At 41.0% G+C, this 67,941-nt stretch overlaps 12 protein-coding genes across 13 annotated transcripts; 6 read left to right on the top strand and 6 right to left on the bottom strand.

Moving 5' to 3' along the window:
• Nucleotides 1–8,412: 8,412 nt before the first annotated feature.
• Nucleotides 8,413–10,786, bottom strand: LOC116728007 (olfactory receptor 146-like). The gene has a single exon (XM_032575717.1). The coding sequence runs from the start codon at nt 10,662–10,664 to the stop codon at nt 9,711–9,713; it is 954 nt and encodes a 317-aa protein (XP_032431608.1). The 5' UTR covers nt 10,665–10,786; the 3' UTR covers nt 8,413–9,710.
• A 3,812-nt stretch (nt 10,787–14,598) lies between these two features.
• On the top strand, nt 14,599–19,714 carry LOC116729025 (olfactory receptor 52K1-like). 2 transcript variants are annotated; one of them, XM_032577409.1, is made up of 2 exons: nt 14,599–15,685; nt 17,050–19,714. In XM_032577409.1, exon 2 carries the CDS (start codon nt 17,054–17,056, stop codon nt 18,032–18,034), a length of 981 nt encoding a protein of 326 aa, XP_032433300.1. In that variant the 5' UTR covers nt 14,599–15,685; nt 17,050–17,053; the 3' UTR covers nt 18,035–19,714. The 2 variants fall into 2 exon arrangements, with proteins under 2 accessions (XP_032433300.1, XP_032433299.1); XM_032577408.1 differs by lacking the exon at nt 14,599–15,685 and adding an exon at nt 16,837–16,889.
• A 1,509-nt stretch (nt 19,715–21,223) lies between these two features.
• On the top strand, nt 21,224–23,487 carry LOC116729030 (olfactory receptor 2K2-like). Its single transcript, XM_032577415.1, has 3 exons — nt 21,224–21,646; nt 22,042–22,268; nt 22,360–23,487. The coding sequence occupies exons 1-3, from the start codon at nt 21,270–21,272 to the stop codon at nt 22,713–22,715; spliced, it is 960 nt and encodes a 319-aa protein (XP_032433306.1). The 5' UTR covers nt 21,224–21,269; the 3' UTR covers nt 22,716–23,487.
• Nucleotides 23,488–27,353: 3,866 nt separating this feature from the next.
• On the bottom strand, nt 27,354–29,540 carry LOC116729031 (olfactory receptor 2K2-like). Its single transcript, XM_032577416.1, has 3 exons — nt 28,999–29,540; nt 28,042–28,268; nt 27,354–27,709 (listed from the first exon to the last, which is right to left on the bottom strand). The coding sequence occupies exons 1-3, from the start codon at nt 29,373–29,375 to the stop codon at nt 27,354–27,356; spliced, it is 960 nt and encodes a 319-aa protein (XP_032433307.1). The 5' UTR covers nt 29,376–29,540.
• Nucleotides 29,541–31,395: 1,855 nt separating this feature from the next.
• Nucleotides 31,396–34,009, bottom strand: LOC116729027 (olfactory receptor 2K2-like). The gene is made up of 4 exons (XM_032577411.1): nt 33,876–34,009; nt 33,348–33,740; nt 32,526–32,752; nt 31,396–32,177 (listed from the first exon to the last, which is right to left on the bottom strand). Exons 1-4 carry the CDS (start codon nt 33,884–33,886, stop codon nt 31,822–31,824), a joined length of 987 nt encoding a protein of 328 aa, XP_032433302.1. The 5' UTR covers nt 33,887–34,009; the 3' UTR covers nt 31,396–31,821.
• A 1,135-nt stretch (nt 34,010–35,144) lies between these two features.
• LOC116729026 (olfactory receptor 2K2-like) lies at nt 35,145–37,544 on the top strand. The gene is made up of 4 exons (XM_032577410.1): nt 35,145–35,278; nt 35,414–35,806; nt 36,203–36,429; nt 36,778–37,544. Exons 1-4 carry the CDS (start codon nt 35,268–35,270, stop codon nt 37,131–37,133), a joined length of 987 nt encoding a protein of 328 aa, XP_032433301.1. The 5' UTR covers nt 35,145–35,267; the 3' UTR covers nt 37,134–37,544.
• Nucleotides 37,545–39,860: 2,316 nt separating this feature from the next.
• On the top strand, nt 39,861–43,548 carry LOC116729029 (olfactory receptor 2K2-like). Its single transcript, XM_032577414.1, has 4 exons — nt 39,861–39,975; nt 40,111–40,503; nt 41,370–41,596; nt 42,681–43,548. Exons 1-4 carry the CDS (start codon nt 39,965–39,967, stop codon nt 43,034–43,036), a joined length of 987 nt encoding a protein of 328 aa, XP_032433305.1. The 5' UTR covers nt 39,861–39,964; the 3' UTR covers nt 43,037–43,548.
• Nucleotides 43,549–43,602: 54 nt separating this feature from the next.
• LOC116728809 (uncharacterized) lies at nt 43,603–50,351 on the bottom strand. The gene is made up of 7 exons (XM_032577125.1): nt 50,234–50,351; nt 49,731–50,120; nt 49,346–49,572; nt 48,853–49,205; nt 45,641–46,065; nt 45,076–45,302; nt 43,603–44,988 (listed from the first exon to the last, which is right to left on the bottom strand). The coding sequence occupies exons 1-7, from the start codon at nt 50,293–50,295 to the stop codon at nt 44,624–44,626; spliced, it is 2,049 nt and encodes a 682-aa protein (XP_032433016.1). The 5' UTR covers nt 50,296–50,351; the 3' UTR covers nt 43,603–44,623.
• Nucleotides 50,352–52,029: 1,678 nt separating this feature from the next.
• Nucleotides 52,030–53,981, top strand: LOC116729028 (olfactory receptor 52E4-like). The gene is made up of 4 exons (XM_032577412.1): nt 52,030–52,110; nt 52,278–52,667; nt 53,108–53,334; nt 53,489–53,981. Exons 2-4 carry the CDS (start codon nt 52,294–52,296, stop codon nt 53,860–53,862), a joined length of 975 nt encoding a protein of 324 aa, XP_032433303.1. The 5' UTR covers nt 52,030–52,110; nt 52,278–52,293; the 3' UTR covers nt 53,863–53,981.
• A 1,842-nt stretch (nt 53,982–55,823) lies between these two features.
• Nucleotides 55,824–57,273, top strand: LOC116728029 (olfactory receptor 1019-like). Its single transcript, XM_032575764.1, has 2 exons — nt 55,824–55,894; nt 56,014–57,273. Exons 1-2 carry the CDS (start codon nt 55,824–55,826, stop codon nt 56,960–56,962), a joined length of 1,020 nt encoding a protein of 339 aa, XP_032431655.1. The 3' UTR covers nt 56,963–57,273.
• Nucleotides 57,274–60,074: 2,801 nt separating this feature from the next.
• LOC116728030 (olfactory receptor 5B17-like) lies at nt 60,075–62,214 on the bottom strand. The gene has a single exon (XM_032575765.1). The coding sequence runs from the start codon at nt 62,040–62,042 to the stop codon at nt 61,095–61,097; it is 948 nt and encodes a 315-aa protein (XP_032431656.1). The 5' UTR covers nt 62,043–62,214; the 3' UTR covers nt 60,075–61,094.
• A 2,866-nt stretch (nt 62,215–65,080) lies between these two features.
• On the bottom strand, nt 65,081–67,260 carry LOC116728072 (olfactory receptor 52D1-like). The gene is made up of 2 exons (XM_032575841.1): nt 67,199–67,260; nt 65,081–67,104 (listed from the first exon to the last, which is right to left on the bottom strand). The coding sequence occupies exons 1-2, from the start codon at nt 67,204–67,206 to the stop codon at nt 66,156–66,158; spliced, it is 957 nt and encodes a 318-aa protein (XP_032431732.1). The 5' UTR covers nt 67,207–67,260; the 3' UTR covers nt 65,081–66,155.
• Between the last annotated feature and the right edge of the window lie 681 nt (nt 67,261–67,941).

The raw sequence follows: 67,941 nt of genomic DNA, 5'->3' as shown, positions 1-67,941 counted from the left end.
TTGAACAATTAACCACAACTTTGGAAAACTGAAAACAATTTATTCCCATCCAGGCCCGGTCAGAACCCGAACTTTACAGTGTGAAACAGCAGGACATCCTGCTCCGATCTGAAGAGCCTGAACAACAGAAACAAATTTTTTCCAGTTTTCCAGAAACACCTACAGAACTGAGGCTTTGGTCTCCAGAGAACCTGAGTCAGAATCATGATCCACACCTGGACCGGTGGAGAGGCCGACTGACCAGAACCACTCCATCAATGACCCAGAACAATGAATCTCCATGACAACCACCAGACTCCAAACGTTTTGGCATTTGTCATTAAAATGGTTTTCCTCCTGCAGGGCTCGTCTCTGTATTTGGGCCCAGAGACGAGTTTCACTCGTTTCACTAATAATATTAATATTCATGCAGCAGAAATGGATCCATCTCTTGAAGATTTAATGTGGTCCAGCTTAGCCTGCTAAAGTTTGATAAGCAGGACACTACAACGTTCATCCTCTTGATCTGATCAAAAGAAAAACATTTTCCCATATAAACTCTAGAGTGCAGTGACGAATGGCGGCCAGCAGAGGGCGCCAGAGTCCTGCAGATTAAATAAACCGGGATTGCTATTGTGAAGGTTTGAGTTCATTAGATCAGGACAAACAGGGAATCGTTCATTCCCTCAACATCTGATCCGACATTGAGTCTGACACATGAACCGGGTCAGTACCATCTAGGTCCGGGAACCATCCAGGTCCGGTACCATCTAGGTCCGGTAGTGCCCAGGTCCAGAACTGTTCTGTTCAGTTGACGCTAAAGGATAAAACCTCGTCTGATTATCCACAGGAAACCAGCAAGCTGTTACCAGAGCAACCAGTGGAGAGAACCAGAACCAGGACCAGAACCAGAACCAGAACCAGGTCCACCCGATTTCCTTAATTTCGGTGGATGGTGATCGGCTGATACTTACATGCAGAGGCCGCGTTAACGAATATTTTCCGCATTTGACCATTTTTTCTTTTTTCAAAACGATGTAAAAATTTGAAGCCGTTCTTCATTTTGACAGGTTATAATTAAGGTTCTCTCCAGTGTGGACACATAAATGTAACTACTAATACCCAGCTGGAAAAAAAACTATTCTTAACTAGCTTAACGAGACTTATTGTCGTTAACCAGCTAACATTGCGTCCAACAGCATTACTCTACTTACTCGGTGTGTTTAGGGGGAAAAAGTGCAAAGATGTTTGCGTTTTAATGGTTTTGTGCCATGATTGTTGCATAGCAACATGTTTGTCCTCAACCCACTGGCGCTTAACGCTAATGTTGCATTTAAAGGCGGCTCGGAAAAACGCATTACTACATTTTATCAACGGATTAAACCGTTTTAACGACTGTAAAAGTGCGGTGGACAGGGGGCACATATAATGGAAGTGCAGGAGTCTTTTCCGTGTCATATGAACATAAGACTAGTGGAAAGTTCACCACTCGGGAGACAAAAACAAAAAAATAAAATAAACAGCTTCGAAGCCAGGACGGGCACGGCTAACACTGTGGTTGGGCATGCCACAGAGTTAGACCTTATTGTTGGGTAACAATAAGGTCTAACGCTCAACAAAACATCCCATTCTCCGCCGAACTACACATGCAGAGCATTATAAGCAAGCAAAGTCATAAAAACAAAACAAAACAAAGAAAGGCTCTCACTAACTGAGACTTGAGTCCTCCTGTTCAGGGCACAGAGCCGCTAAAAAAAGAATCGGATTGTTCCTGAACGTCACATTAAACTCCGCATGGCCGACTAAAATTAATATTACATGATTAATGCAGGCTCGGTTTGTCCTTACAAACATGCTAAGGGTGAGAACTCCAGGCTTTTATTGTGAAGGAGGCAGTTAAGACCATGTGAAAACAGAACCGGATCAGATCTGCATTTTATTTTGTTTCATCAGAGAGTTTTTATTAATAGGACATAAATCCATAATGAGTCAGTTTATCTGCTTAAAGCTGTGAAATGAGGGCGCTGTTGAGCGGTCAATGGCGCAGAAGTGGGTGCTGGCAGCTCCTGCCAATTTCGTTTAAAATTCTTATTCAACTCTGCTTTTCATTGTAAACCAAGTCTTTTGTTATCTACTTTTTTGCACTCTGGTCTTGTGTATATACTTTTGCACCACGTGGCAATGTCAGGAAGGGGAAGACCTCGTGCTATTCAGACGCAGCTGACGTCATGCTCACAGGCTTGTTTGCCGCTTGACCCACGTGTCGTAACCGCGCCGACTCAGATGGACCGATGATGCTGATGAATTAAAATGGCTGCATTGGTTACACTCGAGGTTTTATTCTCATGAATCCAAAAGATGGGTTTCCTGTAAAAACCATGTCTGCTTTCACATTTTCCAGGTGAGTAATTATCATTTTTATTGTTTTTGCCCTGATTTTAAAGCCACACATTTCCAAGAACCAGTTTAAGTTTCTGCACATTTATTTCTAAACTTCTTCATCTGAGGATAAAATCCAGATTTGATTTCTGAGGATAAATCCTCAAGTGATTTGTACATCAACATGTCACTTCATTTCTTGTGTTTGGATGGATGAAGTGACATGTGACTCACCAACATGCATTTAAAGGAGTTTTCTCGGAGCGTTATTTTTATTCCAACTGGTGATAATATTGTGAAAATGAGTTTTCCCATTTCTGTTTTGAGACAAAAGCTACATCACAGGATCTTACCCCACAAGACATGTGGATGACTGGTATAGTTGACCGCTATAAGAATAGGCCGAATGATAATATGTTTAATAATATGTGCCTGGTTAAGTTGGCTTCAGATTATAGCGTTTTGACAAAACTTGAGAAATGTATAAATGCAATAAAGTTGAATAATGACTTTGGGTTTATTGCAAAAAGAATTTTGACAAAACCAGCAGCTGTTCGATATGTGCGTTTCTCTGAAACAAAAGAGCCAGAAAAGTTTTACCAAAGCATAATGCAGTTATTTCTACCTTATCGCTTTGATAGTGAACTCAAGCCTTCAAGTTGTGCAACCTTTGGTGAGTTTTACAGAACTGGTTTGTTTGGTTTTGTTGATGGAACAAAACATTCAGTAAAGTCTGTTGTAGATTTAAGTAGGAGTGAGTTTGAGTTGGAATCTGTGGACAATGTTACTGGTGATGTAATGCTGGAAGACGATGGGCTGAATGGTGTTCTGAGGTTGAACTGGAACGCTTGGAGTGTGTGGTATTACAAAAAGGAAGACAAATAGAAAACAGTGATCAGGAACAAATCCCTGATTTAAGTCTGCAGATTCTTATGGATTCCTGTCTGGGGCTGGATAAGGATCCATCCCAGTAAGTTTGGTGCAGCTCAGTCGAAACATGTGGAATCTAGAGCCAAACATATGGCAATGGTGTTACAGGTCACTTCGCCACGCCGCCACGCCCACCTACTCCATCGAAACCAGTCAGGGTTGGAATACACAACCACTTATACCACAGCAGGTACGGAAAACCACAAACGCAAAAATTCTAATTTGTAGAAATCTACTGTTAATCTCTTCATGTTAAATAAAAAATATTACTTAATATTTAAGTATTTAGTCATTATTTCAGCTTGACTCATTCAGAACTGTTCTGATCGTTTCCATAGCAACAATCAGAAGCAAGACCTTGCCCCAGAAGTCCAGTGAGCTCACTGATGAGGTCATAGATGACATCATGTACATCACAATAGATCAAAGAAGTTCTAAAGATGTAATGTGTTGCGCTCCAACATTGAGCCCACACACTTTTCAGAGAGACCAGGAACAACGACAGCCAAGATGAAGATCCGCGATCGCCTTAGAGCGTTTAGGGAGAAACTCCGTTTCCAACCAAAGGCGATTGTGGAGAGGGAGGACCCACTAAGCCCCATAAAGATGACAAAGAACATGAGACGCCTTGAACGAGACTTCAGACCTGTGGCACAATTTTTTAACAACCTGTCTGCTTTATCCAGCTGGCACTCTGTGTACATGACAGCCTGTTTTTTCTGTCTGTACATGTGCACAGTGTGGTTTAGCTGGACCATTTCCTCCATCGTGCTCCTCGTGATTCTCCAACTTTCCATAAATTATTTAATTTCCAAAGGCTGGAGGATCCCGAGGAGCATCATACCCGACATGTGTGAGCCAGGGGAACATCTGAAAGGCACAGGTGTCTTACATATGGTCCACTTGGCTTTCGATTCTGCTCACAAAACCCAGGAGCTTTTTGGAAACATGGCCGACACGCTTGAGAAGATCAAAAATGTGTGCATTTGGGTCCGGCCAGAGCCCACAGTAAAGATCTACGTGGGACTCTGGCTGGTTTTGCTCTTCTCATGCGTGTTGCCATACCAGCTGCTGGGTTTAATCCTAGGTGTTTCTGTAGGGATCAAGTTTTTCATCATTGACTTGATCTTCAAAAGGTTCCCGAAGCTGCGGCAGCGGTTTAACACCCCCTACAACTTCTGGGCTAGTTTACCCACCGACCTGCAGCTGAGGGAGCCCAGAAACACCTGGTGGAGCAGATGGATTGCCACGGCAAGGGCCCGATGGAGCACGGCCCGAAGGAGCATTTCTAATGCTCTTCTCGGTGCCAGAGAGAGGCGTTTTCTCCCTCAACGCTCTCGATTCATTGGGACCTTGCAAAAGTGGCGATGTCGGGTTAGGAGGAGGTAGCAGACCAAAGTGTGTCCCAGGTCTGTCTGGACGACGGCAGCAACTAGTTTTGGAAAGGCGTTTCAACGGCAAGGAACAACCGGCGGATGTCTGTGGGAAAAGGTAAGAAATGAAGTCACACCTGACGTTACAGTTTCTCCAGCCCCTCCTCTTCAACATGATCAAGGATCTTTTGGAGAGGAGCTAAAAATAACAAATTCGGAAGATAAAAAAATCCCAGAACAAATCATTATTGACCATTTGAGGCTGGAGAAATCTGACTGGGACTGAACACTTATCCTGATGTGTTCAGTTAAATTAAATTATTAGATTGAAAGGTAAAAAGATTTGACAGGTTTCCTGTTTGCAGGTTTCTCTCCGGGTGCTCCGGCTTCCTGCCACAGTCTGAAATTGAGACTGTTTAGTTAATTGGTTTCTAAATTTTGCTTAGGTGTGATTAAAACATTTCTTTTCTTTTCTTTGAATAAGACATTTGCCTGGGTCTGAGTTCCTGCCTGGGTTCTTCTGTCTTTATGGGGTTTGCATTTTCTCCAAGTGCATTAGTGGGTTCTCGCCGGCTTCATCCCAGAGTCCAAAAAAATGACTGTTGGTTTATTTGGCTTGTCTAGTTGACCTTTGCCCCCTCTCTTCAAAAAGTAGTTTCCTGTTTGCAGGTTTCTCTCCGGGTACTCCGGCTTCCTGCCACAGTCTAAAATCACGACTTTAGTTAATTGGTCTCTAAATTCTGCTAAGGTGTGATTAAAACATTTCTTTTGTTTTCTAAAATGTGGATTGCCATAGCAAGATGGCTGCCCCTTGCTGTGGTAATCCATCTGCTCAGGAAGGTGTTTCTGGGCTTCCTAAGCTGCAGGTCGGTGGGAAAATTAGCCCAGAAGGTATAGGGGGTGTCAAACCGCTGCCGCAGCTTCGGGAACCCAGCCTTGGCTCTTCTGTCTTCATGGGGATTGAATGTTCTCCAAGTGGGGCCAAAACTATCCATCCATCCAGCAAGGGGGCAACGTCCGTGGCGCAGAAGGCGAATCCCTGGAGGCGGATCCCGCGGACAATGTCGGCACAGGGGCCGGACCACCTGGAGGCGACGAGGGAGCTCTGGGACCACCTGGAGGCGACGAGGGAGCCCTGGGACCACCTGGAGTCGACGAGGGAGCCCTGGGACCACCTGGAGGCGTCGAGGGAGCCCTGGGACCACCTGGAGGCGTCGAGGGAGCCCTGAGACCACCTGGAGGCGACGAGGGAGCCCTGGGACCACCTGGAGTCGACGAGGGAGCCCTGGGACAACCTGGAAGCAACGAGGGAGCCCTGGGACCACCTGGAGTCGTCGAGGGAGCCCTGAGACCACCTGGAGGCGACGAGGGAGCCCTGAGACCACCTGGAGTCGACGAGGGAGCCCTGAGACCACCTGGAGTCGACGAGGGAGACCTGGGACCACCTGGAGTCGACGAGGGAGACCTGGGACCACCTGGAGTCGACGAGGGAGCCCTGGGACCACCTGGAGGCGACGAGGGAGCCCTGGGACCACCTGGAGTCGACGAGGGAGCCCTGGGACCACCTGGAGGCGACGAGGGAGCCCTGGGACCACCTGGAGGCGACGAGGGAGCCCTGGGACTGTGTCTGGCCTTTATCTTCTCATGCTTGTTTCCATTCCAGCTGCTGGGCTTTATCATAGGTGTTTTTGTAGGTGTCTCATAGGTGAGATATGGTGAGAGGCGTCGGGCAGGAGTGGGCATACTTGTTGCTCCCCATCTCGGCGCCTGTATGTTGGGGTTTACCCCGGTGTACGAGAGAGTAGCCTCCCTCCGCCTACGGGTGGGGCGGCGGGTCCTGACTGTTGTTAGTGCTTACGGGCCGAACGACAGTTCAGATTACCCACTCTTCTTGGAGTCCTTAGAAGGGGTACTGGAGAGTGTCCCTCCTGGGGACTTCCTTGTTCTGCTGGGGGACTTCAACGCTCACGTGGGCATTGACAGTGAGACCTGGAGGGGCGTGGTTGGAAGGAACGGTCCCCTTGATCTGAACTCGAGTGGTGTTCTGTTGTTGGACTTCTGTGCTCGTCACGGATTGTCCATAACAAACACCATGTTCAGGCATAAGGTTGTGCACTTGGCACCAGGACACCCTCGGCCGCAGTTCAATGATCGACTTTGTCGTCATTTAATCTGCGGCCGTACGTCTTGGACACTTGGGTGAAGAGAGGTGCAGAGCTGTCCACTGACCACTACCTGGTGGTGAGTTGGCTCCGGTAGTGGGGGAGGATGCCGGTCAGACCTGGCAGGCCCAAACATGTTGTGAGGGTCTGCTGGGAACGTCTGGCGGAATCCCCTGAGACGGATCCCATCTCTGGCAGAACTTTGAACACGTTCTGGGGAAGGTGGGGGACATTGAGTCTTAGTGGACCATGTTCCGTGTTTCCATTATTGGAGCTGTGGCCGCAAGGTTGTTGGTGCCTGTGTAGAGGGGTGGAAAAACAAGTTATTAGTGAAAAAAACCAAGAAGTAGAAAAATAGGCACCCCAACATTATTTTTCATTTTGTATTTTTAATTTTTGTAATAAGTTAGATAGTTTTGTTTAATTTCGTCCGTGCACTTCCGCGCGCGGCCGCTAGGGACGCTGTCGCGTTGGTGGTATAGAAAGGACTGAGCACACAAGAAGAATAAATCTTCCTGTTATGTTGGCGAAAGCTTAACGTGTGTGCCTCATCTTTTCTATACCACAGGTTGGTAAAATGTATTTTTATACATATATATTGATGACCGTCGGGAGTTAAAGAGCTCATTGAATCGGTTGTTGACTAGTGAGTCATATTGTCCGGTTTGCGTTGAGTATTATGTGGAAAACGGGACACAGTTCTGGAGGTTGGGGTATGCTAATGCTAGCGGACTTTGGTTTCTATGTATTAAGCTAGCTGAGAAACGGCTAAAGTACTACCAATTTCATATTGAACTGGTTTGATGCATTTTTTTCTTTCCAGTTTTGTATCTATTTATCTGGCAGATAAGGTACTGTTGTAAGATAAGATGCTTGGACATTAAAGTGTGTTTTACCTATGCAGAATAGGTCATGAAGGTTATTGAAATATCGAAAAGCAAATTCATGCACTGTTATTTGAATTGTTAAAAAAAACAAATATTTGAAAATATGTTCATTACACAAGAAGAATAAATCTTCCTGTTATGCTGGCGAAAGCTTAACGTGTGTGCCTCATCTTTTCTATACCACAGCACCACACGTTGAGGGAAGACCATCACATACATTACCCTCAGCCCTCCAAGGTTGCGGGGTAACACCTGTCGCAGTGGCAACCCTCAAACCTGTTGGTGGAAACCTTCGGTGAGGGATGCTGTCAGGCTGAGGAAGGAGTCCCATTTTGGCCTGTGGGACTCCGGAAGCAGCTGATGGGTACCAGCGGGCGAAGCGGCATGCGGCTCAGGTGGTTAATGAGGCAAAAACTCGGGCGTGGGAGGAGTTTGGAGAGGCCATGGAGACATTGGGACATTGAGGGCCGGTGGGCACAATACTTCGAAGACCACCTCAATCCCACCAACATGCCTTCCATTGAAGAAGCTGAGCCTGGGGACTAGACAGTTAAGGATGATATAAAATGTTCTATATAACGGGCTTCTGCTTTGTAATGCTTTAAGCTATTATGGTGTTAAAAGAAAAATCGGGGAATTTCAGACCATCTGTGGAGAACATTTTCATCAGACACTGACTGAAAAACATTCGACTCATATGTCTCAATAAAGCTGTAAAAACCGTATTTATTTCAATTAATCTGCGAAATAAAACCCACCGTTTTAGGGCTTACATGGTTAAGAGACGTGATAATGTTACGAATATCTTTAAAAGTTTCCTCTTTGGTCATATTTTAGTCCGTTTTCTCATCAATATGCGAGAGTTTAGAGCGATGCGCGCTCCCGAGACAGGGCATGCAATTCTCGGCATAACACCTGTTACCCAAAATGTTGAAAGAGCCATATTGGACCAAAAAAAACAAAAACAACCCAAAAACAAATCTGTCTGGAGCCGCAAAAAATTAAAAGTCTTATATAAGGCTTATAATAAAGGCAACACAGGCTTCAAGTGTTTATATTAGCTATTCTAGCCTATTATCAAAGCGAATAAGTGCGTACATTCATGATTAAATGTTTATTTTCCTGCTGTGCGTCCTGGAAGGAATGACGCACCAGGTGACTCTGTTGTACGATGGTGCTTTAAGTTTACCTTCCGTTACAATATGAATGTATTGTGTTTCGTTGCATTGATGAAATTAAATAAATGCAATCAGGAAATCAGTTTTTTTAAAATGTCATTTTTATTATGAAGATTCGATAGGGAAATATATTGTTCCTTTTAAAACTCGTAAAATCTGCTCCCAAATGCAGTTTGCATAACGACGATCGCTCCTTGTAAACAATCACGTTAAGTGTGCGACCGAAAAAAACAACAAAACGGAACGTGCTTAACGTGCCGCTTCTCTGGGCAGCAAGCGCAACCTGCAGTTATACAATAAAACAGCAGCCGCCTGAAAAGATAAAGTATATACAAATAAATTAAATACAGTTTAAGTTTGATTTCTGTGCAAATGCCAGAAATTGCACAGTGCAAGGGTGAAACCCTTTTTCCAGCTACTGAGTTTGTATTGCTTGATATTGTTGCAACTATAATAAAGTTACATTTCAAAGAGAAAAGTTTCTTTTTCCAGTGTTTCAAAGAATATTATAAAAATAAAAAAGCACTGTGTTAAAGTACATGAAGAATATTTTTAAAAAATCGGATTCATTTGTGGTTAATCACGAGTCAGCTACAAACACTCGTCAGATTAAAAGAGATTAAACAACTTAAGATATATTCATCCTTAATAAGCACATTTCTACTAACATGAAGTCTCATTATTATTATTCTAGACGCAAAGCATAAATTCACTGCAACAAAAGGAATTTTAGTGAGACATTTACACAGTAAAAAACAACCACATCCTAAAAGTTGGAACTCACATTTTATTGGGTATACAAGAAAAATAAAGTCTGTGTCACTATTTGTTATTTTTTAGTTGTAAACATTGATGTGACTTAATTTTTTCAGATAAAAAGTTGCGTATTTCTTTTGACTGGACACCATAAACAATAGTGTTGAGGCTTCCAGGTATGATAAAAAACAGAATGGTGAGGATTTTTCTGTAATACGAGTACTGCGGAAATCGATGCAGAGCAATAACACTAAATCCACTGAACGACAAAACCAGGTAGACAACCAGGTGAGTGCTGCAGGTTTTCAGGGCTTTTTTCTTCATTGATTTGTTCTTACTGGTCAGACATATCACAGCAATCTTCCCGTAGGTTAGAACAATGGAGCCGACCGATGCTGCCAGCAGCAGCACGGTGTAAAAGAGGCCATAGATGTTATTGATCTCCACACTTTCACAGGAGAGCTTAAACAATGAGGCGTTGTCACACAACGGGCTTGAGACAAAAGTCCTGCATCTGTTGAGCCTGACGGAGAGTCCGATCAGAACCGAAACAAACAAGAAGGGAACGCCCCAGGCGGTAACCGTGAGCTTCACCAGCATCCTGCTGGTCATAATCGCAGAGTAACGCAGAGGGTTGCAGATGGCAACGTATCTGTCAAAGGCCATGATCATCAGCAGCGTGTGGGAAGTGCTGCTCACCCACTGATTCAGAAACGCCTGAACCACACACTCATAGTAGCTGATGAGGCGCTCAGACGGAGGCCTCAAAATATCCACCAGCAGGCGAGGAAAGACTTCTGTAACTGCAATGATGTCGCTGACTGTCAGGCTGCAAAACAGAATGTACATGGGCTGGTGAAGGCTCTTCTCAATAATGATTAGAATCAAAAAACCCAAGTTAAGAGTCATAGTAAAAATATAGAAAGCTAGGAACAAGAAAAAGGCGATGTACACAACATCCTTTGTGAAATCTATGCCCTCCAGCTGGAGCATAAAACTGTTGTAGGTGACGTTTTCCATCAGTCTGAAAAACAAAAGCTGAAACCAGTAAGTCACAACACAGCAACAAAAGTCTTATCATAGAATCAATAAAAATAAATAACAGTAACAGGCAGCGCATGGAGAGGAGCGTGGTATCTGTGGGAAAATTTTACCATCTGTCAGCAGCAATGCTCCTGTTGGTAGATATAGTTTATCTTTGGATGGGTGTGCTTATGGTTGCATGCTAACTGACGTAATGTTAAGAAATCCATGTTGTGACTACAACTGTCTCAAAGGGGTTTATCTTTGGAAAGGTTTCTTCTTCACACTTTAATTTGTACATCAGGTAATACTTCATTACCTAATGTAATGTACATAATGTCAGTCTTATGCATGTCAGTCGTGCATAAGACTGACATGACACTGTCATAAACATGACATAACACCTGTCATGAACTTGAATAATTCTTCATAAATATTGATGACTGTTGTCATAAAGTGTCATTTGGTAAATAATGACATTTTGAAAGCAAATTTGGCATTTGGTAGGGTGTAGATATTCTTCCATATTGAGTCATGTAATCCTAAAAAAAATCATGTGCAGCTCAACAACAACACTTGGCCATTACATGTGCATCTAACCCTACATTTTTAACACAAATGATATCAAAAAGTTTGTTTCTCATTTTAGACGTTCCATGATTTTATAAGAAATTGTGAATCTGTTGAAACTGCTAAAAGTTTGGACATGAACTAATTTTAGTATCTTTGAAACATTCTCTACTACTAAAAGTAAACAGTAAATAGAAAATTATGATTAATGTAATGTTTAGCTATGTAATGTTTAGTTTGGGTCTATCTGTAAAAGAAACCACAGTTTACATTTAAGAGAATTTTCTACTGCTGGTTTCTCAAAGGGAATAAAATGTTTCACAAAATGGAGCCAGACTGAAGTCTAGCAAACTGAAGAAGCCTCCAAAAGTAAACTACAACAACAATAATAAAAAATTTACAACATTTTTACAACATTTACAAAATTTACAAAAGTTTCAACAGATTCACTGTTGATCTGGGGTGTGCCCTGTCAATCGTCTATTGGCCCCCATGGATAGGTATCAAGCTTTTCATGACCCTCCAAGTGACACTTACTCTGAAATCTTAGATCAGTTCCCAAATTTCTCACTGGAATTGGTGTTGAGTATTGATAACATCCATCATTCTAATTATCATATACACATTTAAAGCTACACCCTAAATGTAGCTCTGGCTGACCTAAACACTCCTACATACTTTTATATTGACTGGAGAAATAACTGTACCTCGCAAGATTGTCCTATCCATTTTTTATAACTTTTGAGTTGGGAAGCCTTCTCAACTGGGGAGTCTGGCACCCAGACCTTCATAATTAACATTTGTGACATCACACCACATGTACTACTACACAACAGTCAGGTTTGGGCTGTGGGATAATGGATCTTGCGGACATGGAGGGTTGTGCCAGTCTGTGGTTGGCTCTTTCCTGCACCTCAATTTTCACACATTGAAGACACCCAGTGCCGCTAGTCCCCTCATCCCACATCTTTCTTTCTTCTCTTCTTTATCAGACCCAACATCTCCTGGCCTGTTGTTTCTTAACTTCACCGAAAATATCAATCAACACATAACGCTTGGAATTCACAATTGACTAACTACACTGTATTATCAACACCTCCAATCTGCATAGAAGTCTGACATGGAGAAGGCCCCCGTCTTCTCCCAGAATTCATCTGCACCCCCAACAGCACAATACAGGATCTCTGTGCTAATACCTAACAGAAATACTACTACTGAAAAAAAATGCAGTCGTCTAAAATAAACCTAATTCTGATGTTATGAGATCCCTGTCTAAAGCAACCTCAAATTTAAAAATTATCTACCATTGTGTCTGGCTTTGCTAAATATCAGATGTATATCAGGAAAAGTAATCTTAGTTAACAACTTCCTCACTGAGCATAACATTGATGTTATTTCTAACAGAAATAGTCGGATAAAACCAATGAAGCACTTGTACTAAATGAAGGACTGGAGTTGAAAAGCACTGGTCAACATGTAAAACAGGGAACCCACAATTGAGTACACACTCTGGACTTGGTTATCAGTAAGAGTTCATGCTCAAAGTCAATGAGTCAATGCAAGTGACAGTATTTTGTCTATTCATGCTCATCCAGGAGAAGTGAATGCTGCTAGTAATCACCAGCCTGTCATGATCTGTACTGTTCAAGATAAAAGTGTTCTTGTTTTAATGACTATTTTATCTCCTCAACACTGGCTTCATTGGAACAGACTTACTCACTGATTGACTGTATGTAGCTTTATTTGGGACTTGGCTGAAATGAGGCCTCTCTTGTCCCCTGAGTCTTAAAGACCAGCAAGCAATTCAATTAAATCTGGAGTGTTGTGTTCAGAGACTGTCATGAAGAGAGTTAATGGCTCCAAGTGGCTTTTTTCATTAACCTTCACTTCTCATTCTTCTGTGAATAAATAGTGTTTGACTTTGGTTAACATTTATTTTTATTTACTCCGTATTTAACCACAAAAATAGCTAATTGCCATTAAAAATTAATTTTCAAGTCACCAAGAATTTCTGCGATTGATTAAAACTGACTTCCTCAACTTCAAGAACTAGTCAAATATGAGTGGAAAGTCCTTATGTCGACTGATGCTAAAGGCTAGCATGCTATGATCAACCATAACTTTATAATGAAGCTTTACTAGCCTATTTACATGTGAAGTTCATAAGGCATCTAGTCAATATATGTGGGTTATGAATAGATGTTTTTGAAGGCAAGATGATTTCCAAAGCTGGGAAATTCAAATTTGATCCATAAAGAAATAACATTAAAACAATACTTCTATAAGATTTCTGAGAATTTATCTAATATGCGTCTGGTATTGATTTTCTGACAGTGACTCAAGAGGGAGGAATTTGTCTGAAAAAAGTTCCTGGTTTGAACCCCTGCTTTGTTCAGTCTCACCGCCTGAAAGAGTAAATAAATTATGTAATCCTGTTCATAATCAGTGATAAGAAGTTTATCAAACTTGAACAGAAATGTAAGTCCTTTTAGACCTTCGGGAATGTCGCTATTGCCCTCCTGTATTTTGGTGTTATTCTCTGAGCCCTTATTAACGTCTAATTCTTGGTTTCCATGTTTCTCTCTAAGGGCTAATTAGCACCAGAAACTGTTTGTAAATGTTTGTTAGAGAACAGTTCACTGTGGACCTCATTAATGATTACATTTGCTTGAGAAACAACATTGCTTGTCCTTAGCAGTGACAACTAGAACAACCAGTGATGAAACTAGTGCATCATATTGAATCATTGGAGTGTTTTGAGCAAACTAATTGAAAAGCAAAAGTTGACAAAGTAAATACAATCGAAAGTCTTTACTAAGTAGTCTTGCAGCAAGTTTAATCCTTTGATAATTCTGTTATCAAGTAAGAATTAATAAAAATATCTATTCTAAAATAAATATCATTGCCACGTAAGACTTGATTGCAACAATGACAAAGAAAGACAAACTGGTAAGTATGCATTGTCTGTAAAAATCAAAAGCTCCCTTCAAACCCTGCACTAATATCTGTCCCGGACCCCCATTTCCCCAAAAGAAAAGCCCGAAGGCCAGATTTTCCTGTTATAATTAAAACATACTTCCAAAGTTTCTTGCTTTTTATTATACCCATGATGGTAGGATTTAGGCAAACATTTAAATCCTGTCAAAAGAGGGTAATCCAGGTTCAAAGCCTTGGCTCCAGATGTGGAGGAACTGACTCTCAGCCTTCCTGCTACATGCTCAGCAGTTAACCACTGCAGTGGTTAAAATATACTTTCAGACCAAAATCATCTGCACTAGGGGAACCCATGGTTTTGAAACTTGAGACTCTTCCACCATGAGCAGACCTTCAGATTCCATCCTTTAACACTAAACCTTGGTGTGTCAGAGGGCAAACTTGACTCGGTCAAACATGCAGACACCTGTTTAACACTCTGATTGTGTTATTTCTCAAGAGTTTCTCATTTAGATTTCTTTTCTTATTCTACCTTTGAGTGTGTGGTTCAAGCTTTTATTGCACATGTTTGGCACCACCTCCCCCACAGTGCATATGGCCATGGCCTTTGACAGATACGTGGCCATTTGTCGTCCCCTGTTCTACAGCACAATAATGACCAACAGGATGATAGTAAAGCTGCTAGTGCAGGGGTTCCTAGTTTGAACTGGTTGGGATTCAACTGGCTCTGACTGTGAGGCTAAATTGATGCAGGACGCTCATAACCCTTTCTGTGATAATTCCTCACTTTTCAAGCTCTTCAGTGAGAGTATGATCATTAATAGTATTGATAGTCTAACGTTCACTGAGCTTCTGTTTGTAAAATCTATTGGCTGCATTGTTCTCACGTATGGGAGCAAATTGTAGAATTTTTAATATGAGTTTCCAAACCAAAGAAATGGCGAAGAAACAAGCTGTCTTTGTGAATTTATTCTTGTAGACTCTGACTTGCAGATTCCACCCCCTCTTCCATTTTCAAGGACTCTACAAGCTGTGAAATATAATCCTTTACAACACCCTCCAATCAATAGGACATCAATACTGTCCTATCAATTGAACATGTTCCATAACTGTCGTGTGTATTCAGGCTAAATATCCAGTTAATTCAACTTTACCAACATACATACACACACACACAGTCGTGTTTTCATATCTTGTGGGGACATTGACTTTCATTCATTTTCTGCATTCTACCCTTTACCTTACCCCTAACCAATTATTATTATTATACAATTATTTTATGACTCTGTTTTTATCAACCTAATCCCGTTTATATCGTGAAACAAAGGAGATTTCCTGGTATTGTATCCAGACATCCGTCTTGATCAATTTCTACTGGCTAATTCAAATATATGTCTCTCTGCCAGGAATCCTGTTACCGGATATATATGATGACGTCATATCTCATTACCAGACTTCCTCTTTCCAATCACCGCACGTCCCGCCTACCGCACAATGAAGTGACCTGTCAAAAGGTTTGATGGAAGGTTTTTTTGGTGTGTTTTGTCATGTTTTTAAACATCCATCTGTGGCGTTAATATATATAATTGTTTCATTTAGTAATATAGTTCTTGAAATAAATAGGTTTTCAGGTTATTGTATCCACATGCTGAACAAGTTGAGCCATTGAGTTGAAAAATTTATAAAAAATGATTAAACAAAATCTTATGAAAGCATGAAGGAAAATACAAGGAGCAAGAACAAACAGAGACTGGGTGCAGATGAGATGGCATATGGGGTGTAAAGAGAGAATTCAGCATTAAGTGATTAACCGGCGCTCTTAAAAACAGAGGAGCTTGATTACTGACAAGGAGCAGGCTGGTTGGGAATGAGGCGCAGGTGAGAGAGGGGAGCAAGAAATGGAGAAAACATAGTTATAATAGAATAAATAACTAAACACAATGAATGAATAGCATGAACATACCTATGGATTGATCTGAAGTAAAACAGAAACCAGGTTAATCTAATCAAACTAAGACAGAACACAAAAGGCAAATGAACAAAACTACAAGCGCAGAAAAACAAAAACATAAGATCCTGACAATAAAACTTTAATTCATTGAATAGGAATGTAGTGTGAGGCACTTTTGGGTTTTTTGAACTTGATAAAGCACTTTACAAGTAGAGGCCATTAAAACTAGTAACTGTAAGCGAGACTGCTAAGCAAATGTTGAAATAATATTGAAAACTAATGAAAGACTAAAAGTGAAACAGTGAAAATATCCAAATGAAAATCCTATCAGGAAATTGATGCAATGATTGATTTATAATTTTACAGGACCGTTTAACGCTCAGAGCTACACCAAATGCCCTGTAGGTTACCTGAAATTGGCCTAATGAATAATAAGTATCAACTTATTTACTAGAGCTTACAAAGGTGCAGCCAGAATCAACTTTCTTTTTGACAAAAGCCAATCAATGCAAGCACACAACTCTGATAGACTTGGTGGGAAAAACTAAACAATAAAGTTTGAGATCATTAGGCTTGCAGAACCAATAAGAACTGTCTAGTGACAGTTGCAAGTAAACATTGCAAAAGATTACATCACACATTATCTTGGCAATTTGACCCTTCCCTCTTAAAGTTAAAAATGCATCAAGAAATACAATCGACATCAAGTAATCTGGAAAACAACTGTGGTACTCTACATGAATGCAGTGTGCATCAACCTGCTGGATGTACTGCTCTTTTAATATGTTAAATGTCAATTTCTTCTACCTTTGTCTGTAATTATTGTTAATTAATTTAATCTTTGTAGTAAATCTGTTTAAGAAATTGTAATTTAATGTAGCTTCTCGACCAACTGTCTGTTGTCTTAAACATTGCTTTGTTTTGCAGCCAGATGGAAAACTACACCTACAACAGTCCCACACTTCAGCTGGAGGGCTTGCAGTTTGCAGATTACTCAGTGAGCCTTGTCTTTTTCCTGTTTCTGTTTTCCTACATCATATTTATGATTATGAATCTGGGTATTTTAATAATCATTGTCTTTGAAAAGAACCTTCATCAGCCCATGTATCTGCTGTTTGTCAACCTGACGGTCAGTGACATCATTGGAAGTACGCATATTTTACCCCGTTTGCTTTCAGACATCTTGCTGCCTCCATCTGAGCGTCTCATCAGTTATTATGAATGTGTGGTTCAAGCTTTTATTACGCACATGTTTGGCACCACTTCCCACACAGTGCTTATGGCCATGGCCTTTGACAGATACGTGGCCATCTGTCGTCCCCTGTTCTACAGCACAATAATGACCAACATGATGATAGTAAAGCTGGTAGCGCTGTCCTGGGGCGTGCCGTTTGTGCTGGTTGCTATTCTGCTGGGTCTGACTGTGAGGCTAAACCGATGCAGGACCCTCATCACCAACCCTTTCTGTGATAACGCCTCACTTTTCAAGCTTTCCTGCGAGAGTGTGATCATTAATAATATCTATGGTCTGACATTCACTGTGCTGCTGTTTGTAGCATCTATTGGCTGCATTGTTCTCACCTATGGGAGCATCACAGCAGTCTGTCTGGCCACTAAGAACAAATCTTTGAACAGTAAAGCATTTAAGACTTGCAGCACACATCTGGTCGTTTATCTTATTATGTCCCTTAGTGGCGTCATGATTGTTGTTCTCCATCGGTTTCCCCAATATTCAGACTACAGGAAACTCTCAGCTGTCTTGTTCGTCATTGTCCCAGGGACCCTCAATCCCGTTATTTATGGTTTACAGTCCAAGGAGATACGAAATTTTTTATATAAACTTTTTATTTGTAGAAAATGTTTTCCGTCATGTGAAAGTAAATCTTTGATTAAGCCTGTTCAAAAAGGTTGAAATAAATATCATCAAAACAAACAAGCATTTGCGGAATGAATCCACTTTTACCAAAAGTCAGTCATTCTTTTATTAGCATTCTTACAACTTGCATATTAAGGATATAATATTAAACCACTATTTTCTCTAGATACCTCACTTAATGTTCTCTTTTCTGTCATTTTAATAACAGAGACAAGAAAATTATACACAAAATAATTGCCGTTTACAATTTAAAACATTCAGATGGATTCTTTGCATCTGACTTAAAATGATTATCAACAAAAGTTACAAACACAACTCCAGTCTACAGTAACTTCGTCATGAGTTGTTGTTTGGTGAGGAAAATGGAAGTGGTGAACCCAGGTTGTAGAGCAAATGATGGTTTTAACGATGATAAACAACATAACACAAAATCTAGGCAGCACAGGTGGCTGAGTAAGCAAGGAACTGACAAACTGGTAGCACTGGAATTTAAACAGACAGCGATGGCAAGGACACAACATCAGACAAGGTCAGATGGGGAAACAGACACAGGTGAATATAAATACACAAGGAGATAATCAGGGAACAAGACACAGCTGGGAACAACTAAGGCCAAGACACGCAGACGCAGGGACTAAATTAACTAATAAACTCACCTAAAAACCCAAATCCTTACAAACTTTAAAATAAAATATTTTGCAATATTTGTTTATTTGGTTGAAAGTAATTATTTTTGGCTAAGTTTTTCATACTATGTGCAAGTCAGACAACACACAACAAAACATTACTGTGGGTTTTGGGGGGACTGATGCTAACTTTAAAAAATATGCATGATATTTTCTAACAAAGGGGACAAAATATGTCTGATTCCTCACTGGACATTTATAAGGAACATCAGAGAATATGGTCCATGTTCCTTGAAAGGGTGTAAAGATCCATACACCCTTTATGAATACTGGGTTAGGGCTAGGATTAGGGGTAGCAAAGGGTACTGATTTAACATCTAGGTTCAGGTTATACACCAGATATATTACATCAAACAAGATAAACATAATGTGATATTTCAACACAGGGGATGAGATCCAGGTTCCCCTTCTTTTCTACTTCAGGAGAATTGAAGATTTAGTCTTCAGGATGGCAAGTCACCCGACTCCTCATGGTCAGCTCGCTGAATCCAGTTTGTGACGCCAATTTATTATAGAATTTTTAATATGTGTTTCAAAAACCAAAGAAAATAGTGAAGAGACGACCTGTCTGTCAATTTATTCTTTGCAGCAAGGAGAGTTTACTTACACAGCTTCTTACAGAAAATAGTACGTAGTTCTGGAAAACAAAGATTACACACTTTCTTTTTATACACGTAATTGCACCAAAAGCAATATCTCTGCATGCAGGTGTCCTACTTTAACTAGACAAAAACACACTGCAAGATATGCATGTTAAAAAACTATTTCAAACAATTTCTCTTGGCTACACACAGTTCACTCGAAGGAAAATGTTAAAGGTAGATTTTCCCTGACACTCACTAAGGATGAATCTATCAGGCTTCCCTATGGCTGCTGTGGCTGCAGTGTAGTTTACCACCATCAATGATGAATGGGTGAATAACAAAGTGTACAGTCATATTTAATAAATTAGAGAATGTGTTCCAATAATGCCCATTTTTCAGATTAGAAGTACCATTTGAAAATAACATTGAAGCACGATACTTTTCATCAAGCCATACTTGTATTAAATAATATCTTAATCTTACGGTGTGATATTCTAATTATAAATGTCATTTTTATTAACTGAAAATATAAAATAATTACTAACAGAAATAAAGGGTTACAAACATTCATCTGTGTGTAGCTGAGATTTATTTTGTGTTTCACTGAAAATTCCTGAAGTAAATAGACTTTCAGGTTATTGTCATGTTATTGTATCCAAATGCAGAACAAGTTGAGCCGGTGAGTTGAGGGTAAGAAATTCATGTAAAATTGATTAAACAAAAGCTTAGCAAAGCATGAAGGAAAAGACAGGGAGCAAGAACAAACAGAGACTGGGTGCAGATGAGATGGCATCTGGGGTGTAAAGAGAGAATTCAGCATTAAGTGATTAACCAGCGCTTTAAAAAACAGAGGAGCTTGATTACTGACAAGGAGCAGGCTGGTTAGGAATGAGGCGCAGGTGAGAGAGGGGAGCAAGGAGGAGCAAGAAATGGAGAAAACATAGTTATAATAGAATAAATAACTAAACACAATGAATGAATACCATGAACATACCTATTGATTGATCTGAAGTAAAACAGAAACCTGGGTGATCTATGAATAAAAACCATGTCAGGAACTTAGGGGACCTCTGGACTTGATAAAGCGCTTTATAAATACAGGCCTTTTGAGCTAGTAACTCTAAACTAAATGTAGAAATAATAATGAAAACTAATTAACTACTAAAAATAAAACAGTAAAAATATCAAACCAAAAATGCCACCAGCAAAATGATGCAATGATTGATTTATAATTTTACAGAACCTTTTAACGCTCAGAGCTACACCAAATGCCCTGTAGGTTACCTGAAATTGGCCTAATTTATAAGGAGTATTATCCTGTTAACTAGAGCTTAACAGGACTTACAATGATTAGATTTTTCTCAAAAGCCAATCAGTACAATCAACAACTCTCTGATAAATTTGGAGGGAAAAACAAAAGAATAAAGTGAGAGACCTGAAGAACTGCTGTCCTCTAACAGCTCTGCCTCTGATCTGCATTCTCAACTTTGTTCTTCAACTGATTGGATTTCATGATGATTCTGTTTGACCTATTTGGTCCTTTTAGACTTTATTTTATGACTCTTCACTGTACACTCAAAGTTATCCTGTGTTTTTCATTTTCATCCTCGTCAACATCTTTTAATGTAATAAACATTCACATTCTGTCAGCTCTGAAACAGCTGACAGACAGTTGACTGTCTCTGCAACTGACGCAGTTGCAGAGACAATCAACTCTTACAGGCAACTGTAATAGCTGACAGTTGCCTGTCAGCTATTACCCTGACAGGCAACTCTGAGTTGGTGTTTCCATGGTACCTCTATGTTTGGAAATGTGTTGAAAACACGTGGAAATCCTTTAAAGGGACGCAGGTTTTCATCAACACCTCAGAGCAATGTTAGCGCTCTCAGCAGAGAGGAGGCTGACTCTCTCCATCACACATAGAGTAGTAATTACTTGGTGTTACTTGGTATCATCTGAGGTTTAATCTGTTCTGCTTCTTTAGGGCTGTACTGCTTTGGATGGAGAACCAAACCTCGGTGATTCCTCTCAAACAGCCGATTGTGTTTGAACTGGAGGGCTTTGATGTTCAACCAGGCAACGGACCGTTCATGTTTCTGTTGGCTTTGCTCGCCTACATAGCGGTGCTGCTGGGGAACGGTGTGGTGATCTGTGTTATTATGACAGACAAGAACCTGCACAGACCCATGTTTGTTATGATCTGTCACCTCATGGTCTGTGACCTGCTGGGGGCCACAATGGTGCTTCCTCGCCTCATGATGGATCTGTTGATGGGGCTGAAGAAGATCGCCTACATCCCAGCCATCGTCCAGGCATTCTGCGCTCACACATACGGTGCAGCAATGTCGACTGTTTTAGCTGCAATGGCCTATGACAGGTAAGGAAAGATGTAAAAGCAGAGCAGTTCATGGTTCAAATAGTCTCTAAGTTTTGACTGCAGACTCAAAAATTGATTTCAGTTTAATCACACAGTCAATCCTAGTTATAAATCAGTGCAATAAGGTATTTTTTGTCCTACATTGACTGAATTATTATCATTACATCTGAGAAGATCACATGGGAGAATTTACTGTTGTATCTGAACGCTTGTAATTGTTGGTCAATTCAGTCATAAAACATTTTAACTGCTTTTGAGGAAATTTTAGATATTAAAAAGTAATTTTAGCTTTAAGAAACTGCCTTCAATTTGAGGTTTGAAGTTGAACAGTTTTAAGGACTGTATGTTTTTCAGCTTTAGGGATTTTGTTCCCTGACAGCTCTGTCTCTCTGCAGGTATGTGGCAGTGTGTGAGCCTCTCAGGTATCACTCCATCATGACTTCGGCTCGGCTGCACAGCTGCTGCGCTGTGGCCTGGATCGTTGCTCTGCTGCTCATCGCTGTGCTCTTCTCCTTCCACATGAACGTCCCGCTGTGCGGCCACATAATCCCTCTAATATACTGCAGCAACCGGGGCATCCTGAACCTGGCCTGCATTCCTACTCCCGTCAGCGACATCTATGGTCAGTGCTTCCCTCTTTCACAAGAGGAGAGAAGCATCATATTCCATTTCTGTCATTATTTAACCCTAACCCATGTGTTTCATTCTTTCAGGTCTAGCGATGACCTGGACTTTAAGTACAGTGACCTTCATTCTCGTCAGTTTTTCCTACATCAGCATCCTGACTGTTTCCTTAAAACAAGGCAGAACAAACCGCAGCATCCGCAGCAAGGCTTTTCAGACCTGTGCTCCACACATTGTTGTTTACGTTCTCTATCAGACCTCGTCACTGATTGTGATTGTGAGTTACAGGTTCCCCTCTCTTTCCCAAAATATAAAAAAGTTCTTCAGCATCCTCATCTTTATCATTCCCCCGATCATTAACCCCATCATCTATGGACTGGTCAATAAAGACCTGAGGGTCAGCTTTATCAAACGTTTCTCAACCAGAGTAAGAAACCAAACTTAGCGCTAACACTGCAGCTGCTGTTCTTACATTATCTAACTCCTCTGGTGGAACTTATGCTTCTTATAGATGCTGTAAAAAGTTTACATAGCTCATGTTTCCTCTTAAAATCAGCATCAAGACTCAGAATGATATGACAACTTACAACATTTGTGTTTAATGTTGCAGTGAACTACAAACTACTAAAATCCATCACAAGAATACTCACCAAAAAAATACAAAGAACGCATGAAATTATAAACAATTTAAGCCTGACACAGATTTAAATATTTTGCACATTTTATTATCTGCTGTATTTTTCAGTAACCAAGAATTCAACAACCTTGATTAGAACACTGACCTTCAGCTGTTCCGTTTAGACTCAGCTGCTGCTTTAAGTTAGTGTTGTAATCAAGCAATGCTTGATGTTGTTTACTTTGCTCCTTAAATTATGTAATTTTGAGTTTGAACTGAAGTTTAAACTTGTAGAAGTTACATAAAAAGTTGTATTGAAATTCCTTTGGCTTTGTCTAATTTTTGTCTCTCCGGGTACTCTGGCTCCCCTCCACAGTCCAAAAACATGACTGTCAGGTTGATTGATCTCTCTAAATTCCCCTTAGGTGTGGGTGTATAATTGTTTGTCCCGTCTGTCTCTGTATTTCCTTGCGATGGACTGGTACCTGTCCAGGGTGAACCCGCCTCGCACCAGAATCCCTCTAAGGACAAGCATGTAAAGATAATAGATGGATGGATGTCTAATTTTTGAAGAAAATAAATTCATCTTTATTTGCCTCAACCTCAAGTGTCTTATTTGATTTTGTGTGAAACTTGAACATTCGTTTTGTGAAATCCAAAGAGCTCCATGGAGGCAGTTTTGTTACAGTCAAACTTTCGCTTCTGAAAATCCAACCCAAAGAAAGATTGGCTATAACTTCTCATTCATTTCTCATTCAAATGTATGAGATGTAGCCAGGCTTTTTCTCAGCTTGTATTGACAATGGGAAGCATGAGACACACACTCCAACAACATCTTAACAAATCTGGGCAGTGACACCAGCAGAAAAAATATTGCGTGTGGTACGTTTATGCTTTATTTATTGCTCTCACATAAACTTGCAGCTGCCATTGACATGGCAGACTACTTGAGAACCCAATAATAAACTACAATTCTGCTAATCTGGAAAGTTTTATGAAATTAAGAAAAAAATGCTCCAAAATAAGATAAATAATGTTCCCAAAAGACAAGTGGGTCATTTCACATATATGCTGACCTTTCATACTTGGAGTCACATTTTGATCCTTAACAATCTTCACTCTGTTTCAACTCGATTTGTTTTATTTGTACGATTGATTACATGTGTTGATTCACCATAAACATGAACTTTCTAGGTGCAGGGGAAGATATTTGATCAAAAATGACCTTTTAACTCTATCGTATGCCCATTTTCCACAAGTTACACTGGGGAATAGACAGGATTTCTGAATGAAACACAAGGTGATCCTAAATGGCCTATTGACATTTGCTTTATGTTTGTCCCGGTTCTAAAATATGAAAATTTTCCCAAAATGCCCTATTTTTTGGAGACTTGCCACAATCCCAATGGGAATTTTGCCCTACGCTTTCCCTAAGAAAGTTTAAGGCAAATGTCAATTTTAATGTATGACAGGTGTCCCTAACCTCCCTAATTTGAATGACAAGTGACATTCAAATGTATATCACTTGCCATATATTATAATTGATAAAGTGTAAGGCAAATGTCAATGGACCATTTGGGAATATGCTGGCAATTAGCCAGTTGCCACTCATTGTAATGGGTAAAGATGGCCAAATGTTCCTCCAAATAATTGGTTCTGGACAGGACATAGTTCAAGTTCTCCGATAATTGGAAACATGTGTTGTGGAGCAAATGTTCCAGGTTTACCCAGGCTATGGTGAGTCATCCCTGGGAAAGGAATCTGGCCTCCATTGGCCCTTCCATCCCGTTTATCTACCACGGCGTCCATCTGAACAAGGTGAGTTTTCTATCCAGTATTTGGAAACATAAAATATTTGAGTCCCATGCCTTGAAAAGCAATCTGACTTGGGGGGTAAGGAGCCTGGATGTGCATTGTTTCCTGACTCCTGGACTTCCTCTAGGAGGAGATTTGACCTCAACTGGATGTTCCCAGACATCCAAGGATGGGACTTTGACAGGGTGTACCCAGACTCCAAGTACCTCTTCTTAAGTAAGCATTATCCACAGCCCTTCTAGTTTTCTAGACAATGGAAATTTAGGGACATTTTGCATACAATATTTTGTGTATGAGGAAATGGCCCATTGAAATTTTCCACACATTTTCTGCCAGTAACGTATATGGCGAAATTCATATGGTAGACTCATTGGAGGACAATGATCAGTTGTGATCTAAGTGATCTAAGTGAGTACTCCTGCCATTTTAAAGTACATGTTCCCGGTCCCAGCTGTGTAACAGAAATCCATACTGCCTTTGCCCAATAAGGAGATGTTCATCCAATCTCACAGACCACAGCTGCAGAGTGATAGTGAGTGCACAGCACAAGTTGACCTTTTCCCTGAACACCCTGTGCCTTTGCAAAAGCAGCAAAGTTCAGATGTCTCCCACAGAAGCAAGTTTGGAACATGCAAAGGATAATATTGTATAAGAATGCAATGATAAAGTAAATGCTACAATAAGCTTCAAAAACTTTAAAGGCTCATGCGACAAGTGTCCAGGGTAGACTGCCCTGACACCTATGCACCACCAGAGGGGATTATTCTGCCCCTTTTGTCTGGTGATGGTTTTGCTCTAAACCGGCTGGTTCAGAACTCTGGGCCTGTAGCTCCATCTGGACCTCAGTTGTTTGGCACTGTGGTTCCTCTCTGCTGCACAATGGCTCCAGTGAAAAGTAACGGGTTGACAGTTAGCTATTCGTAACTAATTGGGCTCCATGGGCCCTTCCATCCCATTGATCCCGTTGGCCTCCATCTGAACAAGTTGAGTTTTCTATCTGATATTTGGGAACAGAATATTAGAGCCATGCCTTGAAAAATAATCGGACTTGGGGGTCAAGGAACCTGGATGTGTCTTGGTTCCTGACTCCTGGACTAAGGAACCTGGATGTGTATTGGTCCCTGACTCCTAGACTAAGGAACCTGGATGTGTATTGGTTCCTGACTCCTAGACTAAGGAACCTGGATGTGTATTGGTTCCTGACTCCTAGACTAAGGAACCTGGATGTGTATTGGTCCCTGACTCCTAGACTAAGGAACCTGGATGTGAATTGGTCCCTGACTCCTAGACTAAGGAACCTGGATGTGTATTGGTCCCTGACTCCTAGACTAAGGAACCTGGATGTGTATTGGTCCCTGACTCCTGGACTAAGGAACCTGGATGTGAATTGGTCCCTGACTCCTAGACCTCCACTAGGAGATTTTCCCTCAATTGGATGTTCCCAAACATCCAAGGATGGGACTTTGACAGAGTGTATCCAGACAACAAGTACCTCTTTCTGGGTATTCATTGTCCACGTCCCCTTTGTTTCTTTGGATAATGGCAATTTAGGGACATTTGGCATACATCACAATACTAGACCTTGTAGGAGAAATGGCCCATTGTTATTTTCCGTACATTTTCTATGTATGAAAAAAAAAATATGGCAGACTTGCAGGGGCATAATGATCACTTGCAATTGTGTTATTCTGGAGGTGAATAAAACTAACATAAAAGGCCACACTGCCTCCCCCTATTTGATGTTGAACAGTCTGTCTGAGCCATCTTCCCATCACCCTGGAATACATTTTCCCAAGGAGAGAGAGACGTTGGAACCACCAATATTGAGATAAATCTTTCCATAAGATCTGAGTCCATGCAGTACTGTTAGGTTCCACAAATAGACAAAAAGGACAAAGTCATATCAGGCACACTTTTAATGGAACTTATCTGACTCCTAATTATTAGATCAAATTCAAAACTACAGAATGTAATAATTATTCAATCAAGTTTATTTGTGGAGCACATTTCAAGAACACAGGAGTTAAAAATGTTTTACATTGTAAAAACTTTAAGACTCTCAGGGTCCAAAGAGCCTCATCTTGTAAGACAGCAAAAGTGTTTAAAAACAGTTTATTATTTCTGAGCTTTATGTTTAAATTAATAAAGAATTATATATTTTTTGTAAATTGGTGAGTATGGTGATGGTTTGTGGTTTTGCTGAATGAATTTGGAAATGTTCAAAGGTTTCTAATGAAAATTTGGGAGATGAATGCAGTTTATATCAGTATCATTCTGGATATACTGATGTGCAGCCTATGATGTTTCAATGATTTAAAAAAGTTGGGATTCTTCAAGCGCATGTAGAGGTTTAAAAAAACAAAGCAAGATTGTATTTAGAGGGAAGTGAGTATTCACACATTAACACATGCATCACAAAGAGACATTGGTGGCTTTTGCTTTTGTGTCTCAGCCTTACAACAGGACCAGATTCATCTGTACAGTTCTGAACAATCCTTATCACAATTTATATGATTTCAAATGGTCAAGGGTACTTACTGAACTTTGTCTTATTTAAACTTTAGCTACATAAGGCAGTTACAACACCTACAAAGAGAATCACTTCCACCACAAGAGTCAAGTGGCCTACAAACAGCAGCTGCAGTGTTAGCGCTAAGTTTTGTTTCTCACTCTGATGGAGAAATATTTGATAAATCTGATCCTCAGGTCTTTACTGACCAGCCCATAGATGAGAGGGTTGATGATCGGGGGAATGATGTGGACAAGGATGCTTAAGAACTTTCTTATATTTTGGGGAAGAGAGGGAAAAGTGTAACTCAATGTTAATATCAATGCAGCGAAGTAATAGAGAAGATACACAAGAATGTGTGGAACACAGGTCTGAAAAATCTTGTTGGGTTTGCTGCAGTTTGTTCTGCCCTGCTTTAAGGAAACACACATGATTCTGATGTAGGAAAAAGCGATGAGAATGAAGGTCAATGCGCCGAAAACCCAGGTGATTGTTAGACCTGAAAAAACAACAAACAAGACAAGACAAGTGATTATATATCCTGCATTTTTAAATTCTAATTATCTGTTGAGTAGCATACGTTGCCAGCTTTGTATTTTGTTTCCCAAGAGCAAACAAACTGTTTCATCAAGAAGTAATGAAATGAAAAATAGGCTTTCTAGTGCTTAGAATAAACTACTATAACAACCATTCACTGAATTTTAAGTTCTTTGCACCTACAAGCAGGAAAAAGTTATTCAACTGTTAAGCAGATCACTCTCTTCATAAGAAGCAGGGAGAAGTACCCAAACATTTCATCTTATTTCTGACGTGAAAAAAGGAGGCACTGACCATAGACGATGCTGGCAGGCGTGGGAATGCAGGCCAGGTTCAGGATGCCCCGGTTGCTGCAGTAGACATTTTGGATGAGTCGACCGCACAGCGGGACGTTCATGTGGAAGGAGAAGAGCACAGCGATGAGCAGCAGAGCAACGATCCAGGCCACAGCGCAGCAGCTGTGCAGCCGAGCCGAAGTCATGATGGAGAGATACCTGAGAGGCTCACACACTGCCACATACCTGCAGAGAGACGGTCTTTTTCAGAAGTAGGGTATCCAAAAGAAACGGTTTTACATCTGTTTTGAAGTTAAAGATTATTTCTACTTCCTTAAAAAATGTGTTATGTGTAGCATCATTACTGTCTTAGGATTGAATTGACCAATTAAAAGGTGTGTAGATTGAGGAATTAATTGTCTGATTCATGTTCAGCGTTTCAAGGATAGAAATTACTATTCAGTAAACATTCGGAACATTTTAACCATTTCCATTAAATTTCATACACATTAAATTTTGCTATCACAGCACATTTATACTTTGATTCGCTATTTTTGTGACATAATCATTCGCACTGTAGCACGAAAGAATTAAAAACGAGAGGCCACAATGAAGACCTAAAAACAACAACTCTTGAAAAAGATGGTTTCATAAAGTCAATTTAGTTAATTATATAGTGCCATTTCACATCATCTCAAGGCCTATTATGCAAAAATAATCTCAATCCTATAATTGATGCATCCTTATTGATCCTAGTTACACAACAGTAAATGAAGTTCAGTTCATTTTTCAGATTCATTTTAAAGGTTTTTTTTGATGGACTTTGTGTTTTTGTGATGTAAAACACTTTGAAACGCTTTATTGCTGAAAGGTGCAATACAAATAAAATTTTATTGATTGATGGAAAAGGAAACCCAGCAAACTGCATCATATCATTGACTAATGTAGACCATTATTCTCTAACATACTTGATTACCTGTCATAGGCCATCGCAGTTAAAACAGTCGACATTGCTACACTGTATGTGTGAGCGCAGAATGCCTGGACGATGGCTGGGATGTAGGCGATCTTCTTCAGCCCCATCAACAGATCCATCATGAGGCGAGGAAGCACCATTGTGGCCCCCAGCAGGTCACAGACCATGAGGTGACAGATCATAACAAACATGGGTCTGTGCAGGTTCTTGTCTGTCATAATAACACAGATCACCACACCGTTCCCCAGTAGCACCGCTATGTAGGCGAGCAAAGCCAACAGAAACAAGAACGGTCCGTTGCCTGGTTGAACATCAAAGCCCTCCAGTTCAAACACAATCGGCTGTTTGAGAGGAATCACCGAGGTTTGGTTCTCCATCCAAAGCAGTACAGCCCTAAAGAAGCAGAACAGATTAAACCTCAGATGATAGAAATGTTGGCAGATTTATACTCTGAGAGTGACACACTGTAACAGATCAAAACACAAATCTGTAGCTACATTTCACATAAAACCGATGACAGCGTATTACCTCCAAATCATGCAAATGACGTTTAAATGGAGACAGCATCAAAGAACAAAATGTGTGATCAAAAGCATCAGCAGCTGAGATTAAATAACACCAAGTAATTACTACTGTATGTGTGATGGAGAGAGTCAGCCTCCTCTCTGCTGAGAGCGCTAACATTGCTCTGAGGTGTTGATGAAAACCTGCGTCCCTTTAAAGGATTTCCACGTGTTTTCAACACCTTCTCAAACCTGGCGTTACCATGGAAACACCAACACAGAGTTTCCTGTCAGGCTTGGCTTTCTTGAACCTCTGCATGTGTTTGGAAAATACCAAAAAAAAACTTTTTTTATCACTGCAACGTCACAAGTCCTACATAATGGTCAAGAGTCCAAATGATACTGATATCATCAGAACTCATCTTCATGTTTTCACTGGAAATATTTGGACACGTCAGTCAGCAAGACCACAGAACCCAGCCAAGGATTTACACAGAACATGAGAGTTATTCACTCATTTAAACCTGACAGTCGGACTGAAATAATAAACCACTTTTCAACCCCATATTGTCTTTCAGGGGCTCCAGCCAACATTTGTGACAGGACCTGCAGCAGTGTTTGCCACCTTTTACATCTTCAACCTCCAAAATCAAGACGAGGCAGCCAAGACTTTAGAGTTCATTCAATAGTAAAACTATTTCTATGATTTATTTTATTTTATTTTTTAAAACACTTTACAATGAGCAAAACACAATGGCACGGTTTTAAAGTTTTAAAGCAAGTTATGGTTAACATTTGACAAAGGTGGTGATGTTTTCTCTTTACATAATTAAAGACAGGACAATTTCTCCACATTAAGTAAAGAAAGCTTTATATATTGTACCTGCTGTCTTCAGAGTGACAAACTGTTTATATTCTATAGAAATTTTCCCATTTTCGATCGTGTTTTTTAGTCGCTTCATTGAGATTTACCCAGAAAGGGGCACAAAAGCCAGTCGTGGGAAGATGGTATCCAAAACGACAGGAAAGATCATCCAAAAGAAAAAGCAGTCAGTGGATGTGCAGGTTTCCACCCTCAACAAAAACCTGATGGAGGTCGAGTGGCTTTTCATACAGGTGAGATGTTGTCCTGTTTTTCTTCCCACTCTGTCTCTTCATGTGTCGTACTCTGCTGTCTGGCCTCAGCTCCCTTCCTCTCGCACATTTGAGTTTGTCTTTGTTTTTGCATCTCAGCACTTCCACACACACAACTACAATACATCCAAACATTTGCATTACGCCACTGACATTGATATTCACAATCCATTGTAGTTTATGTTTATGCACCTTAACCACTGCATAGCCTCCCGTTTCTGCTTTGACTTTGAGCCAGTCGTAACAATCCTGTACCAACACATGAAATTGCACAAACGAAACAAATTGAGTTAACACAGACTGGCCATTGCTAAGGATCAAATTGCGACCCAAAGTGTGAACAGTCAGAAAATATATGAGAAATGTCCCACTTGCTTCTTGGGAACATTATTTACTTTTTGTGGCCTTTTTTTCTTAATTCCATTCAAATGTTCCAGATTAACAGAATTGTGGTCGATTATTGGGTTCTTCAGTAGTTTGCATTGTGTGCCAGTTTAAATTAAAAACTATTAAGCAGAAATGAACCACAGGTAATTTTTTTTCTTCTGCTGTCTAAATTTGTTAAAATGTTGAGATGTTAGTTAACAGTGTGGCATACTGTAGTTCTTGGGTTGATTTGACACATTTATTTTCTATAAAAATGACACAATGAAAACCAAACCAGCTTCAGTACCACGCTTTTTGAAACATCTGCAAGTTTTATTCTTCAGTTCAAATTCAAAGTTGCGTCATATAATGACCTGAGAAGAGTAGACAATAAGAAAGGCAAAGCATTTTTAATTAGGACACACAAACAGAGAGCAACAGTTAAGTCTTAGTCTCATAAGAACAGCTGTTTTAAAGTTGCAGCTCGGTGTTTTAATCAACGTTGTGGGGATTCTTGGTTACCGAAAAACATTGCAGATCATTAAATGTGCTTTATTACTGAAATCTGTATTTCAGGCTTAAATTATTTATGATTTTTTATGTTATTTGTATTTTTTTGGTTGACATTCTTGTGATGGATTTTACTGGTTTGTAGTTCACTGAATTTTTAAAAATGCTGTAAGTTGTCATATCATTCTGAGTCTTGATGCTGATATCAAGAGGAATCATGAGCGATCTAAACTTCTTACAGCATCTATAAGAAGCATAAGTTCCACCAGAGGAGTTAGATAATGTGAGAACAGCAGCTGCAGTGTTAGCGCTACGTTTGGTTTCTTACTCTGGTTGAGAGACGTTTGATAAAGCTGACCCTCAGGTCCTTACTGACCAGTCCATAAATGATGGGGTTGAGGATCGGGGGAACGATAAAGATGAGGATGCTGAAGAACTTTTTCATGTTTTGGGAAAGAGAGGGGAACCTCTGAATTAAAATCACAATCAATGAAGCGATTTGAAAGAGAACGTAAACAACAATGTGTGGAGCACAGGTCTGAAAAGCCTTGCTGCGGATGCTGCGGTTTGTTCTGCCTTGTTTTAAGGAAACAGTCAGGATCCTGATGTAGGAATAGACGATGATGATGAAGGTCCCTGTGCTTAAAGTCCAGGTCATCGCTAGACCTGAAAAGAAATAAAGACAAGCGGTTATATATCATAAATATTAAAAGAATATTCTAAAGTATCACTTGTGGCCAGATTTTTGTTTGGGTCCCAAGAGGAAATACATTTACTCATGTAAAGAGGAAATTAAGTGAAAATAAATTGGCAGGCCACTGCTATCATAGCCAAACATGTGGATTGCTGTACAATCATAGCAAAAAAAATAAAATAATTATGTTAATGTAGCTGCCGATGTTAGGCATGAGCACAATTTTAAAAAACAATGGAAGTGTTCCCCAAACTGTTTCTTCTGTTTCATATTCGTAAGGTTTGTGTTTCACCTCTGGTGTAAAAAAGTGAAGCACTGACCATAGATGTTGTTGGCAGGCGTGGGAATGCAAGCCAGGTTCAGGATGCCCCGGTTGCTGCAGTATATTAGAGGGATTATGTGGCCGCACAGCAGGACGTTCATGTGGAAGGAGAAGAGCACAGCGATGAGCAGCAGAGCAACGATCCAGGCCACAGCGCAGCAGCTGTGCAGCCGAGTCGAAGTCATGATGGAGAGATACCTGAGAGGCTCACACACTGCCACATACCTGCAGAGAGACAGAGCTGTCAGGGAACAAAATCCCTAAAGCTAAAAAACATGCTGTCCTTAAAACTGTTCAACTTCAAACCTCAAATTGAAGGCAGTTTCTTAAAGCTAAAATTACTTTTTAATATCTAAAATTTCCTCAAAAGCAGTTAAAATGTTTTATGACGGGCGTGCCGTGGTGGCGTAGCGGTTAGCGCGACCCGTATTTGGAGGCCTTGAGTCCTCGACGCGGCCGTCGCGGGTTCGACTCCCGGACCCAAAGATATTTGCTGCATGTCTTCCGCCCTCTCCTTCCCCGTTTCCTGTCAGCCCACTATCATATAAGGGACACTAGAGCACACAAAAAGACCCCCTGGAGGGGTAAAAAAAAAGTTTTATGACTGAACTGACCAACGATTACAAGCGTTCAGATACAAGAGTAAATTCTCCCATGTAATCTTCTCAGATGTAATGATAATAATTTAGTCAATGTAGGACAAAAAATTAGCTTATTGCACTGATTTATAACTAGGATTGACTCTGTTATTAAACTGAAATCAATTTTTGAGTCTGCAGTCAAAAACCATGAACTGCTCTGCTTTTACATCTTTCCTTACCTGTCATAGGCCATCGCAGCTAAAACAGTCAACATTGCTGCACCGTATGTGTGAGCGCAGAATGCCTGGACGATGGCTGGGATGTAGGCGATCTTCTTCAGCCCCATCAACAGATCCATCATGAGGCGAGGAAGCACCATTGTGGCCCCCAGCAGGTCACAGACCATGAGGTGACAGATCATAACAAACATGGGTCTGTGCAGGTTCTTGTCTGTCATAATAACACAGATCACCACACCGTTCCCCAGTAGCACCGCTATGTAGGCGAGCAAAGCCAACAGAAACATGAACGGTCCGTTGCCTGGTTGAACATCAAAGCCCTCCAGTTCAAACACAATCGGCTGTTTGAGAGGAATCACCGAGGTTTGGTTCTCCATCCAAAGCAGTACAGCCCTAAAGAAGCAGAACAGATTAAACCTCAGATGATAGAAATGTTAGTAGATTTATACTCTGAGAGTGACACACTGTAACAGATCAAAACACAAATCTGTAGCTACATTTCACATAAAACCGATGACAGCGTATTACCTCCAAATCATGCAAATGACATTTAAATGGAGACAGCATCAAAGAACAAAATGTGTGATCAAAAGCATCAGCAGCTGAGATTAAATAACACCAAGTAATTACTACTGTATGTGTGATGGAGAGAGTCAGCCTCCTCTCTGCTGAGAGCGCTAACATTGCTCTGAGGTGTTGATGAAAACCTGCGTCCCTTTAAAGGATTTCCACGTGTTTTCAACACCTTCTCAAACCTAGCGTTACCATGGAAACACCAACTCCACTAAAAGTGCCATTCAGGGGTAAGAGTGCTAAGGTTTGTAGATCAGGATGAAAATAGAAAACACTTGACACTAGACCGTATCATGAAGCATGTTCTGATTAACTCTAAAAGTTCAAACAGAAAAACCACTGGTGGGAAAATAGTCAGAGAAAAGCAACATCAGCAGATAGAGTACTGGAAACCTGCAAGAAAAAGGAAACTGAAAGTACCTCATCCAGAGAAGAATGATTATTGGCAAGATACTGGTGAGCAGTAAGAACCTGAAGAAAACATTCACTAGAATTTAGGCAGGAAGAAGAAACAGCTTACTTCCTCTGACTGATCTGAAAATGCGTTCTCAAGCCATCCCATTATTACTTTGGGAATGCAGTCTGGATTAGTAGATCTATGTTTCTCTGTTTCAGCGGTTCTTGGGTTATCCAGTGCTATGCTGATGATACTCAGTTATATCTATCCTGATGAATCCATTCATTAAGTAGATTACAGGCATGTTCTGAAGACATAAAAACATTTATGACTAAATTGGCATTAAATTGGCCTCTCATTGTAAAGTAAGAATCTTGGTGTATTTCTAACTAGAATATGACATTTGAATACTATATTTAACCGTTTTCCTTTTTTAAACTCTGGAATATTGGCAAAATTAGAAATCTTGTGCTTGAGTGAAATAAGTCCATGCATTTGTTATCAAGGCTGTACCTCCGTACATCTTTACTATCAGGACATCCACAAAATACAATTAAAAGCTTCCAGGCTTTTAAGTTAAGACTTCAGCTTAAAATTCTGCTGTAGCAAGAATTTTGATAAAAGTTTATAAAGCGAGATACTATTCACCCTTTTTCATCCTGATCTACAAACCTTAGCACTCTTACCCCTGAATGGCACCTTTAGTGGAGTTGGTGTTTCCATGGTAACGCTAGGTTTGAGAAGGTGTTGAAAACACGTGGAAATCCTTTAAAGGGACGCAGGTTTTCATCAACACCTCAGAGCAATGTTAGCGCTCTCAGCAGAGAGGAGGCTGACTCTCTCCATCACACATACAGTAGTAATTACTTGGTGTTATTTAATCTCAGCTGCTGATGCTTTTGATCACACATTTTGTTCTTTGATGCTGTCTCCATTTAAATGTCATTTGCATGATTTGGAGGTAATACGCTGTCATCGGTTTTATGTGAAATGTAGCTACAGATTTGTGTTTTGATCTGTTACAGTGTGTCACTCTCAGAGTATAAATCTGCCAACATTTCTATCATCTGAGGTTTAATCTGTTCTGCTTCTTTAGGGCTGTACTGCTTTGGATGGAGAACCAAACCTCGGTGATTCCTCTCAAACAGCCGATTGTGTTTGAACTGGAGGGCTTTGATGTTCAACCAGGCAACGGACCGTTCTTGTTTCTGTTGGCTTTGCTCGCCTACATAGCGGTGCTGCTGGGGAACGGTGTGGTGATCTGTGTTATTATGACAGACAAGAACCTGCACAGACCCATGTTTGTTATGATCTGTCACCTCATGGTCTGTGACCTGCTGGGGGCCACAATGGTGCTTCCTCGCCTCATGATGGATCTGTTGATGGGGCTGAAGAAGATCGCCTACATCCCAGCCATCGTCCAGGCATTCTGCGCTCACACATACGGTGCAGCAATGTTGACTGTTTTAGCTGCGATGGCCTATGACAGGTAAGGAAAGATGTAAAAGCAGAGCAGTTCATGGTTCAAATAGTCTCTAAGTTTTGACTGCAGACTCAAAAAATGATTTCAGTTTAATCACACAGTCAATCCTAGTTATCAATCAGTGCAATAAGCTAATTTTTTGTCCTACATTGACTGAATTATTATCATTACATCTGAGAAGATCACATGGGAGAATTTACTGTTGTATCTGAACGCTTGTAATTGTTGGTCAATTCAGTCATAAAACATTTTAACTGCTTTTGAGGAAATTTTAGATATTAAAAAGTAATTTTAGCTTTAAGAAACTGCCTTCAATTTGAGGTTTGAAGTTGAACAGTTTTAAGGACAGCATGTTTTTTAGCTTTAGGGATTTTGTTCTCTGACAGCTCTGTCTCTCTGCAGGTATGTGGCAGTGTGTGAGCCTCTCAGGTATCACTCCATCATGACTTCGGCTCGGCTGCACAGCTGCTGCGCTGTGGCCTGGATCGTTGCTCTGCTGCTCATCGCTGTGCTCTTCTCCTTCCACATGAACGTCCCGCTGTGCGGTCGACTCATCCAAAATGTCTACTGCAGCAACCGGGGCATCCTGAACCTGGCCTGCATTCCCACGCCTGCCAACAACATCTATGGTCAGTGCTTCACTTTTTTACACCAGAGGTGAAACACAAACCTTACGAATATGAAACAGAAGAAACAGTTTGGGGAACACTTCCATCGTTTTTTTAAATTGTGCTCATGCCTAACATCGGCAGCTACATTAACATAATTATTTTATTTTTTTTGCTATGATTGTACAGCAATCCACATGTTTGGCTATGATAGCAGTGGCCTGCCAATTTATTTTCACTTAATTTCCTCTTTACATGAGTAAATGTATTTCCTCTTGGGACCCAAACAAAAATCTGGCCACAAGTGATACTTTAGAATTTTTAAAAAATATTTATGATATATAACCGCTTGTCTTTATTTCTTTTCAGGTCTAGCGATGACCTGGACTTTAAGCACAGGGACCTTCATCATCATCGCCTATTCCTACATCAGGATCCTGACTGTTTCCTTAAAACAAGGCAGAACAAACCGCAGCATCCGCAGCAAGGCTTTTCAGACCTGTGCTCCACACATTGTTGTTTACGTTCTCTTTCAAATCGCTTCATTGATTGTGATTTTAATTCAGAGGTTCCCCTCTCTTTCCCAAAACATGAAAAAGTTCTTCAGCATCCTCATCTTTATCGTTCCCCCGATCCTCAACCCCATCATTTATGGACTGGTCAGTAAGGACCTGAGGGTCAGCTTTATCAAACGTCTCTCAACCAGAGTAAGAAACCAAACGTAGCGCTAACACTGCAGCTGCTGTTCTCACATTATCTAACTCCTCTGGTGGAACTTATGCTTCTTATAGATGCTGTAAGAAGTTTAGATCGCTCATGATTCCTCTTGACATCAGCATCAAGACTCAGAATGATATGACAACTTACAGCATTTTTAAAAATTCAGTGAACTACAAACCACTAAAATCCATCACAAGAATGTCAACCAAAAAAATACAAATAACATAAAAAATCATAAATCATTTAGGCCTGAAATATAGATTTCGGTAATAAAGCACATTTAATGATCTGCAATGTTTTTCAGTAACCAAGAATCCCCACAACGTTGATTAAAACACCGAGCTGCAACTTTAAAACAGCTGTTCTTATGAGACTAAGACTTAACTGTTGCTCTATGTTTGTGTGTCCTAATTAAAAATGCTTTGACTTTCTTATTGTCTACTCTTCTCAGGTCATTATATGATGCAACTTTGAATTTGAACTGAAGAATAAAACTTGCAGATGTTTCAAAAAGCGTGGTACTGAAGCTGATAGGTATTTTCCTTTCGAACCTAAATAAAAGAAAGAACCACAGACAACGTATATGAATTTTATGTAGAGCTTTTGCAAAAGGAGAACGCTCTATCAAAACCTCTCCTCCGATCAGTTCTACAGAGCGTTCTGACCTGTTCTCACAAAAACTCCTGTTTTTATTGTCAAAGAAGGACAGGCAAGGGGGCAGTCAGGAAAAACAACAGAGGTCGTAAAGCTTCTAACCCAAACATCTAACAACCCAGGTCCAGATGTGATATCTGATCAAATGTCTGAGCCCGGTTCAAATCTCGGTCAATACTGTCAAGAAAACAATAGGTGTTCTTGCAAAAGGGTTTAAAGTCTGAGAAACTCAGTGTTATCTATTTATCGTAAAGTTGAACAGACAGTAGTGACCTCCAGGTCATTTAAAGAAGAGAACACTTTAAACAGAAAATCACTTTAAACAGAAAATCACTTTAAACAGAAAATCACTAAGATCTATAGACTTAAGGTGAACTAGAGTAAGAATAAAATGATAATACCTAAAAATCTCTAACAGAAGCTAGTTTGGTTTTCATTGTGTCATTTTTATAGAAAATAAATGCGTCAAATAAACCCAAGAACTACAGTATGCCACACTGTTAACTAACACCTCAACATTTTAACAAATGTAGGCAGCAGAAGAAAAAAAATACCTGTGGCTCATTTCTGCTTAATAGTTTTTAATTTAAACTGGCACACAATGCAAACTACTGAAGAACCCAATAATCGACCACAATTCTGTTAATCTGGAACATTTGAATGGAATTAAGAAAAAAAGGCCACAAAAAATAAATAATGTTCCCAAGAAGCAAGTGGGACATTTCTCATATATTTTCTGACTGTTCACACTTTGGGTCGCAATTTGATCCTTAGCAATGGCCAGTCTGTGCTAACTCACTTTGTTTCATTTGTGCAATTTCATGTGTTGGTACAGGATTGTTACGACTGGCTCAAAGTCAAAGCAGAAACGGGAGGCTATGCAGTGGTTAAGGTGCATAAACATAAACTACAATGGATTGTGAATATCAATGTCAGTGGCGTAATGCAAATGTTTGGATGTATTGTAGTTGTGTGTGTGGAAGTGCTGAGATGCAAAAACAAAGACAAACTCAAATGTGCGAGAGGAAGGGAGCTGAGGCCAGACAGCAGAGTACGACACATCAAGAGACAGAGTGGGAAGAAAAACAGGACAACATCTCACCTGTATGAAAAGCCACTCGACGTCCATCAGGTTTTTGTTGAGGGTGGAAACCTGCACATCCACTGACTGCTTTTTCTTTTGGATGATCTTTCCTGTCTTTTTGGATACCATCTTCCCACGACTGGCTTTTGTGCCCCTTTCTGGGTAAATCCCAATGAAGCGACTAAAAAACACGATCGAAAACGGGAAAATTTCTATAGAATATAAACAGTTTGTCACTCTGAAGACAGCAGGTACAATATATAAAGCTTTCTTTACTTAACGTGCAGAATTTATCCTGTCTTTAATTATGTAAAGAGAAAACATCACCACCTTTGTCAAATGTTAACCATAACTTGCTTTAAAACTTTAAAACCGTGCCATTGTGTTTTGCTCATTGTAAAGTGTTTTAAAAAATAATTTTAAATAAATCATAGGAATGGTTTTACTATTGAATGAACTCTAAAGTCTTGGCTGCCTCGTCTTGATTTTGGAGGTTGAAGATGTAAAAGGTGGCAAACACTGCTGCAGGTCCTGTCACAAATGTTGGCTGGAGCCCCTGAAAGACAATATGGGGTTGAAAAGTGGTTTATTATTTCAGTCCGACTGTCAGGTTTAAATGAGTGAATAACCCTCATGTTCTGTGTAAATCCTTGGCTGGGTTCTGTGGTCTTGCTGACTGACGTGTCCAAATATTTCCAGTGAAAACATGAAGATGAGTTCTGATGATATCAGTATCATTCGGACTCTTGACCATTATGTAGAACTTGTGACGTTGCAGTGATAAAAAAAGGTTTTTTTTGGTATTTTCCAAACACATGCAGAGGTTCAAGAAAGCCAAGCCTGACAGGAAAATCTGTGTTGGTGTTTCTATGGTAACGCCAGGTTTGGAAATGTGTTGAAAACACGTGGAAATCCTTTAAAGGGACGCAGGTTTTCATCAACACCTCAGAGCAATGTTAGCGCTCTCAGCAGAGAGGAGGCTGACTCTCTCCATCACACATACAGTAGTAATTACTTGGTGTTATTTAATCTCAGCTGCTGATGCTTTTGATCACACATTTTGTTCTTTGATGCTGTCTCCATTTAAATGTCATTTGCATGATTTGGAGGTAATACGCTGTCATCGGTTTTATGTGAAATGTAGCTACAGATTTGTGTTTTGATCTGTTACAGTGTGTCACTCTCAGAGTATAAATCTACTAACATTTCTATCATCTGAGGTTTAATCTGTTCTGCTTCTTTAGGGCTGTACTGCTTTGGATGGAGAACCAAACCTCGGTGATTCCTCTCAAACAGCCGATTGTGTTTGAACTGGAGGGCTTTGATGTTCAACCAGGCAACGGACCGTTCTTGTTTCTGTTGGCTTTGCTCGCCTACATAGCGGTGCTACTGGGGAACGGTGTGGTGATCTGTGTTATTATGACAGACAAGAACCTGCACAGACCCATGTTTGTTATGATCTGTCACCTCATGGTCTGTGACCTGCTGGGGGCCACAATGGTGCTTCCTCGCCTCATGATGGATCTGTTGATGGGGCTGAAGAAGATCGCCTACATCCCAGCCATCGTCCAGGCATTCTGCGCTCACACATATGGTGCAGCAATGTCGACTGTTTTAGCTGCGATGGCCTATGACAGGTAAGGAGTAGAAAAGTTTATAAAACTATTCCTTTTTTTCCAGGAAGTTTTCTCTTTAGGTATTGACTATGAACTGTTAGCTCTGACTACTTTTAGGATATGAGACCCAGCAATACATTTTTGTCCTCTGTGGAGGACATCGGTTTTTTGTTCATAACTCTGAAACCATACATGCCACTGTGTTAAATCCTGTTGGTCCTTAGAGAGGACATCCTGGGCCTCGAAATGTGTTCATATTTGCCACAAGAGAGTCCCGATGTCCTCTCCAAAGGACATACTCTAAAAAATAAATAAAAACATGTTTTGAAATTTTTTCAATTGTAGAGATGTTTTTTCACTCCAAAGAGCCATGTAGTGTAAAAAAAAAAAAGAAATTCAAAAACTTTTTTTTCTCTGGGTCTCAGGAATATGTTTGAAAATGAATCCAAACTTTTAATATGGTCATAATATCAATCAATCCAGTGCATTTAATATCAGTTCTTAGGTTGTGGGAAGGTTTAAAGAGAATTGTGTTTGATTCAGTCAATTCAGCTTATTCATACAGCGACAACAAATATCATATTGAGGCACCGCAACATTTTTTAAAAAATATTTTCCAAATTATCAAACAGATGCTGTTAATTGAATTAGTGTTATCATGTCTGAGAGGACTTTGAACATACAGCAGAATTTTTTCTTGCATCTTCACACATGTAATCGTTGGTCAGTTGAGTCATAAAACAGCTTCACTGCTATGAGGAAATTTTAGACACTAAGTCATGCTGAACTTTAAAGAACTGCCTGTCAAAATGCAGTTTAAAGTTTTAAAGACAGCATGTTTTTCAGCTTTAGGGATTTTGTTCTCTGACAGCTCTGTCTCTCTGCAGGTATGTGGCAGTGTATGAGCCTCTCAGGTATCTCTCCATCATGACTTCGGCTCGGCTGCACAGCTGCTGCGCTGTGGCCTGGATCGTTGCGCTGCTGCTCATCGCTGTGCTCTTCTCTTTCCACATGAACGTCCCGCTGTGCGGAAATCTAGTCCAACACGTCTACTGCAGCAACCGGGGCATCCTGAACCTGGCCTGCATTCCCACGCCTGCCAGCAACATCTACGGTCAGTGCTTCACTTTTAAGGTTTAAGTGTATTTCACTTACAAGGTGAAATACAAACCTTATAAGTGCAAACCAGAGGCGTGCGGATGGCGCAGGGGCAAAGCGCTCCCCCTGTATGGAGGCCTTCGTCCTTGACGTGACCTTCATGTCTTCCTCTCTCTCACAACTAACTTTCCTGTCTGACAATTGTCAAATAAATTTTTACTTGAGCCAACAAAACCTTTTCAACAAAAGTTTAGTGCAAAGCAGCGCCAACGGTTTGGTGAACATTTGAATCTGTTTTAAAAACTTTTACATTAATTTTATTTTGTTTATTTCTTATGGTTTCGAATACACAGAAACATGCTGTCAGGTTCAAATCAACCTAAACACTTTCACACAGACACAAAGAAAAGAGAGACGAGTCATTTAAATTTGTACTCATTATTACAGTCTCCAGTCTCTGAGATTCCTCTCTTGCTGCTCCAGTTACACAAGTTAGCAGCTGCTGGAACAGGAGGGCAAACAAAAACACAAACTCATGAATCTTTTCAATACAATGGAATCTCCTGTCTTTGTGCGTGTGAGGTCTCAAGCACAGTTCCCGTGTCTCTGGGTTACAAGTGTTGACCTTTGGCCTTTGGGTGTTTTTCCTATCAGGCCAGCTCTCGGTTTTGGTTGGGATCTGCTTCCAGTTTTGCACACTTATCAGCTTCCTGCAGGCATTTGTCACAGAACTCAAGTTCCAGAGAAACAGGAAGAATGCCACCGTCTTTTTAGACAATGATGAGCATATATATGGTATAAATGATAAAGATGTTATTTACAATTCTAACACATACAATTCAATCCAGATAATAATGTTTGTAATTTATCTTTAGAAGCAGCCTGCCTATTTTACCTCTTTACATGAATAAACATATTTTGTGTTGAAACACAAAACTGGTCACATATGATCACATCAATAAAAACATTTACTACTCTGTTTATCAAACAGTAAATGTATTTCCTCTTGGGACCCAAACAAAAATCTGGCCACAAGTGATACTTTAGAATATTCTTTTAATATTTATGATATATAACCGCTTGTCTTTATTTCTTTTCAGGTCTAGCGATGACCTGGACTTTAAGCACAGGGACCTTCATCATCATCGCCTATTCCTACATCAGGATCCTGACTGTTTCCCTAAAACAAGGCAGAACAAACCGCAGCAGCCGCAGCAAGGCTTTTCAGACCTGTGCTCCACACATTGTTGTTTACGTTCTCTATCAGACCTCGTCACTGATTGTGATTTTAATTCAGAGGTTCCCCTCTCTTTCCCAAAACATGAAAAAGTTCTTCAGCGTTCTTGTCTTTATCGTTCCCCCGATACTCAACCCCATCATCTATGGACTGGTCAGTAAGGACCTGAGGGTCAGCTTTATCAAACGCCTCTCAACCAGAGTAAGAAACAAAACGTAGCGCTAACACTGCAGCTGCTGTTCTCACATTATCTAACTCCTCTGGTGGAACTTATGCTTCTTATAGATGCTGTAAAAAGTTTATCGCTCATGATCTAAGAGGTCGCACATCATTTGGTTTCTGTGACTGATAGAGGTGTGTATGCATGTTTTTATTTAACCAGGAGAATAACTTAACTGAGGTTAAAATCGTCTTTTCCAAGAGTTACTGGGGCGACACAGCAACAAAAAGCAGCAAATCCAAAATACAAGACCAAATATACACAACCAAGAGACTGCGTTTAACTAAACAAAGGTTCAGTACCAGGAGGTGAGGGATCTGATGCCTCTGCCCTTCATAATGGATTGAATTGCCCCAAGGTCATAAGAGGTGATAACTTTACATCCTTCAGTTTACGATTCCAGGTGGCAGAAAATGTGAAAACCACCAACAATCCATGTGCAAAGAACACAACAAGCTGCTTTGTATTTAAACCTGACACTCACTGAAATAATAAAGCACATTTTATTTAACGTTCCACGTCTGTTTATTGCAAGTTAAAGGAAAACAGAACAGTGTCTCTTCTTCGCTGGTTTATCCAAACATTCAGAAGTGGATTTCTTGGTCACACAGCCGTCCTGCCGACTGCCGTCCTTCTTCACGCAGAGAAAAGCCAATGATCGCACAGTGAGAACATATTTTATCGCGTTAACAATGATGAAGGTCAATGATTGGCTGGTTCAAACGATGAGGCAACCTGTGTCTACTCGTGGTGGATTGTCATCAATACAATTATTTTATCAACTGGGATAATTATTTAGTTTATTTATTCTTTTCTACAAGTTTGTCTTATTTAAGTTTTTACCATAGACCATTAGACATTAGCTTAGCATCTACAGTGTATTCTTCCAGAAAGCATCAGGCCTCCAGCAGCACGAAACAGGACAGTACGCATCCAGATCACTGAGAGAACATTAATAGATAGCAGAAAAAACTAAATGCAGCATAAAGTCAAACCTCAACTGGAGCAATTATCCAGCAGAAAGTCACTGTCAAATATAAGATCATCATCAGGTTCTGCTTCATGACTTCATCACTGAGAATATTATGGATGTTGTGTTTGGCTTTGCATGTTTCCAACAGAAACATTGTTGGATGACAATAATAAATCAGTACTAATTGTGGCAGCACCTCCTAATTACACATTTTAAAGTAAGAATAGAAAATATAAAGGGGTTGCTGCAATTTTTATGCTTCATTAACTGTGAAAAGGTTTTTCTGGGAAAATTTGACTCTTGAATATTTGGGAAATAAGCTCCGACACGAACTCTGCACAAAACCCCAAAATATGTGGACATTGTATTCATTGATTCTGACTGTTTAATAATTGTGGGAGATTTCAACGTCTTTGTTGCCAAGCCTGAAGACAGAGGGACAAAAAACTGTGTGATACTTTGGTTTGATTCAACATGCCAGTCTTGACTTTATTAAGAGTTCCCAAACTCTTTGTAGAGTCTTCTCTTTGTGTTCCCAAAGAGAAGACAACATCCGGCGTGTTCTGCAGGGTTTGATCATTTTGGTGTTTCTGTTGGGAGACATCTGTGTGTGTCACTCCTTGTGACACACTCTCATGACTTGCAAGGAGAAAAGCTTCGTAACGCCGGATCGTAAGTCTTTGCTGACCAGACCGTAGATGATGGGGTTGAGAGCTGGTGGAACTATGATGAAGAGGATGCTAAAGAACTTCCTGATGTTCTGGGAGACAGAGGGGAACCTGAGACTGACAATGATGATAACTGAGGCTATCTGATAGAGCACATACACAACGAGATGAGGCACACAGGTCTGCAAGGCCTTCCTGTGAACGCTGCTGTTGCTCCTCTGCCGTTTAAAGGAGGCACTCAGGATTCTGATGTAGGAAAAAGCAATGATGACAAACACCCCGGTGCTCACAGACCAGGTCATGGCCAGACCTGAAAAACACAGGCAAGACAACTCAAACATTTTCATATGCAGTCTCTGATCAAACACGGAGCTTCCCTCTTAGTAAATGTCCTGACCGTAGATGTTGTTGGCAGGCGTGGGAATGCAGGCCAGGTTCAGGATGCCCCGGTTGCTGCAGTAGACATGTTGGACCAGTTGGCCGCACAGCGGGACGTTCATGTGGAAGGAGAAGAGCACAGCGATGAGCAGCAGCGCAACGATCCAGGCCACAGCGCAGCAGCTGTGCAGCCGAGCCGAAGTCATGATGGAGTGATACCTGAGAGGCTCACACACTGCCACATACCTGCAGAGAGACAGAGCTGTCAGGGAACAGGTTTTTAACTAAATTGTTATTTAAGCTGCTTTCTCACGGATCCCATTAAGATGCTCTTTGTATTTGACGTTTATCTGTTTTGAATTTATTTCTGTTAAAATAAACAATAAAAGAAGGGGAAGTTCCTCTTTGAGGTGAAAGATAACATATGATCCAACTATTTCATTTTTAAGAACATTTATTAAAGTTAAATATAAATTAATGAATCCACCAAATGCTCCTGTAATGCAAATTTTGAACATTAAAAACTAAAAAACACTTGTATCCCTGCAGTTCATAATGTTCTCACACCTGACACGTTTTTTCACCTGTCAACAGCCATCACTCCCAGAATGGTCTGCATTGCAACGCCGTACGTGTGAACACAGAAACCCTGAGCAATAGCTGGGAGGTAGCTGATCTTCTTCTGCCCCATCAGGAAGTGCATCATGAGGCTGGGAAGCACCGCCGTGGCGCCCAGCAGGTCACAGACCACCAGGTGGCAGATCATCACAAACATGGGTCTGTGCAGGCTCCGGTCCGTCATGATGACACAGATCACCACACCGTTCCCCAGCAGCACCACCATGTAGGCAAACAGGGCCAAGAAGAAGAAGAGCGGACCATGTCCTGGTGGAACGTCGAAGCCCTCCAGTTCAAACACAATCGGCTGAGTGAGAGGAGTGAATGTTAGGTTCTCCATCCAAACGAGCACTAGCCTGTCAAAAATCAGAAAGATGACACCATCCGGATCAGGTTATTCCTGCAGAATCAAAGGAAACAACAATATTAAAGTGATAACAAAACAACCTGTAATAAACTAAAAGATTATAAAGATATATGCAAGTGACTATACTGTTATTTTCATAAGAAGCTGATTAAACGTCAGCAAAACCAACAACCTTTAATATCCAGTGAAGCACATCAACAGAAAGCCAACGGTAACATCAGAGTCTCCTGTTGGTTGGCAGAGCTCTGATTATTGAGGAGTGTGTTGTCCATTTAATGATTTCACTTTTTAATGCCACCTGTTGTCAGTTGCACCATGGAAACACCGCAGCCTCTCCCTACCTGCAGCCTGAACATGCATCACTGAGTCAGGCACCAACAGTAAACTTCATGATTACACAATCACTGACAATGTTCCAGTTTATGAACCTTTCTGACCATGACATGAATCTTGTTTTGCTAAAATCCCTGGTTGAAATTCAAAAGCCTTCATTTTTAATTCACTTGACATATTTTTATTTACTTGTGAAAGTGTTGAAAGTGGTTCCGCTTTCATCCAGTCAACTGATTGATATGAATGGTCTGTTTAATAGTTTTTAGGTTTGTGGTTAGAGTTCGTCCTGTAATCGGTTGCTGGTGTTCAGAGGAACCCAACAGGTGGCACCTTCAGAGGTTCATGTCTGAAAGTAGCGTGAAGCACTTTGGACTTGATAAAGACTATTTACTGCGGCTTTTTGTGGCCTTACATGAGTTAAGCTTTCTGTAGAAAGAGAGAAAATGAAGAATTCACATTTTAATGTCCAGGCCCAAAGCATGCCGGATAATATCAGCCTGCAGCTAAAACCGCAGAGGCCACTGTGCAAGATTTGCTCCAGTAGTGGCTGAAACTCCCATGAAAAGTACTTTCCTTTTTGTATTGTCTTACTTCAGACAAACTATGTCCACAGCTGTAGCTCGTTCTAAGGCATCCCAGAGCATTCTCTGGATTTATAGCCTCAACTGGCTCCTCTCAGTGTGAAGGAGCAGAGGCTCTACTCTGAGCCCCTCCTGGATCACTGAGCTTCTCTCTCTAAGAAAGAGCCCAGACCCTGCAGAGAAAACCCATTTCAGCTGCTTTTATCTGTGACCCACAGCTCATGACCATAGATGAGGGTAGGAATATAGATTGAAGGGTAAATTGAGAGCTTCTCCTTTGGGCTCAACTCTCTCTTCGCTAGGATAGAGCAGCTCAAGTCCAACTCAAGACCACGGCCTCGGGTTTGGAGGCACTGACTCTCATCCCGGCCAATTCACAGTGGGCTGCGATCCGCTCCAATGAAAGCTGTAGATCATGACCTGATAAAGCCAGTAGGACCACATCATCCGCAAAAACCAGAGACGTGATCCTAAGGCCACCAAAGCGGATCTCCTCAACACCTTGGCTGGTCTGGAAATTCTGTCCATGAAAGTAATGAAGAGAATCGGTGACAAAGGTCAGCCCTGGCGGAGTCCAACTCTCACTGGAAACGAGCCCGACTTACTGCCGTACTGAGCTCTGGTACCGGTCCTACAGGGACCTGCGGGTGTAGAGCTGCTCTAGTATTCCTCAACCAGAACCAACCGTCCTTCTTCTCCAGAACCGCTGAAATTCCTTTCTTGTTAATTGATAGTGTTATACTTTTATAATGTGAAGCGACAATCAATCCAGATGATTGTCTTATCTAATCTTATATAATCTGAACAACCACATAAACTCTGGTAAAAACCATCTCAGTACCGTTGTAGGACAGTGGTGCAGGAATTTAGTTTATTTTCGTAGATGAACAACTGTGAACATTTTCCTCAGAGAACGTTCCCTTGTTGTTGAAGCAAGTTGTGTTATAACACAGGGTTACATGCAGGCTAAGTGAGTGGAGGATGTCACAGCTTTGAACATGAAACCTTTGACAACACAGTCATTGTTTAGAATTATGCTGGTATCTTCAGATTGCAATAAAACATCCATTTTTAAAACATCAGTGAATGTATGGTTTCAGTCTCGGGTCTACACCATGTTCTTCCTTCAAAGCAAGGTTGGCATCTTCAACTCGAAGTGGCTGTAAAAAGATTACACTTTTTATTTTTGCAAACTTGTTTAAGATCTCCATGTTTACAAAAAAAATCAACAATGTAATTAATGCAGGTTTCTAGATTCCACTTTTCATCAGCCCTGTCCAACCAAGGCATCTGTTAAAAAAAAAAAGGTTATAACGGCCTTTAAATAATAACCCGAACATTAAACTGCTGGACTTTGCTCATACTGAAACTTCAAAGTACTGAGAAAAACTCAGTGATTTAAAATATCTGATAGTTTCATAAAAGTGAGGACAATCAATCAATTCAATTTAAAGTTTTTCTTCAAGTGTGAGAAACTGACACGATGCTTGCTTAAATTTGAGAATGAAAGAATCATCAACAGTGATTGTGTGACCCTTACTCTGGATCGGTATTTATAACTTCATTTTTACATATAGTGAATATGAATCTGCTCACCATCAAGACAGTCAACAAAAAATGCCTTACATTCATGTGTCACGTTTTATTTTCGCTATATGTGGGATACTGGGGAAGATCCTGCTGTACATGAAACCAGTTACAGATTATTGACCTTTTATTTTCTCTTTCATGTAGAGATTCTGCCTCTAAAACTATGAGGTCAGCAGCTCATTACAGCCTGGTTTTCACGTTCTGCAGACAACAGATCCCAAACAGACCTGCTTGTACAACATTGCATTATTACTGGCTACCGTTCCTCCAACACCTTATGAATATAACAACAGGACAAAATAAATCAGTTCTTGCGAGCGGTTCTGGTAGAAAAACGCTTGATGATGCTGGAGCGCAGGTCCTTACTGACCAGCCCGTAGATGATGGGGTTGATGGCCGGAGGGACGATGATGAACAGGATGCCAAGAAACTTATTGATGTTTTGGGAGGTGGATGGAAATCTGTAGTTAACGACTATAATCAGTGTGGCTAATTCATAGAAGACATACACAACAAAGTGTGATGCGCATGTCTGGAAGGCCTTGGTACGGATGCTGCTGTCACTCCTGCCCTGCTTCACAGCAGCTCTCAGGATCCTGATGTAGAAATAAGCGATGATGACGAACATCCCTGTACTCACAAACCAGGTGATGAATAATCCTGTAAGACACAGAGAGTTACAGGAGCAGTCAGTTTCCTGCAACTGTCAGAAGTGGGCACTGTTTCAGTAAGATGAGCTTTTTGTTGTTCCCCGTTTCACTCTGATGGTTGTCTGTTTTTAGTTGCTCATTTGCACTGACCGTAGATGTTGCTGATAAGAGGCGGAGCGCAGGCCAGATTCATCATGGACTTATTGCTGCAGTAGACGTGCTGAATGGTTCGCCTGCAGTAAGGGAGATTTACGTGGAAGGAGAAGAGCACAGCGATGAGCAGCAGCGCAACGATCCAGGCCACAGCGCAGCAGCTGTGCAGCCGAGCCGAAGTCATGATGGAGTGATACCTGAGAGGCTCACACACTGCCACATACCTGAAGAGGCAGCAAAAAACACACTTCTATCTGTACTATGCATATTAATGTAGGATAGTAGTTTAACTCTTGGACAATAGAAGAAAATGTCAATATGTTAGCACGTAGAAAAAGTCAATACAAACATAGATACCAGCAACAATTTCATGATTTATCACCTGTCAACAGCCATCGCTCCCAGGATAGTGTGCATTGCAACTCCGTATGTGTGAACACAGAAGCCCTGAATAATGGCAGAGAGGTAGCTGATCTTCTTCTGCCCCATCAAGAAGTGCATCATGAGGCTGGGAAGCACCGCCGTGGCGCCCAGCAGGTCACAGACCACCAGGTGGCAGATCATCACAAACATGGGTCTGTGCAGGCTCCGGTCCGTCATGATGACACAGATCACCACACCGTTCCCCAGCAGCACCACCATGTAGGCAAACAGGGCCAAGAAGAAGAAGAGCGGACCATGTCCTGGTGGAACGTCGAAGCCCTCCAGTTCAAACACAATCGGCTGAGTGAGAGGAGTGAATGTTAGGTTCTCCATCCACAGCTTGACGGCTCTGTGAAACACAAGCAGGTTCAACGCTGCTGTATATTAGACATAAAGCTGCTATAAAAAGACAGAGCAAGTTCATCTGCATCAAAAAGTAGGTCACAGATTGTGAAATAATACCTGAAAACTAAACACCACTTAATGGAAAATCTTAGAGAAGCTAAAATCTTCATGAAAAACATCAACAGAAAACAACAAAAGGTGATGTTAAACAATGAAGAGAGGATGTTCACATCTGATCTTGTTAGAGCATCAGTGTCTCTCCGTCCTTCTGGAGGTTTTCCATTTAAATCATTTCATATCTATTGGTTTCCCATAGCACCACCTCTCCCCGCCTGTCAGCCAACAACAATACCCTTTAATGTTATTCCATTTTTAGAGGACAAAGTTCAAATTTACCCTGATTGTCTCCCTTGTATTTAACCCCCCCTGTGTTCCTTGTTCTTTGTCGGGTCCTCGTCTTGTCATGTCTAGTGCGTCTAGCCTTGTCTGCTGTCACTTAGTTTGACCAATTGCTACCAGAGATTAGCTACTAGCTCAGCTCACTCTGTGTTGCCTGGATTTTTGCATTGTTCATCATTAAATCTCCATTTCCTCTCCTGGGTCTACTGCGTCTGACTCACCATCTCATACCGCAAATCGTGACAATAACTTTATTTGTGATAATCAGATTGGTTTGTTTTGTCTCATAGAAAACTGGCTGTACCAAGAGGATTATGTCAAATCAGCAAACCGTTCATAATTCTTCTACATTCCTTGTGGTACAGAGGTTGGGACAGGAGTAGAAGCCATTTTTCTGATGTATTTATTAATCCCACACCTGGCTACCGTTCTGTTGAACCCCTAACCGTTTAGTCTTCAAATAATTCAGTCCTTTTTCTCTTGTCCTCAAACTTTAGACCTTGTGCTGATTTATAGTATTGAGTGTGAAGAAATGGCAGAACTTCTCCAAATCCCTGTGCTGTAAACTCAACCATTGAGTTTATTTTAACTGAATTCTCCATACCGGAGAAAATATCGTTATATTAGATCTTTTTCAAACATATAACAAATTTGAAAGAATCTCTTCCATGTTCAATTTCATCAATCTCAGATGAAAAAATGTAATCTCCAGCTCTTCACAGATTGATGTTCCACTTCACAGCGTTTCTTCCTTATTGCCTGTGGCTTTAGACAATTAGACATATCTTCATTAAAAATGAAGATATGTATCCAAAAGCAGTTTAATTATGAGTTGTTTTCCTCTCCTCATTATTTTATTCCTTTTTAAGAAACTTCATTAAGCAAAAGATACAACAAAAAAAGCATGAACAGACAAGCCTGTGTGATAATTAAATAATTATATGCAAAAATTCACACGAGTTGTGAGTCTGTTCTCTCAAAGACAAAAACGTATGAATATCTCTACATGGATCCAAAGACAAAGACTCTTTTTCCAGTAAAGCCTAAAATCCTTTGATAACTTTTAGTTTCTCTGATAAATTTGTGTGGTTGAAAAAATAATTCTATGCTTCAGTTTAGGGTTTAGTATCCATCTTGAGTTAGCATCTGATAAGGATAAAATTGGCACACAGACGTTAGTAAAACTTGGCTTATGAGGTGATGGTGCGACAGAAATGTCTAGACAGGAACACAGTGCAGACCTGGAGGCAGTTTGAGGCGCTGAGCTGCGTAATTTGGGCGAAACCGCTTCGCCTCCCTGGTCCAGTTCCCCAGACAAACTGTAAAAGCTCCAGTTGCTGAAGGCCTTTCTCCTAAACCATCCATGGTTTATTTCTGGTACCAGACCCAGAAACACAGATCTCAGTAGGACGTGGGAGGCGGGGAATCCGTTTCCATGGTTTAGTCGACAGTGGTAATGAATCATATACAGTGACATCATTTAACGGACATGTCAGTTTGCTCAAAAATGAGACCAGCACCAACGCGATGAGAGAGGAGAGGAGAGGAGGGCGCTCCTTCATCTCAGACTGAAACTTTAGTTCTCTGCTGCTGAGGTGATCTCTGACATATACTAATTCTTTACATTTCATTTTATTACCTTTTGGTTTACATTCTGTAACATAAAGAGCTGTATCTTTTAAGTTTTATAGCTTGTACTGAGCATCAATATAACATGTTTGTTGGTAAATCTATCACAGTTGAACCTGCTTGTGTTTCACAGAGCCGTCCAGCTGTGGATGGAGAACCTAACATTCACTCCTCTCACTCAGCCGATTGTGTTTGAACTGGAGGGCTTCGACGTTCCACCAGGACATGGTCCGCTCTTCTTCTTCTTGGCCCTGTTTGCCTACATGGTGGTGCTGCTGGGGAACGGTGTGGTGATCTGTGTCATCATGACGGACCGGAGCCTGCACAGACCCATGTTTGTGATGATCTGCCACCTGGTGGTCTGTGACCTGCTGGGCGCCACGGCGGTGCTTCCTCGCCTCATGATGCACTTCCTGATGGGGCAGAAGAAGATCAGCTACCTCCCAGCTATTGCTCAGGGTTTCTGTGTTCACACGTACGGCGTTGCAATGCAGACCATTCTGGGAGTGATGGCTGTTGACAGGTGGGGGGGTGAACCAGTCCATATCTTACTGTTTATGTTGTTCCTGCAGTGTTTTGTAATGTATAATATATTTATTGCTAATTCCTGAACATTTCACTGCTCTGTCATTCAACGTGCTCTTCCTGTTTTCCTTCTGAGAGAGAAATATTCCTTTTTTTAATGTCACAGGCCTTCATGTTTTAGCAACCAGGGCAGCAGCCTCTGTCTGAAGGATGTAGCGGCTCCTAAATGACTGATTTCTGTGTTCAATTCAAGGGTGTCATGTAACTGATGTGTTTTATTTACATTTTCAAAGAAATATAATTGCATGTAACTATTCTGTTTCTAAATTCATTGATAGTTGGTGTGCATATAAAGTTACATCCCCTTATATTTCGCCTGGTCCTTCAGAATAAATTTGTGTGTGAGGGCTGTTCCCTGACAGCTCTGTCTCTCTGCAGGTATGTGGCAGTGTGTGAGCCTCTCAGGTATCTCTCCATCATGACTTCGGCTCGGCTGCACAGCTGCTGCGCTGTGGCCTGGATCGTTGCTCTGCTGCTCATCGCTGTGCTCTTCTCCTTCCACATGAACGTCCCGTTGTGCGGCCACATCCTTCAACACGTCTACTGCACCAACCGGATCATAATGAATCTGGCCTGCACACCCACTCCTATGAACGACATCTATGGTGAGTGTAAATAAAGTATTTTAATTGATGAAACCCAGACTTCAGTTCTGGAAAACATCAAGACTTAACACCGCCTCATAAAGCAGAACAGTCTCTGCTCTGTCGGTAGCATTTATTTATCGTCTGTAATTCTGTGCCGTTCTGTGTTTTGTAGGTTTAGCCATGACCTGGTTTGTGAGTACAGGGATGTTCATCATCATCGCCTTTTCCTACATCAGGATCCTGGCAGCTGCTCTGAAGCAGGGCAGGAGCGACAGCAGCATCCGCACCAAGGCCTTCCAGACATGCGCATCACACCTTGTGGTTTATGTGTTTTATGAAATAGCTTCGCTAATTATCATCGTTAGCTACAGATTTCCATCCGCCACTAAAAACATGAAGAAGTTTCTCAGCATCCTGTTCATCATCGTCCCTCCGGCCATCAACCCCATCATCTACGGGCTGGTCAGTAAGGACCTGCGCTCCAGCATCATCAAGCGCTTTTCTACCAGAACCGCTCACAAGAACAGACTCTCTGTCCCACAGTGAATATTTGTTTCAAAAGCACTATTTATAAATAAATATGACCAGTAGCTCACAGTAATGTAATGCTGTAAAACCCGAGTGTTTTTTTTATTTATCATCAATAAAATCAGATAAACTTCAAAGATGCTATATAAAATTATTTTCTGCTTCCAGTTGTTATTTGAACCAGTTTGTTAAAAATGGCAAAAATATTAGAATAAATTAAAAATACAATATCTCACAGTGACCTTGATGATGAACCTTTCAAAGTCTCCAAACCACCAACAGCAGGATTACAGTCCAACCAGCTGCCTCCTCATGACAGAGCTCAGTTCACTGCATCGTTTGGCTTCTACATTCAACCTCCACTCATTTACCTGTGTGTTTGTCTGACATGTTTAAAGCTCAGACATGTTGAAGAAGACCTAAAGTAAAGAGCTGACTGTTACTGAAGGAGAACCGTTCAGCAGGAGTCAGAGCGGGTCGGCCACCGGGAGTATCGGGAGGCTTCCCAAAGGGCCGGACTGAAATGGACTCTGGTTTGGAATCTGTTCTTATTTCACCCCTATAATGAATGACTTTAGTGCTGCCTTCATGGCCAGTTTGGTGCTTTATAGGCAGTGAAACGCCAGTCTGGGTCGGTCTAACGTTCTGTGAGCAGACCTTCCCAATTTGAGGAGTAGAAGAAATTCATCAGTTCATCAAAGGAGAAAAGAAGACTTGAATTTTAAAAACCTATGATCAAAACCAGTCAATGCAGGATGCGGCCAAATGCACCAAATTAGCAGATATTTTCCATAGTGGAGGGGTCAAAGGTCAGTGACGGTGGGGATCAAGCAGAGGGACTCCAGCACTGCCTGCATGGCTCCATCAGCCCATCGCCGACGTGTGTTTGTGTTTCTGAATGTGATCAGGGTCCACAAAGTTACACCAATCGTTCACAAATAATCATTCTGCCTGATCAATTAAAATCAATCCAGACTGGCTGAGAAAAAGGCCCGTCTATTTACTGAATCTGTTTCCAAAGAGAAAAAGATCATATCTGAATGTACAGACTCTCCTGTTTGTTTTCTTTTTTCTTCCAGCTCAAGGAAAACACAAATAAAGTCAGTAAATCAGTTCCTGCGTTTAGTACTTTTCTTAAGGTGATTTTTATATTGTTTTCTTATAACCCTATGAATTCTTTGACAAACTTTAGTAAAAATTATTATTGTTGCTGTTAAGCAGCTGACAAGAACCATGTCAGCTGTGATCACAGAGTTGTAAAAGAGAGACATGACAGTCGGAGAAGAAGAAGAAGAGAAGAAGAAGAAGGAACCACTAAAAACGTTATGGTTGCAGCGTTGGCATTATGTGTTTCCCTGGTATCATATTAACCTCTGATAGACTTTGTAAATTTTAACTCCAATAGTTATGTTTATTTCGCTAAAGGTCACCTAAAGGTCAAAGGTGTGAGATAAACAAAACTGTTTAAAAACATGACGGTTAATGTTGCCTCACTGATGGAGAAATGAAGCTTGAAAGATGAGATAATAAAATCCATGCTGACGTAAAGAACACAGTGCTGCCTGTAGTCACTAAGGTCTGATGAGGCTCCAAGCTGCTGCGTTTATCAGCAGCTTGTACAGATCCTGTTACTACTGGTAAAAAAAAACACAGACATTTCAACAGCCTGAGAGCTTTTCAGTGAACAAGGTCAACATGGAGCGACTGGTTGTCAGGGTTGGTTCCTTGCGATCCATCCCATAATACTCTGTGGTGACGTAACGAGCAGCTCCCTCTGAGCGCAGCAGCCTTTCTAAAGCTTAAACGTCTGATTCCTTACAGGGAGAAAAGGAAGACATGTCAGGAAGAGCACGGACAAATTCATGTTGTTGTTCGTGAGCCGATTATTAAATGTGTTTTTATTAGTGCAGTTTTTATTCACATGTTATTTTTTTGTGTGATTTGAGGCACTGACAGTAAAATCAGTTTAAAGAAGTTTCATGATGGAAACCTTCAGCTTCAACACAGACACACACGGTCATAACGACTGGAGGACCATCATGAATAACAAGTAATTATTTTTAATTATGTAAAAGTTCCTGTTGTCAGGTTTAGCGTTCACTGTGTGATGTTTGGAGCAAAGCTTGGCGGTGCTGAACAGCTGGAATCATCCAGAAACTTTTCTTTCAGGTCGGAGGAAGACTACGTCTACAACAGCTTCACGCTGCAGCTGGAGAGTCTAAATGTCTCCGGTGGATCCAGATATGCTGCGTTTGTCTCCATCCTTCTCTCCTATGTGTTCATCGTTGTTGCAAACGTTGGTGTTGCCGTCCTGGTTTTTCTGGACAGGAGCCTGCACCAGCCCATGTACCTCCTGCTCTGTAGCTTATCGGCCAACGACGTTTTTGGGAACTCTGTCGTGTTGCCCCGCGTGCTGCTGGACGTCCTGCGGCCGCCCGCCGGCCGCCTCATCGGTTACTACGAGTGCGTCCTCCAGGCCTTCATCGTCCACATGTTCAGCACCACCTGCCACACGGTGCTGATGGCCATGGCCTTCGACAGGTATGTGGCCATCGGCAACCCTCGGCGTTACTCTGCCATAATGACCAACAGGATGGTGACGAAGCTGACGGCGGGGGCCTGGGGAGCGGCGCTGATTCTGGTCGGGGTCCTTCTGGGTCTGACGGTCCGGCTGAGCCGCTGCAGGACGTTCATGAGAAGCCTGTACTGCAACAACGCCTCATTGTTTCTGCTTTCGTGTGAGAACGTTTTCATCAACAACGTGTACGGCCTGACCTTCACCGGCGTGCTGTTCACCGCTTCCATCGGCAGCATGGTGGTGACTTACACCAAGATCACCGTCGTCTGTCTGACCAGCAAGAGCGCAACTCTGAACAGGAAGGCGCTGAAAACCTGCACCACACACCTGCTGGTTTACCTGATCATGTGTCTCAGTGGGATAATCATCATTATTCTGCAGCGCTTCCCTCAGTATGCAGAGGAAAAGAAAGTTGCAGCCGTTTTGTTTCACATTGTTCCTGGCGCCTTGAATCCCGTCATTTATGACATGCAGTCCAAAGAGATTCAGAAATATTTTTCTAGGATGTTTTACTCCAATAAAGTTTTGATGTCGCCTTAACGACACCTTACACTGTCTGAAGGCTCTTTCCTTTCAAAGAAATAACAAAAGGTATTTTATTATTGGAAGCTCCAAAGTTAAACCAGAGATTTAAAAAAGTCAGTCTTATAGCAGCCATATATTTGTTCCTTTCCTTAACTGAATTATTAATTAGGTGATTCAGTTTGAGTTCAGAGATTGTTTTAGTGATTTTTAACACTTTGCTTCAGATTCACAACAAAACAGCCATCGTCTTTGAAATAATGGAAAGAAAACGACTGAACTATTTTATCGTCACATTTAAACCAATACGATTGATAAGGTGAGTAGGTCTAACCAAACTTTAGAAAGTTTATTCTGCACTTTGTCCGGCCATGGCCGGACTTTAGATTCATTTCTAACTGTGTTTGAGTCGAACTCCATGTCATCTGATGGTTTTCTCGACGAGAACAACCGGACCTGGAGGCCAAACCTGAAACGCTTTTCTGAAATCCAAAGAGGAGTTAAAGTATTGTTCCTTTGTTTTAGTCTCTCTAAGCTACTTTTGGGTCAGGAGGAGATCATGACTGACTCGATGCCTGTAGCTGTAAACAAGCCCGCAGCATGAGCCCTCCTCCCCCGTGCTTAAAGGCAGAAGGTGATGATGCTGATTGTCTGTTTACTTTCTGCTCTGCAGTGAATTATGATAAACAGATTTACATTCATGTTGAGCTGATTCGCATGTGCAGAGTTTTGTTTTCAATGTAAGCTGAAATAAGTCTATTCCAACTTTTTGAAATTAAGGCTAAGAAAAACAATATTTTAATATTTCATAACTTTTTCACAATAAAAGCATGTTTTAAAGACAGTTTTGTGTTTTCATTAAGATATGTCTGCTGCTAAACAGAATATGGGCATCGTTATTCCAGACCTGCAGCACAGAAACCCACGTGACAAATTTTTAGTACCGAATCAGGAGAAACTTTCTGTCAGGATCTGTGTTTTTCTGTGTTTATTTAGAGTTTTCTGTGTCTTTGAGTCTCCTGTTGTCCTGTCTCCCCCTTGATTGTTCCCAGGTGTGTCTCGTTCTGTGATTACCCTCTGTGTATTTAATGCCACCTGTGTGTCTGCGTGTTTGTCGGGTCCTCGGGTTCAGTCCTTTGTGTTGTCCAGTCAATTTACCAGTTGCTACCGGCGTTGAGCCCTGGCTTCTGCTCAGTCGTGCTGCCTGGTTGTTTTTGGACTATTTTGGACTTATTTATCATTAAAACCGTCATTTCTCACTTTACCTGGGTCTGCTGCGTCTGCCTCACCACCTCACACCACCGTTACATGACACTTTCCAGGGTGTGGATTCATGAAATCTTTGAAGAAGGCCCACTGCAGCAATCACTCAGTCCATAATCAGTCCATGCACGCCTTACATGACGGATGACATGTAGCAAAATGACCATGACTACTTGTGAACAAAGTGATGTTAATCGGTTCTGTCGGACCTTTTTCATCTTAAAGACTTGACTTCATTCTCCAACCAGCAGAAATGTAGATTCCTTTAATTTTCCATGTACAGAAAAACAACAATAAATGACATGTTCTTTACTTATTGCTGCTTATTTCAACACAGTCAATGGTTAAGATGTTTGATCCAACACATATTAATGTAATTACTGGATCAACAGTAAATCAGGAGCAGCTTGCAGCTGTTGGCTGTACTGCTAAGTGTTTCTGAAGCCAGGTGGCTGGACGGGATGATGTATTTTAGGGATACAGGGATTTTAATGTAAATGAGGTTAAATTAATTGTTAAAACGTTTGGAAAATATGTATGATGTTCCTTCCACTCCGCGGTTGTCTCTGCTTTGTGTTCGTAACATAAAATCCACTCAGGTTTGTGGTAGAAGAAGGTCGAGGGGTGTAAATACTTTTATAAGCCGTGTTTAATCAGTAGGTGAACAGTAACCAGTCAGCGGTGCAACTGGAGCTTTTCTGTTTCTGGCCTTGGAACTTTCTAGAGCAACCAGCATCACGGAGACCAAGGAACACTTTCAAAATAACATCAAGTCAACCAAACAAGAAACAAGCTCAAATTCAAAAATATTCTATTGATTAAATGTTATTGTAATTCATGCTAATCATTGTAGATGTTGATGGTTGTTGGAAGGAAAGAGCTGTGGCTGTTACAGCAATCTGAGGAACCAGCAAGGAGGAATTAAGAAAGAGTTGAGTTTATACTGGGGAGGTTGATTACTGAGTAAGAAACTGATGTCTGAAACAGACAGAGAGAGAGAAAGTGGCACAGGGGCTTTCAGACTGAAAATATGGGAGTAAAATTCCCCCATATAGCATCACATATGCTTTCATCTTTCTGACTTTCAAGAGACGAGATAAAGCAGGAAGCTAAATTAGGAAATGGGCTAAGGTATTGGTCAAGTTTCAGTGACTGGTCAGAAGAGAAGGAAATACTAAAGCTAAGGTGATTAAACCAAATTTGCAGAAAAGTTGCAAGTTTCCGCAAAATTTACAAAGGTTGAGTGAATTTGCATAAATATTTTCGATCTCATCTTTCTGGATAATCATATGGACCTAATTCTGGTTGGTAGCTGGAGAAGCTATGGGGTTTGCGCTCAGTGACTAAGCCAATTAGCATTAGCTTTACAAGTCAGCACCAATGTGTTTTTATTTTATATATTTAAAGTGTCAGAGTGTCCAGGACCAGATGTGTGCTTACTGCTGAGGTTTGTTTGCACATTCCAGCTGCAAACAAATGGTTTGTTCCTGCAGTTTCTCCAACATTGTGTAGCCAGCAGTTACACAGAGTTACACCGGCAGGTTGGACAGGAATATCGGAAGCATTTTTCAGTTTATTAAGAAAATGTTAGAGTTTGAAAGGAAAAATGCTCTCTCTTGATTCTTCATGGCTTCAAGTTCCTTTTTCCCTCCATCTGCTGAGGAAGGAAAAGTCTGATCGGTTTTCCTTCTATTTGTTTTACTGGAACAGAAATGATAAATATTTAGCCTTCCAGAGTCAAACTGAGACGGTCACCAGTGGCAGAGCAGTGAATAAAAACAAGCACAATCATATTTATAGAAATATTATTTATTTATTTGTTTATAATGTTTATAGATATCATAGATATTTCTATGATTTAACCGTCTTTGCTTTGTTCCATTGACAGGAGTGTGAAGTTACTGAAAACAAAGTTGCAGGTTTGCATTAGATTTTAAAGGGAAAACATTTTGAAGCATTTAAACTGATTTTCTGGGTTTATTATTATTATTTTTAATTTCATAATCATGGTGGTTGGTGATGGTGAGAGTGGACTCCCCTAAATTTAACAAATGTCGTCTTTGTTTCTGTTTTTATTCAGGCGTTGACTGAGTGAAACAATATTCTGATCCATAACAGGAAATTCAATCCAAATTCATGAAGCTCATATATTTTTGCAACGGACCTTTTCAAACTCTTTCTGCTTCAGATAAAACAATGAAACTGTTGCATGTTGCTATAGTCTCTTAGATTAATGAGTCTTTTTGCATTATTGACATAGTTGAGATTTTAAATAAGTCCAGTTTGGTAGGATTTATTGTCAGGATTAAGCTGCTTGATTAATGTTCTTTAAGTTTCTTATGTTTAACTAAATCTGTTCCCTAATAAATTAAAATAGTGTCATTTTTTTTCAAAAAGTTAAACATCTAGAATTTCTTTTCGTAGCAAATAACAAAATACAAACCAGGAAACTGACCTTCACGTTCTTGAAGTATTTCAAATTCTAAACTTTAAAGATGATACTTTCATTAAATAAAGTTTTTATTAATCAGGCTGATTTATAATTTTAGTTTTTTATAGTATATGTTACATAGCTGTGTGTTCTCCTCATAGTTTGCTTAATAAATAATTATAATTTGAAAACTGTATTCTGTTTCTCTTTACATTACCTTTGTCTCTTTCTTCACTGTATGTGAGAACATGTTCATAATACTTAATAAAACAGAAATGAACAATAAAGTATAAATATGTTTGAATAAACTGCAGTTTCCAAGTGCAGTTAAAACTCAAATTCAGTTCATGAACAGGTTCTGAAAAACCTGTTAGATAAAAATTTAGGAATAAAAGTTAAATATATTCTGAATATTAACAGATCATGTTGCAGTTTACATTTGAGTGCTTTTTCATTTTATCCCTTCATATCTGCCGTTGTATTCTTGGTGAACAGGATGAAAATCTTCTGGCGGACAGCTTTGATCTGCAGTCCGTAGACGATGGCGTTCATAGCTGGAGGAACGACATGGAACAGGATGGAGGCCATCTTCCTTTGGTCTGATAAGTCAGGGAATCGATGGAGAATGATGGTGAGGGCTCCTGAAACGAAGGTGATGATGTAGAGGACGAGGTGAGTGCCGCATGTCTGCAGCGCCCTGGTGCTGTTTGTCTTGCTGCGGTTGGTGAGGCACACCATGGCGATGCGCAGGTAGGTGAGCATGATGCTGCCGAGCGACGAGCCCAGCAGGACCGCGGTGTTGGCCAGGCCGTAGACGTTGTTGAACAGGATGCTCTCACAGGACAGCTTGAACAGCGAGGGGTTGTCGCAGAACGGGTTGAGCACAACCGCCCGGCAGCGGGACAGGCTGGCGCTGAGCCCCACCATCAACGCCACCAGCAACAAGCACACCACCCAGGCTGACACGGACAGCTTCACCACCATCCGGCTGGTCATGATGGTGGCGTAGTGCAGCGGCTTACAGACTGCCACGTAGCGGTCGAAGGCCATGATCATAAGAACGGTGTGGACGACGCTGGCGTGGAAGTGGGCAAAGAAAGCCTGTAGGACGCAGCTGCTGTAGCGGATGTACCGCTGCGCTGCCGGTGTGAAGACGGTGCTCAGCACGGGGGGGATGATGGTGGAGGCACCAAGCACGTCGTTGGCTCCCATGTTGCAGAACAGCAGGAACATGGGCTGGTGGAGGCTCCTCTGCAGGGCGATCATGGTGACCAGGCCGACGTTGCACAGCATCACAAAGACATAGATGAGGAGCAGCAGGATGAAGGCTGGGATAGACGAATAAGGAGTGACCTTTAACCCCTCCAGCAGCAAGAGGTCTAGATCTAAAGTTGTGTTTTCCATAAAGGATCCAATTTAATGAAGCCTAAAGAACAAAATCAACAGTTAATGTCAAAAGCAGCCAGTCTCACCTGCAGAAATCCTCAAATTTTCTCCAACCTGATGCACCTCTGCCTTCGCCTTCACAGTACTTTACATTAATCCAGTTCCATTCAGTGTATTTACATATCAACAATTCAACTCAAATGTTGTCTGGAGGCACTTTACAAACAAAATGTCAGTTCGGTGAATTACTGTACTGTGTATAAGTGTGCATGTGATAAACTAATCTAATGTGCCACACCTGCACCCCACATATCCCAGCAGTGACACCAATCATAGTAACACTCACTCCAAAGCAATGGCACTGGCAACAACACGCTCAACTCAGCACTCCGGTTGCTTGAAACCTGAAGATGAAATCCACAGCTTGTCCCGATCTGAAATCACTTTGGGTGATTAGTACCTGAAAACCTGAGAGAACTCAAAAATTTTAGATCTTATTTTCAGATCCTCGGTTAATTACAGAAAGGTAACGTACCCCCGCCATGAAGCTGCAGAGCCCAGCTTGATCCCAAACACAAGCTGGGTCAGAACCAGTACACATCAAATCAGGCAAACTGGAACCACGACGCCCCCTCACCTTTTCACACGCTGCACATCATGCACTGTTATCAAACCGTGCGTCTCTTAAAATCATCAAATCTCAATGAGGAATACCTGCTTCAATAAACACTACAAATAAAGCATGAGGTGAGGCGAAGCAGTGGCAGCTTCAGTATTTCACAGGAGGTGCTGTCAAAGTTCAGCTAATATAACCAAAAATAATCAGGACATGACATTCATCTCTGCTTTGTGTAGAGTTAGTCATTAGAAAGTGAGTACAGTAAAGAGACCAGATGTGATGTGAAGCTTAATGCAAAACAGAAACACTTCAAAACATCCTCCTCATCACTGGAGAGTAAAAACGGTTGAAGGTGAATCAGGCGATGATCTGGTGTTACAGCAACCTGACAGCAGATTCATCAGATCTCAACTGGGTTTTCCTTCAAGCAGCTTTCACTGAGCGGCCTGGAAAATGAAATGCCTAAAATCTGACAATGATGTTAGAAACGGAGCCATTTCTGCTCAAAACTCCAGAAGTCGGTTTCTTTTAAAATGTTGATGAGGATGAACATGACTGGGTAGACATCACTGCCTATTATCACTACGATATTATCAGTACAGAAATATATAATGTGTAAACAGAGCGCTGCCAGCAAAAGGGCCAAACTTGATGCCAAACACAGTAAAAGTCTGAATCGTAAAACTAACAGGAGACATTCAGTCCGATACTCACCTGTTGACAGAAACCTCATCCACTGACTCCTCAGCTCAGTCTGCAGATTTATAGCAACATTGTCAAACTCGGGTGAAGCGTCATCACTGAACGTAAACAGCGATAAGTTGTTTCCAGATCCAGACACAGAGATGTTTCAAAATAAAAGCATGCCTGTATATGCTGCAGCAGAGACACATCCTGTCTCATAATCAGCTGATGGAAAACTGACTTTATGAAGATGAACGATGTCAAAATGTTTTAGGGAAATATTTAGGAATAAACCTAAGATGGGTTTCATCTGACTGATACATATTTTCTCTTTATTTGCATCACAAATAAAAAAAGAACTAGATCTCTGTGTATTTCTCAGGATTTTATTTATTTTTGACTAGGCAGAGATTATGAAATATTATATTCATTATAACGCCATCACTAATACAAGAAGAATAATTATTTTACTGAGTGATGTCATTCAACATGTCAATGAGTCTAACTGCACCAGTAACTGGAAACATCCATCACTTCGGCTTTAAAGTCTCCACCAGGCTGCAGGTTGTAAAGTGATTCAACTTTATCCCAATAATTAAAGGTTCAGTCGTTTCTATGCAAACTGCTGTTCAGTGCATTGTTGACATAGCAATAAACATTTTTAAACAAAATAAGCAGTCCACTAGTTTTGAAAAGAAATGATCGTATGTCACAGGCATGAACACATGCCCCCCAGAAGGGGGCAGCATAGCAAAAGGAAGAAAGCTTTGAAAATGGTAGAACTGCAGTATAATTAGCAAGAAGGAGATTAATGGTCAGAATACCGGAAGAGTTTCCTCATAGACAAACTGGGATTGATAAAACTATTGTCTGAGCTCATGAGGAGATGTAACGTTATATGAGCCACAACAAGAGGAACACTGAGCAGCCGAGCACCTGGACCAGTCAGCAGGTTGGCCCAGTTTAAACCTGAGGCTCATTCTGGACCTCCTGACTGGTGGAAGGCGTGAAGACCAAAGTGAGACCCAAAGATCCGCCTGAGGCCTGAGTTAGTCAGGGAGATCTCAGAGGAACCATGGGAGGCATTCACTGTGGGGATTTATACCAACCCGTTCAGCTGGACTGTCCCAGGAGGAAAGAACCATCAGAACCAGAACCAACAGAATCAGAACCATCAGAACCAGAACCATCATCTTTATCTTTAGGTTTGATTACGTAGCAGGTCGTTCCTCTAAGAGGAAAACCTGAAGCCAGGCTGAGGTTTTCCAGTCAGAACTGGTGAACTCAGGACCTCTGGGATGAAGCTTCAGAAACGTTTCACATGTTTTCGGTAAGCAGTGACTGTGAAAACATTCACTGCCTTAGATGTTTTATTATTGTTTTGTTTTGTAAATCAGTCGTGATCAACAAAATGTGTTGTTTTTATAAGAAAACCTAACAATACTACGGCCTTAAAGCCACAGCATGAAACTTTTGTGAAAAATCTGTTCTGTATATATTTTTTGAAAAGTCACCTTGTTGTGACTCATTAACATAAGACAGACAATCTGTGAAAACATTTAACTTTTCCACCTGAGCTCCTACATTAGTCACAAAAACACACCATTCCTGCTCAGTCTGTTTAAATAAATATTTAAATATATAACATTTAATAAATATATTTAAATATATATTTAAATATATATATATATATATATATACTGTATATAAAAGTTACATGCAGCAGCATTACTTGTCAAAGTGAAAACTGCTGAAATAATGAACTTGAAATAAAAATATTTCACATCAATAAAAAAAATCATTGCATAATTGTTCCCTCCTTTCCAGTCAATATGTAGTTTTGGCACCTCTGGCTGCAGAGAGTCGGTCAGGCTGCTTAGTTTTCCTCATTCTTCCCACTAAACTGAGCCACTTCTGCTAGGTTGCTGGGGGTCTGCTGTGAATTGGTCTGGGCTTTGACTAGGCCACTCCAGAGTCTCCACCGTGTTGTCGTCTAACCGTCTTCTAACCATGCAGGGAGATGTGAAAGCATCTTAAGAAATCATTGTGTTGGAGCTAATGTTGTGGTTTCTTTAAAAATGTTAGTGTGAGAATTTTTCACAAATTTGACCAAAGAAATTGAAACTGATATGTTGCTGGTAAAAAATAAAACAATAAATACATTTTAAAAAGCCAGAAGAGTTTCTCAGCTAGGTTGCCTGTTATGGGTGGACACAGAGAAGCGGTTCTGAGAAGCAGAGTTCAGTTCAGCTGGTCGGAACAGAGTCCGGAATGAAACGGATCAATCCGGTGAAAACCTGTTACTGACCTCAGAAAGGTTTTTTCATTCTGCTGATCCAAACCAGCAACTGTCTGAATCACACAGTGGAAAATGTAAAGCGCTGAGAAATGAATCAGGATTTCTGCTCAGATTAACAGGATTCTAGTCCAGCTGACATCACTGTAAACTAAAGCTGCTCCTGTTGCCATTTGCTGGCTGATCTTTAATATGCCTGACCTGCAGATTCGGATACCTGTTTTTTTGTTGAAATGTTGCTAAATGTAGGAAGAATGTGCTGAGTTGGCAACAATGGGGTGACTATTGTAAACATGCAGACCTGACCTGGTGGGCCGGTCTGCCAGTCAAACGTCTCTCATGAGAGAGCAATAAGGGACAGTGGCTCTGCAGACCTTTGCTGAGGTAAATGAGATCGGAGGATAAGATCGATTTCTCATGTAAGTATCGGCCGATCGCCAATCTCCTAAAATTAAGGAAATCAGGGCCAATAAATCGGTACACTTCTAAAGTAGACAGTTATCCTGGATTAACTTCCTGAACACATTAGCTTTTAAGACCAAGAAAAAATCTTCCTAGACTGAAAAAACTTGGACAGGAATTTCTGAATTTCTTTGGACTGAACTCCGTAAATGATGGGATTCAGGCTGCTGGGAATGATATGGATCAAGATGGCCGACATTTTCCTCTGGTCCGAGTACTGAGGGAAACGATGCATAGCTATAATAAAAATACCACAGAAAAGCATGATGAGATACACAACCAGGTGTGTGCTGCAGGTCTTCAGGGCTTTAGTGTTTATAGACTTGTTCCTGCTGGTCAGACAGACCATGGTGATCCGGGTGTAGGTGAAGACGATGCTGCCGATGGAGGAGGTGAACAGAACCACGGTGAAGGTCAGGCCGTAGATGTTATTGATCACCACGCTCTCGCAGGACAGCTTGAACAGTGAGACATTGTCACAAAATGGGTTGGTGATCAGAGTCCTGCAGCGGCTCAGCCGGACCGTCAGGCCCAGCAGAATCCCCACCAGAACCAAGGCCGACCCCCAGGCAGAGACGGTCAGCTTCATCACCATCCTGCTGGTCATTATCATAGAATAACGCAGAGGATTACAGATGGCAACATATCTGTCGAAGGCCATGATCATCAGCACCGTGTGGGACGTGGTGCCTAACATGTGGGAACAGAAAGCCTGAACAACACACTCATAGTAACTGATGAGGCGCTCAGCCGGCGGCAGCAAGATGTCCGACATCAGGCGGGGCACCATGTACGAGACACCTAGGATGTCGTTAAGCGGCAGGTTACAGAAGAGCAGGTACATGGGCTGATGGAGGCTTCTGTCCATGCAAATCAGGATCACAATCCCCACATTCAGCATCATTATTCCCAGGTAAGAAAGGAGGAAGAAGAAAAACACAGGATACAAAAATTTCTCTGAGACATCTAACCCTTCTATCTGGAGGGTAAAGCTGTTTAAGGTGTAGTTTTCCATCAACCTGCAGAAGAAACAGGAGGACATTTTTAAATGCAGAGATCATTCCCCAACAAATTAAATAACTACAAGCATCCACATCAAGAAGGCCAACTTACGAGTTCATAACCCAACTATAATCATTTACCAGTTAGTTCCCTTGGTTCTGTTCAGAGACCCAGAAACCGACTGACTGAAAGGAAACAGCAGCTTCAGTCTCAGTTTTATAAAGAGCTGGATCATCAGTGGGAGAGTCTTCAGAGTAAAACTAAACCAGTGGGGAGGGGGAGAAACTGTCAACAAACCATCCACCCAAAAACACCTTGCAACATTCGTCATGCATGTTCTTCCATAAACTTTAACATAAACTTACTTCATAATGGAAAGACAGTGCTGGAGGCATTCACACCTGAAATCCTGTTTCTCTTCATTCTGGTTTCTTCTGTACAGTCTTTGATGTGGGACCTGCAGGTTTTGGGTAAATCACCCCAGAGCTTAGAAGAGTCACCAAATTGGCTAAAGGACAATATATTAAGAGATGAAACATAAAAACAGAAACTTTGACTTAATTTCAGTTCAGACCTTCCTCATGCTCACAATTCATTCATCTTTTTATACTTGTTGCAGCTTTGCCATAAATTTAGTTTGTTCCAGAGTTGCAAATCTGTTTTTCTAATATGGAAGTGTGTCATGCTTTACTCTGTTAGCTGGTCAGTGATTAACAAAGCCTGAAGGATTCATGACACAATGTCCTTCCCATATTTCCATCTTTATATCCCCATTGCAGCAGCTGCGTTTGGCCTTCTGCTCATCCCATCATTCACTCACGTTTGCTGATCAGTTTGCTTTTACTGCAGTATTT

This window comes from Xiphophorus hellerii, chromosome 11 (assembly GCF_003331165.1).
Source record: "Xiphophorus hellerii strain 12219 chromosome 11, Xiphophorus_hellerii-4.1, whole genome shotgun sequence".
Lineage (NCBI taxonomy): Eukaryota > Metazoa > Chordata > Actinopteri > Cyprinodontiformes > Poeciliidae > Xiphophorus > Xiphophorus hellerii.
This window is presented reverse-complemented; position numbering and strand designations above follow the sequence as displayed.

Bases quoted from the DNA above. Each gene is read 5' to 3' on its own strand.
- LOC116728007 (XM_032575717.1), bottom strand. From the start codon at position 10,664: ATGGAAAACGTCACCTACAACAGTTTTATGCTCCAGCTGGAGGGCATA.
- LOC116729025 (XM_032577408.1), top strand. From the start codon at position 16,864: ATGCAGTGTGCATCAACCTGCTGGAT. The intron at 16,890-17,049 runs GTACTGCTCTTT...TTTGTTTTGCAG, and splicing joins TGTGCATCAACCTGCTGGAT to CCAGATGGAAAACTACACCT.
- LOC116729030 (XM_032577415.1), top strand. From the start codon at position 21,270: ATGGAGAACCAAACCTCGGTGATTCCTCTCAAACAGCCGATTGTGTTT. The intron at 21,647-22,041 runs GTAAGGAAAGAT...GTCTCTCTGCAG, and splicing joins GCTGCAATGGCCTATGACAG to GTATGTGGCAGTGTGTGAGC. The intron at 22,269-22,359 runs GTCAGTGCTTCC...TCATTCTTTCAG, and splicing joins TCCCGTCAGCGACATCTATG to GTCTAGCGATGACCTGGACT.
- LOC116729031 (XM_032577416.1), bottom strand. From the start codon at position 29,375: ATGGAGAACCAAACCTCGGTGATTCCTCTCAAACAGCCGATTGTGTTT. The intron at 28,269-28,998 runs GTAATCAAGTAT...GTCTCTCTGCAG, and splicing joins ACTGCGATGGCCTATGACAG to GTATGTGGCAGTGTGTGAGC. The intron at 27,710-28,041 runs GTCAGTGCCTCC...TTGTTTTTTCAG, and splicing joins GCCTGCCAGCATCGTCTATG to GTCTAACAATCACCTGGGTT.
- LOC116729027 (XM_032577411.1), bottom strand. The intron at 32,753-33,347 runs GTAAGGAAAGAT...GTCTCTCTGCAG, and splicing joins GCTGCGATGGCCTATGACAG to GTATGTGGCAGTGTGTGAGC. The intron at 32,178-32,525 runs GTCAGTGCTTCA...ATTTCTTTTCAG, and splicing joins GCCTGCCAACAACATCTATG to GTCTAGCGATGACCTGGACT.
- LOC116729026 (XM_032577410.1), top strand. The intron at 35,807-36,202 runs GTAAGGAAAGAT...GTCTCTCTGCAG, and splicing joins GCTGCGATGGCCTATGACAG to GTATGTGGCAGTGTGTGAGC. The intron at 36,430-36,777 runs GTCAGTGCTTCA...ATTTCTTTTCAG, and splicing joins GCCTGCCAACAACATCTATG to GTCTAGCGATGACCTGGACT.
- LOC116729029 (XM_032577414.1), top strand. The intron at 40,504-41,369 runs GTAAGGAGTAGA...GTCTCTCTGCAG, and splicing joins GCTGCGATGGCCTATGACAG to GTATGTGGCAGTGTATGAGC. The intron at 41,597-42,680 runs GTCAGTGCTTCA...ATTTCTTTTCAG, and splicing joins GCCTGCCAGCAACATCTACG to GTCTAGCGATGACCTGGACT.
- LOC116728809 (XM_032577125.1), bottom strand. From the start codon at position 50,295: ATGTTTTTCATGAAGATTTTAGCTTCTCTAAGATTTTCCATTAAGTGG. The intron at 49,206-49,345 runs GTCAGTGCAAAT...TGTGTCTTACAG, and splicing joins TCTTATCAGCAACATCTACG to GATTATTCATCACCTGGTTT. The intron at 44,989-45,075 runs GTCAGGACATTT...TGTGTTTTTCAG, and splicing joins GCCTGCCAACAACATCTACG to GTCTGGCCATGACCTGGTCT.
- LOC116729028 (XM_032577412.1), top strand. From the start codon at position 52,294: ATGGAGAACCTAACATTCACTCCTCTCACTCAGCCGATTGTGTTTGAA. The intron at 52,668-53,107 runs GTGGGGGGGTGA...GTCTCTCTGCAG, and splicing joins GGAGTGATGGCTGTTGACAG to GTATGTGGCAGTGTGTGAGC. The intron at 53,335-53,488 runs GTGAGTGTAAAT...TGTGTTTTGTAG, and splicing joins TCCTATGAACGACATCTATG to GTTTAGCCATGACCTGGTTT.
- LOC116728029 (XM_032575764.1), top strand. From the start codon at position 55,824: ATGATGGAAACCTTCAGCTTCAACACAGACACACACGGTCATAACGAC. The intron at 55,895-56,013 runs GTAATTATTTTT...CTTTTCTTTCAG, and splicing joins AGGACCATCATGAATAACAA to GTCGGAGGAAGACTACGTCT.
- LOC116728030 (XM_032575765.1), bottom strand. From the start codon at position 62,042: ATGGAAAACACAACTTTAGATCTAGACCTCTTGCTGCTGGAGGGGTTA.